Source organism: Lutra lutra, chromosome 1 (genome assembly GCF_902655055.1).
Source record: "Lutra lutra chromosome 1, mLutLut1.2, whole genome shotgun sequence".
NCBI lineage: Eukaryota > Metazoa > Chordata > Mammalia > Carnivora > Mustelidae > Lutra > Lutra lutra.
Window position 1 is genome coordinate 212,970,420 of NC_062278.1, and position 60,948 is coordinate 213,031,367.

Consider the following 60,948-nt stretch of genomic DNA (forward strand, 5'->3'; position numbering starts at 1 on the left):
TTCTTTTTTCTCTGCATCCTTGACAACACATGTTATCATTTGTCTTTTTTTATTTCTATTTATTTTTTAAATTTATTCTCAGTGTTCCAGAATTCATTGTTTATGCACCACACCCAGTTCTCCATGCAATACATGCCCTCCATAAGGGCTCAGCAAACCTCCCACTGCCCTCGCCTCCAAAACTCTCAGTTTGTTTCTCAGAGTCCACTACCTCTCATGGTTCATATCCCCCTCCAATTTCCCCTAACTGACTTCTCCTCTCCATCTCCCTATGTCCTCTGTGTTATTTCTTATGCTCAACAAATAATCAAAACCATATGATAATTGACTCTCTCTGCTTGAATTATTTCACTCAGCATAATTTCTTCCAGTCCCATCCATGTTGATAAAAAAGTTGGGTATTCATCCTTTCTGGTGGAGGCATAATACTCCATAGTGTATATGGACTATATCTTCTTTATTCATTCATCTGTTAAAGGGCATCTTGGTTCTTTCAACAGCTTGGCGACTCTGGCCATTGCTGCTATGAACTTTGGGGTACAGATGACCCTTCTTTTCACTACATCTGTATCTTTGAGGTAAATACCCAGTAGTGCAATTGTAGGTCATAGGGAAGCTCTATTTTTAATTTCTTAAGGAACTCCACACTGTTTTCCAAAGTGACTGCACCAACTTGCTTTCCCACCAACTGTATAAGAGGGTTCCCCTTTCTCCACATCCTCTCCAACACACGTTGTTTACTGTCTTGTTAAATTTTGGCCATTCTAACTGGTGTAAGGTGGTACCTCAATGTAGTTTTGATTTGAATCTCCCTGATGCCTGGTGATGTTGAATATTTCTTTCATGTGTCTGTTAGCCATTTGTATGTCTTCTTTGGAGAAGGGTCTGTTAATGTCTTCTGCCCATTTTTTGACATGATTATCTGTTTTTTGAGTGTCGAGGTTGAAGAGTTCTTTATAGATCTTGGGTATCAGCCCTTTGTCTTATTGTCATTTGCAAATATCTTCTCCCATTCCATTATGGAGACAATCTGTAAAAACAAATACTTCACAGGTAACACTATGTCAATAAAAACGTATCTCTCAATAATCACTCTCAACGTGAGTGGTCTAAATGCACCCATAAAATGGCACAGGGTTGCAGATTGGATAAAACGACAGGACCCATCCATATATTGTCTACAAGAGACCCATTTTGAACCTAAGGATACATCCAGACTGAACATGAAGGGATGGAGAAGCATCTTTCATCCCAATGGGCCTCAAAAGAAGGCTGGGGTAGTGATTCTCATATCAGATAAATTATATTTTAAAGTAAAGACTGTAGTCAGAGATACAGAAGGACACTACATCATTCTTAAACGGTTTATCCACAAAGAAAATCTAACAATTGTAAATATTTATGCTCCCAATATGGGAGCAGCCAACTACATAAGACAACTGTTAATCAAGATAAAGAGTCATATTGATATGAATACATTAATAGTAGGGGACCTTAACATGCCACTCTCAGTAATAGGTCAACCAAGCAGAAAATCAAGAAACAAGAGCATTGAACATATGTTGGACCAGAAGGACCTCATAGATATATACAGAACGTTCCACCCTAAAACAACAGAATACTCATTCTTCTCAAGTGCACATGGAAACTTCTCCACAATAGACCACATACTGGGTCACAAATCAGGGCTCAACTGATACCAAAAGATTGAGATTATTCCCTGCATATTCTCAGACCACAACGATTTGAAACTGGAACTCAACCACAAGGAAAAGTTCGGAAGGAATTCAAACACCTGGATGCTAAAGACCACCTTGATCAAGAATGTTTGGATCAGCTGGTGTATTCTGGATTTTTCAATTTTTTTTGAGGGAGGCTTGGATGGCTATGTATTTCCCCCTTAGGACCACCTTTGCTGTATCCCATAGGTTTTGGACCAAATTGTCTTCATTCTCATTGGGTTCCATGAATTGTTTAAGTTTTCTTTGATCTGGTTGATCCAAACATTCCTAAGCAAGGTGGTCTTTAGCTTCCTGGTGTTTGAATTCTTTCGAAACTTTCCTTGTGGTTGAGCTCCAGTTTGAAAGCATTGTGATCTGAGAATATCCAGAGATCAACCAGGAAATCAAAGAACTTAAACAATTCATAGAAACCAATGAGAGGGGCGCCTGGGTGGCTCAGTGGGTTAAGCCGCTGCCTTCGGCTCAGGTCATGATCCCAGGTCCTGGGTTCGAGCCCCGCATCGGGCTTTCTGCTCAGCAGGGAGCCTGCTTCCTCCTCTCTCTCTGCCTGCCTCTCTGCCTGCTTGTGATTTCTGTCAAATAAATAAATAAAATCTTTAAAAAAAAAAAAAAAGAAAGAAACCAATGAGAATGAAGACACTTCAGTCCAAAACCTATGGGATACAGCAAAGGCAGTCCTAAGGGGGAAATACATAGCCATCCAAGCCTCTCTCAAAAAAAATTGGAAAATCCAGAATACACCAGCTGTCTTTACACCTTAAAGAACTGGAGAATCAATGACAAATTAAGCCAACCCCACACACAAGAAGGGAAATAATCAAGATTAGAGCAGAGATCGAGGAGATAGAAACTAGTCAGACAGTTGAATGCATCTACAAAACCAGGAGCTGGCTTTTTGAAAGAATCAATAAGATTGATAAACCATTTGCCAAACTAATTCAAAAGAAAAGAGAGAGGACTCAAATTAATAAAATTATTAATGAAAAGGGAGATATCCCAACTAACACCAAGGAAATAGAAACAACCCTCAGAAATTATTATCAACAGTTATATGCCAATAAGTTAAGCAACCTAGATGAAATGGGTGCATTCCTGGAAAACTATAAACTTCCAAAATTGAATGAGGAAGAACTTGACAACCTGAACAGATTGATATCTAGTAACAAGATTGAAGCAGTGTTCAAAAACCTCCCAAAAAAGAAGAGCCCAGGAGCTGAAGGATTCCCTGGGGAATTCTACCAAACTTTCAAAGAAGAAATAATATCTATTCTCCTGAAGCTGTTTCAAAAAATTGAAGCAGAAGGAAAACTTCCAGACTCTTTTTATGAACCCAGCATTACCCTGATCCCCAAACCAGGCAAAGACCCCACCAAAAAGGAAAATTTCAGACCAGTATTACTGATAAATATGGATGTTAACATTTTCAACAAGATCCTAGCTAATAGGATCCAACAGCACATTAAAAAGATTATCCACCATGACCAGGTGGGATTCATTTCTGAGTTGCAAGGATGGTTCAACTTTTGCAAATCAATCAATGTGATAGAGCAAATCATTAAGAGAAGAGAGAAGAACCACATGGTCCTCTCAATTGATGCAGAAAAAGCATTTGACAAGATATAGCATCTGTTCCTGATTAAAATGCTTCAAAGTATAGGGATACAGGGAATATCCTCAACTTCATAAAAACAGGGAAGAATATCCGGTGGAAAAAAGACAGTGTCTTCAATAAATGGTGCTGGGAAATTTGGACAGCTATTTATAGAAGAATGAAGCTTGATCATTCTGTTACACCATACACAATGATAAACTAGAAATGGATAAAAGACCTCAGTGTGAGGCAGGAATCTATCAATATCCTAGAGGAGAACATAGGCATTAACCTCTTGGACATCAGCCACAGCAACTTCTTTCAAGACATGTCTCCAAAGGCAAAGGAAACAAAAGTGAAAATGAACTTCTGGGACTTCATCAAGATTAAAAAAAACCTACTGTACAGCAAAGGAAACATTTTAAAATGAAGTTTAAAAATAAATAAATAAAAAATTTTAAAAGAAATTTTTAACAATCAAATGTGTAGTTATATAATTTGTCAATGAAAAGCTATCTTAAATAAATATTTTAAGTCATTTAAGTGGAATATCAAATCAGGTATATTTGTCTTGGAATTATAATTTGGGGACAACTCAATTTTAAGGAACATCAGAAAAAAGAAAAAATTAATAACGGTAATATAATGGTGAAATAATGGGAATAACAAACATTTGCATGATCAACTTTCACAAAGGAAGATATGAAGAATGTTGTTTGTTAGGTATTTCCAGTAGACCATGTAATGTGTCATCATTTTTTTAACATCTTAATTTTATTTTTTCTCAGTGTTCCAAGATTCACTGTTTATGCATCAGATCCAGTGGTCCATGCTTTATCTCTTTTATCTCATTGAATGATCTCAACACCTTAGTGAGAATAAGTATTTTCAACTTACAAAAATCTTGAGGAGTATATATGCCTGGTATCATATAACTAGTAACTATAAATTTGGCAGCCTTCCCACCTCTAGGCATTCTTGTTTGATTGGAGTCACTAGAGTGAAAGCAATAAACAAAATTAAGAATGAAGAAGAGTAACCTATATGGCTCAAACCTCAAGTTGTAAAAAGTACTCAGTGATATTAGCCAGGCAGTGGTCTTATTCAATAATCCTGAACTGCATCATTGGCCAGGGACCAGCAGATTTACTCTTCTAGAAAGAACCTCTAAATAGATTCACCATCACTCAATCTCATCATTAGAAATTAAGAAACATCAGCAAGGAGGCTGGCAGTGCAATGGTAATATCAGGCAAAGAATAAAAAGCAGAACAGGCATCATCACTAGCCATCAGGGAGATTCAAATTAAAACCACCTTGAGATACCACCTTACACCAGATAGAATGGCCAAAATTAGCAAGACAGGAAACAACATGTGTTGGAGGGGATGTGGAGAAAGGGGAACCCTCTTCCACTGTTGGTGGGAATGCAAGTTGGTGCAGCCACTTTGGAAAACAGTGTGGAGATTCCTCAAGAAATTAACAATAGAGCTTCCCTATGACCCTGCCATTGCACTACTGGGTATTTACCCCAAAGATACAGATGGAGTGAAAAGAAGGGACATCTGTACCCCAATGTTTATAGCAGCAATGGCCACGGTCGCCAAGCTGTGGAAAGAACCAAGATGCCCTTCAATGGACGAATGGATAAGGAGGATGTGGTCCATATACACTATGGAGTATTATGCCTCCTTCAGAAAGGATGAATACCCAACTTTTGTAGCAACATGGACAGGACTGGAAGAGATTATGCTGAGTGAAATAAGCCAAGCAGAGAGAGTCAATTATCATATGGTTTCACTTATTTGTGGAGCATAACAAATAGCATGGAGGACAAGGGGAGGTGGAGAGGAGAAGGGAGTTGAGGGAAATTGGAAGGGGAAGTGAACCATGAGAGACTATGGACTCTGAAAACAATCGAGGGTTTTGAAGGGACATGGGGTGGGAGGTTGGGGGAACCAGGTGGTGGGTATCAGAGAGGGCACGGATTGCATGGAGCACTGGGTGTGGTGCAAAAACAATGAACACTGTTACACTGAAAAGAAATTTTAAAAAAGAAATTATGGTTCTCATGCTTCTTCAGGATATAGTTCTTATTTTTTACTGGTAAATGATTATATACCTACAATGATATTCGGCCAAGAAATTTTGTACCTGTAAGAAAGTTGTTGATTTTTCCAAGGAAACAATTATATATATATATGTAAATATTTATTGATATGTCTATATATTTACAAGATTGTATTTGTATGTTCTCCAAAAAACTTAAAAAATGCAAGATGAACTTGAAACAAGAGTTTAAAATAACACATTTAGGAATTAAATTTGTACTTTTTTGCCTTTGCAAAAAAAAAAAAAAGCAGAACAAGGGTATCTGATAAGTTTAAATTGGTGGGGAAAAGGGGAAGAAAGCATTCAGGCTAGCTGTTTGCCAAGTCAGTTCTTCTAGGGTACATATTTTCTTCAACAGGAAATATTATTAGCCCACATCTCAAGATCAAATTCCCCCAATGCTGAGGCTTCATGTTTCTGTACCATGAGGGGGAGGAATTTTGTATTTTTTCAGGTAGGTAGAATTGTGAGAATCTTCAACTAAAACCATTTTAGTGTTCTCTGTGCCTTTAGATAAATGTCTTTTTCCTCTGTTGATTCACAGCTTGTTCTTGCACTATTCTCCAGAAGGATTATAACCAAAAAAGGCCTTTTTTTTCAAGAATGAAATGGTTTAAATTTGCAGCCAAGGGAAAATGTGGGGCTTATTTTCATATTTCTCAATTTATGATTATATTTTTTGTTATTAATACCTATAAATAATTTTGTTCTTAGAATAAATCATATGAAATAATATGGTGTCTGTAATTTGCTCCCAAATTATCCATTGGGGGCAGAGACTGAGTAAAGGTTTAGATAAAAGTGACCATAAATTTATGATTATTGTTGCAGGGTAATTAATACACAGAGGTTAACTTCACTGTTCTTCTACATTTTACTGTTTGAAAGTTTCTATTAAACTGAAAAAATATTTTATTATGTTATGTTAGTCATTATACAGTACCTCATTAGTTTTTGAAGTACTGAAAAAAAATTAAAATAACGATCAAGCTGCACAAAGTCATAGAGCCAATGAGTGGCAGAACTAAAATTCAAATTTAATTGCATTCAACTCCAAGACCAGGGGTGTACTCTCAGACCAGCTTGGAAGTGAAAATGGATTTAAGCCACTTCAAAAGAAGAAAGATCCTGACTGAAAAAACTAGTATATGAATAAAGACAGACAGATCTGAAATTTTCTTCATAACGGGTATGTCATAAAATGGATGGGAAAAGAGGTTCTAAAACCTGTGTCTATTACTTTCCATCTTTGCAGATTTTGATCCCTATACCAAAAGCCTGCTGCTATCAATTCCTCAGGAGACTTCTGGAAGATAAAAGGGAGAGAAAACATGTGCCCCTCTAGGTCCTCTGGGAAAGTCTAGGAGACTGTCCAGAAGGTAACACTGAACTGCTCTAAAAGCCATGGAGTCATAAGGGAGAGTTGCCTTAACCAGGTTGTAGTAGCTATTTCTGTGGATGGTTTAAATTTCATTTCTCAACCATACTTACTTTCTCTCTCTGTTCTAGGGCTTTGTGTCCTGTTAATATCACTGGGAACTATTGCTCACAAGAACAGAAGTGAGTAGGTGTAACAAACCCCATCCATAACCTGAAGCTGAGGAAAGGGACTTCACACTAGCAAAGGTCTTTTCTTGGGAATAGTCTTTCTCTGCTTTGAGAATTTGACCCTGCTTCTCCCCCAAACTTTGAAGACAATTCCTTGTATGATGACAGGCATTGCATCCTTCTCTTCCTTCCATCTCCTGTTCTCATCCGGGAGTTGGCATCTTCTGAGGGCCTTCAAATCCCTATATCTATTCTCCAGAGCTCCCTGTGCTCGATGCCCACGGAATGCCCACTGTACCAATGCCACTTCCTGCCACTGTGATCCTGGATTCGCTTCTCTGTCTGGAGAAGTCATCTTTAGCACCCCCTCAGAGGTCTGTACAGGTAAAAAGACTGAGAGACTGTAGAGGGGGACATCAGAGGGAAGTCACCTGGGGGTGTTCAGATTCCCCAGCCCTTGAAGCAACACTGGAGTTCTTTGCCAAGGGCAGGAGATGAAAGCCAAGAGATGGGCAACCATGTCTCATGGTCAAGGAGTAGAGTTAACAGCTTAGGATTTGGAGCTGGACTATCTGAATCCCAGTGTGTGAGTCCAAGCAAATTGTTTCATCTCCCAGTGCCTCAAATTCCTTATCTGTAAATAGGAATAATGAGATCAACCTATTTAGTTATTATGTGCTTTAAATCAATGAATACATATAAATGGAATCCATAGAGACATAAAGCAAATTGATTGTTGTCAGGTGCTGGGGGAGGGAGGAATAGGGAGTGGCTACTTAATTGGGTAAGGGGTTTTCTTTTTTTTCAATTTTTTAATTTTAATTCCAGTATCATCAATATACAGTGCTATATTAGTTTCCAGTGTACAGTGTAGTGATTCAACAATTCTCAGTGGTTCACAATTACTCAGGGCTCATCATGAGAACCATACTCTTAATGCCCTTCACCTAAGGGGGTTTTCTTTTGGAGTGATAAAAATGTTTTGTAACTAGACAGAGGTGGTGGTTGCACAACATTGTGAACGTAATAAATGCCAGTGAGTTGTTCACTTTAAAACAGTTGATTTTGGGGGCGCCTGGGTGGCTCAGTGGGTTAAAGCCTCTGCCTTTGGCTCGGGTCATGATCCCAGGGTCCTGAGATCGAGCCCCACATCGGGCTCTCTGCTCTGCAGGGAGCCTGCTTCCTCCTCTCTCTCTCTCTGTCTGCCTCTCTGCCTACTTGTGATCTCTCTCTGTCAAATAAATAAATAAAATCTTTAAAAAAAATAAAAAATAAAAAAAACAGTTGATTTTTTTCTATATCCTTTTTTTTATTTAAATTCAATTAACCAACCCATGGTACATCATTAGTTTCAGATATAGTGTTCTTTTGTATGTGAATGCTTACCTCAATAAAAAATACATAAATGATAAATTAATACATGTAAAATACTTAAAACAGTGTGTTGCTCTTGATAAGAAACCAATACATTTTACTTTTGTTGTTAACAGTCATTACTTGGTCAAAGACAGAGGTAGCATGTTGAAGGAGGCAGTCAGGGAGGGCCAGGCAGCCATCAGAGATTTGGAATGTTCTACCAACCCTAGAATTAACTTGCTGGAAACTCCCATAATCTCAGTTCCTCCATCCAAAAATAACCACATGCAACCTCATGACAGGATGGTCATTTGCCATTTCTAAAACCCTATTTCCAAAGTTAAAATTAATTTAAACCACCTAACAACCAGAAAAGTGGATATTGCTATTACCCATGATTTATAGGAAAGAGAACTGAGACTTTAAGAGGTGGTTTGCTCACACTCACAACTGGTCATATGGCTGGAATATGGATAGGGAAAATCTGAAATCCACCAATCTCTGAAACAATCACTGTCCCTGAAGAAATTCAGATCAGCCCCTTGAGAAAGTCAATGTTGGTGCCATATTGTAAATGGGGAAACTGAGCCTGGAGAGGGGAAGCCATTTGTCCAAAGTCACACAGCTAGGAGATGGAAGACTCTAGGTCCATGGTTCAAACTGTAACATTCTGATGTCTGTCCAGGTGGCCATGAGTTGGATAAAATATGAAATATTCCTACCATGGAATATCTACAGGCATTAAAATTATTTTTTATTTTGATGTGGAAACATTGTCATAAAATATTTAAAGTCCTGGGAGAATTTGTATATATCGAAAGGTGTGAAAAAAAATTTTTAAGCTGTCATCTGATGCCATGGGAAATTGATGAAAAAATAATAGTGTTATCTTCATAACTGGTAATGCTGGGTGACAAGTACATGTGGAGTTATTATACTGTTCTCTGTTATTAAAAAAATTGTTGCAGTCCCAGTGGTTGAATATTTATGTATTCCTTGCTTTTTCTGATTTCCTAATTTTCTACTGTAAACACATAATTTTGTTTGGAAAGAAAACGAAAGGGGTAAAATCATTGAATCTGGTTGCTACTGACCCTTCCAGAATTTTGGGTGTTCTTAGCAGTTGCCACTTATGTTCCAGATGTCAACGAGTGTGGCCCTCCTCTATACATATCTTGTGAAGGTTTTGCACATTGTCACAAAGTCAAGGGGAGTCACTACTGTGAATGTGCCTCTGGACATGAGCTCCTTTCTGGGGACACCAAATTCCAAAGTGAGAAGGAGAACACTTGTCAAGGTAAGTAGCTTCCCATGTCACACATTTCTCCCACTCCCACAACCAACCTCATGCTGTCAATTCTGAAGACTGTCTTGGAACCATTATCCCTTATGTTTGAGAGTCCAAGAGAGAACATCCTTGATCAAGAGTTCATTCCTACAATTTTTTGTTCTTGTTTAGACTTTGAAAGCCATGTTAAGGTATATCTAGAAGATAATTTACTGCAACATCAAACGCAATAGTTAAAGATTGGAAACAGATGACTTTCATTAAAGGAAAATAGTTTAATATACTATGGTACCAAAAGTTCATCTTCGCTTTTCTTTCCTTTGCCTTTGGAGACATACCTTGAAAGAAGTTGCTGTGGCTCATATCGAAGAGGTTACTGCCTATGTTCTCCTCTAGGATTCTGATGGATTCCTGTCTCATGTTGAGGTCTTTTATCCATTTTGAGTTTATCTTTGTGTACGATGTAAGAGAATAGTCGAGTTTCATTCTTCCACATATAGCTGTCCAGTTACCCCAGCACCATTTGTTGAAGAGACTGTCTTTTTTCCGCTGTATATTTTTTCCTGTTTTGTCGAAGATTAATTGACCATAGAGTTGAGGGTCCATATCTGGGCTCTCTACTCTGTTCCACTGGTCTATGTGTCTGTTTTTATTGCAGTACCATGCTGTCTTGGTGATCACAGCTTTGTAGTAAAGCTTGAAATCAGGTAACGTGATGCCCCCAGTTTTATTTTTCTTTTTCAACATTTCCTTAGTGATTCGGGGTCTCTTCTGATTCCATACAAATTTTAAGATTATTTGCTCCAGCTCTTTGAAAAATACCAGTGGAATTTTGATTGGAATGTCATTAAAAGTATAGATTGCTCTAGGCAGTAGAGACATTTTAACAATGTTTATTCTTCCAATCCAAGAGCATGGAATGGTCTTCCATCTTTTTGTGTCTTCTTCAATTTCTTTCATGAGTGTTCTGTAATTCCTGGAGTACAGATCCTTTACTTCTTTGGTTAGGTTTATTCCCAGGTATCTTATGGTTCTTGGTGCTATAGTAAATGGAATCGATTCTCTAATTTCCCTTTCTGTATTTTCCTTGTTAGTGTATAAGAAAGCCACTGATCTCTGTACGTTGACTTTGTATCCTGCCACGTTACTGAATTGCTGTATGAGTTCTATTAGTTTGGGGGTGGAGTCTTTTGGGTTTTCCATATAAAGAATCATGTCATCTGCGAAGAGAGAGAGTTTGACTTCTTCATTGCCAATTTGGATACCTTTTATTTCTCTTTGTTGTCTGATTGCTGTTGCTAGGACTTCTAATACTATGTTGAACAAGAGTGATGAGAGTGGGCATCCTTGTGTTCCTGATCTCAATGGGAAGGCTGTCAGCTTTTTCCCATTGAGGATGATATTTGCTGTGGGTCTTTCATAGATATATTTCATGAAGTTCAGGAATGGTCCCTCTATCCCTAGACTTTGAAGCGTTTTAATCAGAAACGGATACTGGATTTTGTCAAATGCTTTTTCTGCATCAATTGAGAGGACCATGTGGTTCTTCTCTCTTGTCTTATTGATTTGTTCTATCACATTGATTGATTTGCGAATGTTGAACCATCCTTGTAGCCCAGGGATGAATCCAACTTGGTCATGGTGGATAATCTTTTTAATGTGCTGTTGGATCCTGTTTGCTAGGATCTTGTTGAGAATCTTAGCATCCATATTCATCAGTGATATTGGTCTGAAATTCTCCCTTCTGGTACAGTTTTTGCCTGGTTTGGGGATCAGCATAATGCTGGCTTCATAGAAAGAGTCTGGAAGTTTTCCTGCTGCTTCAATTTTTTGAAACAGCTTCAGGAGAATAGGTGTTATTTCTTCTTTGAAAGTTTGGTAAAATTTCCCAGGGAATTTGTCAGGTTCTGGGCTCTTCTTTTTTTGGGAGGTTTTTGATCACTGCTTCAATCTCATTACTAGATATCGGTCTATTCAGGTTGTCAATTTCTTCCTGGTTCAATATTGGGAGTTTATAGTTTTCCAGGAATGCATCCATATCATCTAGGTTACTTAGCTTATTGGCATATAACTGTTGATAATAACCTCTGATGATGTTTCTACTTCCTTGGTGTTAGTTGTGATCTCTCCCTTTTCGTTCATAATATGAATTTGGGCTTTCTCTCTTTTCTTTTGGATTAGTGTGGCCAATGGTTTATCGATCTTATTGATTCTTTCAAAAAACCATCTTCTAGTTTCATTGATACATGCTACTGTATCTCTGGTTTCTACTTCATTGATCTCTGCTCTAATCTTGATGATTTCCCTTCTTATGTGTGGAGTTAGTTTGATTTGTTGTTGATTCTCCAGTTCTTAAAGGTGTAGAGACAGCTGGTGTATTCTGGATTTTTCAGTCTTTTTGAGGGAGGCTTGGATGGCTATGTATTTCCCCCTTAGGACCGGCTTTGCTGTATCCCATCGGTTTTGGACCGAAGTGTCTTCATTCTCATTGGTTTCCATGAATTGTTTCAGTTCTTTGATCTCCTGGTTGATCCAAGCATTCTTAAGCAAGGTGGTCTTTAGCTTCCAGGTGTTTGAGTTCCTTCTGAACTTTTCCTTGTGATTGAGCTCCGGTTTTAAAGCATTGTGATCTGATAATATGCAGGGAATAATCTCAGTCTTTTGGTATTGGTTGAGTCCTGATTTGTGCTTCATCAAGATCAAAAGCTTCTGCACAGCAAAGGAAACAGTCAAAAAAAAAAAAAAAAAAACAAAGAGGCAACCCACGGAATGGGAAAAGATATTTGCAAATGGCAGTACAGACAAAAGATTGATATCCAGGATCTATATAGAAGTCCTGAAACTCAACACACACAAAACAGACAATCATATCAAAAAATGGGCAGAAGATATGAACATACACTTCTCCAATGAAGACATATAAATGGCTATCAGACACATGAAAAAATGGTCATCATCACTAGCCATCAGGGAGATTCAAATTTAAACTACATTGAGATACCAACTTACACCAGTTAGAATGGCCAAAATTAGCAAGACAGGAAGCAACATGTGGTGGAGGGGATGTAGAGAAAGGGGAACCCTCTTACACTGTTGGTGGGAATGCAAGTTGGTGCAGCCACTTTGGAGAACACTGTGGAGATTCCTCAAGAAATTAAAAAGAGAGCTTCCCTATGACCCTGCCATTGCACTACTGGGTATTTACCCCAAAGATACAGATGGAGTGAAAAGAAGGGCCATCTGTACCCCAATGTTCATAGCAGCAATGGCCACGGTCGCCAAACTTGGAAAGAATCAAGATGCCCTTCAACGGATGAATGGATAAGGAAGATATTGTCCATATACACTATGGAGTATTATGCCTCCATCAGAAAGGATGAATACCCAACTTTTGTAGCAACATGGACGGGACTGGAAGAGATTATGCTGAGTGAAATAAGCCAAGCAGAGAGAGTCAATTATCATATGGTTTCACTTATTTGTGGAACATAACAAATAGCATGGAGGACAAGGGGAGGTGGAGAGGAGAAGGGAGTTGAGGGAAATTGGAAGGGGAGGTGAACCATGAGAGACATGGAACTGAAAAACAATCTGAGGGTTTTGAACGGGCATGGGGTGGGAGGTTGGGGGATCCAGGTGTTGGGTATTGGAGAGGGCACGGATTGCATGGAGCACTGGGTGTGGTGCAAAAATAATTTATACTGTTACGCTGAAAAAATAAAAAATTTTAAAAAAGGAAATGTTTTTGAAATTATATCTTCTTAATGATTAAACATTTTAGATATAAAATATATATATACTATGGTACCATTATACAATGATAAGCTTCAGAGCCTTTTTTTTAAATTTTCTTTTTCAGTGTTCCAAGAGTCATTGTTTATGCACCACCCCCAATGCATGAAATATGTTCCCTCCTTAATACCCACCACCAGGGTCATTCATCCCACCACCCCCCTCCCTTCTGAAACCGTCAGTTTTCTTCTCAGAGTCCACAGTCTTTCATGCTTCATCACCCCCTCCCATTTCCCCCAATTCACTTTTCAGAGCCTTTTTGTCAACTTGTTTTTCTCTTTGATGGGCAGTTCTATGAACTTTTAAAGATTTTTAAGTAATCTCTGCACCCAATGTGGGATTCAAATGTACGACCTCAAGATCATGAATCATGTGTTCTTCCAACTCAGCCAGACAGGTATCCCAAAGAGTTCTATGAATTTTCACACATGTACTGATTTGGATTACCACCACTACACTCAGGATCCAGACTCATTACTTCCATTATCTTGAAACATTCCTTCCTTTTGTTCCTTTATAGTCCCCCACCCTCTGCCCTGGCAGCCCCTAACCTACAGATGCTTTCTTTCACCTGTAGCATTGTCTCCTGAAAATTTTATATGGATGGAATAATACAATACGTAGCCTTTTGAGTCAGATTCCTTCCACTCAGTGTAACATTTTTGAGGTTAATTCATATTGTTTTGGGTATCAATAGTTTATTCCTTTTTTCCTCCATTTTTGATGTTTTTATTTTCCAGAAAGAAAATTTTCTACAGTTAGCTTGGCTTTACAATGACTGCTTTCTTCTCCTATTTATCTGAATCTTGGGTTTAGTTAATAGTACAATTGCATAAAGTTATTTCCCCTATGTGGACTGCAAAATTCTAATCTGTTGCTAGATACACACATCACATTACTCCACAGACCACTGTTTTAGAGAGATGGATATAGTAACCCTCATTTCTGGCTCTTTGGTATAAACATCCTGTATTTTTAATAATATAGATGCCTGGACCATCCCTACCTGAGATATACTGAGTCATGCCCAGACATGGAGCCCAGTATGTGTATTTCTTTAAAGTTCCAATGATAATTTTGGTTATTAGTTTATTCATTTTTATTGCTAAGTAATATTCCATTACACAGCCATACCACAGTTGGTTTATTCATTCATTCATTGAGGGAATGTTAGATTCTTCCAGTTTGAAGTGATTAAAAATAGAGCTTAATGACCAAACTATGGAAAGTTGGATGGATAAAGAAAATGTGATATGTGTGTGTATATATATACACACACACACACAATTGAATACTATGCAGTCATCAAAAGAATGAAATCTTGCCATTTACAAAGACATGGATGGAACTAGAGGGATTACAATAAGTGAAATAAGTCAATCAGAGAAAGACTATTATTATATGACCTCACTGATATGAGAAATTTGAGAAGCAAGACAGAGGATCATAGGGGAAAGGAGGGAAAATGAAACAAGATGAAACCAGAGAGAGAGATAAACCATAAGAGACTCTTAATCTCAGGAAACAAACTGAGGGTTGCTGGAGGGGAGGAGGATGGAAGGAATGTGGTGGCTGGGGTATGGACGCTGAGGAGTGTATGTGCTATGGTGAGTGCTGTGAATTGTGTAAGACTGATGAATCACAGACCTGTACCCTTGAAATAAATAATATATTATGTTAATTAAAAAAATTAAAAAAGGGCGCCTGGGTGGCTTAGTGGGTTAAGCCTCTGCCTTCGGCTCAGGTCATGATCCCAGGGTCCTGGGATCGAGCCCCGCATCAGGCTCTCTGCTCAGCGGGAAGCCTGCTTCCTCCTCTCTCTCTCTCTGCCTGCCTCTCTGCCTACTTGTGATCTCTGTCTGTCAAATAAATAAATAAAATAAAAAAATAAAAATAAAAAAAGAAAGAAAGGATGAAAGAAAGATAGATAGAAAGAAAAGAGCTAAGTGAGATATCTCTTGATGAATTAAATTAGATTGCTTTCCAAGTTGTTTTAAATAGAAAAGCATGCTGTGGATGGTACCTATAGTAGGCCAATGGCTTTTTCTTCTTCCTTATCTTCCTTTTTTATTAATTTCATGCATGTTTCCATAAGTTTATTTTAATCTTAAAACTTTTCAAGTATTAGTCCAAAAAGTAAATGCTACTTTTTAGTAGTATTTAGACAATAATTTCATCATAAGCATAATTTGATTGTCTACCACTGCTCTGAGCACTATGACAGGCACTATTACTCCAAAACTAAACAATGCATAGGCTCTGTCTCCTGGAGATTTTACTCCAGAAGACAGACCTGTAGGCAAATGCAGTATAAACCAAAGGTTTGTGAAAATTAATACTCACTCTTTACAAACCATTGTTTAACATAAACTTCGTTGGTAAACAATGTCTTTCTCATCACTGTACCCCAGTGCCTTAGCACAAAGAAGGCACACTGGAAATATGCATAAATGAATAACTGGGAATAGCTGTGCCACAGTGATCAGAGTTGTGGTCACACTTTGGCGCTTACAGTTGGCCTTGATTTTGACCTAGTTTTTACAATCTCTGGTCTTGGTTTCCTCATCTCTAATTCAGGAGCAATAATACCTGAGATTAAGAGATTAAGTTTTTCTTGAGGAATCTCCACACTGTTCTCCAAAGAGTCTGCACCAACTTGCATTCCCACCAATAAGTCAAGCAGAGAGAGTCAATTATCATATGGTTTCACTTATTTGTGGAGCATAACAAATAGCATGGAGGACATGGGGAGTTAGGAGAAGGCAGTTGGGGGAAATTGGAAGGGGAGGTGAACAGTGAGAGACTATGGACTCTGAAAAACAATCTGAAGGGTTTGAAGAGGTGGGGGGTGGGAGGTTGGGGGAGCCAGGTGTTGGGTATTAGAGAGGGCACAGACTGCATGGAGCAGTGGGTGTGGTACAAAAACAATGAATACATTGTTATGCTGAAAATAAATTTTAAAAAAAATGATTTAAAAAAGAGAGATTAAGTTTTTATTTAAACTTGAATATTAAGTTATCTTATAAAGCTAAGTGCAATTCACTTTTTTTTTCAGCATAACAGTATTCATTCTTTTTGCAACACACCCAGTGCTCCATGCCATCTGTGCCCTTTCCAATACCCACCACCTAGTTCTCCCAACCTCCCACCCCCCACCCCTTCAAAACCCTCAGATTGTTTTTCAGGTCCATATCTCTCATGGTACACCTCCCCTTCCAATTTTCCTCAACTCCCTTCTCTTTTTAAGAAAAGCTTCATGGACTTAAATTACTTGAGGACTTTTTAATCCATTATTCATTTCCAACACTAACCTTTTTTTTACATAGTTGTTTGACCAATGTTTGAGAGTATTCAAATGGCTAAGAGACAAGGGGTAAATGATTAGTAACCACAAAAAGAAAAGTAAAATATTAAATCTTTCAACATTGACAAATGTGATAGCAATGTATTTGCTTTGAATTGGCTCGCTGTTTCGAAGATTTTATTTATTTATTTAAGAGAGAGAGAAAAAAAATCATGTGTGAGTGAGGTGAGGGACAGAGGGAGGAGAAGCATATTTCCACATGGAGCAGGGAGTCCAACGTGGGGCTCAATCCCAGGACCCTGAGATCAAGACCTGAGCCAAAGGCAGATGCTTAACCAACTGAGCCACCCAGGTGCCAAAATGGGTTCATGTTAAACATAAATCTTACTGGGAACATGATGCTGTTTATAAGCTACTTACCATCCCTAAAGAAGAAAAATTTCTGATCTTAAGAGAAGCATCTCCTACCTCACTGTCTAGGTTACAAACAGAAAAAAACTATAGCAAGTATAATCCAAACTCCACTCTCTTGGTTTGTAAGTCAACAAAAGAGTATCAAATTTCTAATTAAAAAAGAAGGAAAGATAACTTGGGAGGCAAGTGGATGTGAAAACACCCACACTTACTCAGTCTGTGACCACAATCACACTACTTCCTCATTTTTCACTCACAAACTGTTCAGAGGAGGAACTTCCTTTGGGTGGGGAGATAGCAGGGATACTGGAGACATTCTGGGCCAAAAGCAAGTTCCCTCTGGGTGTGGCACTTAGAACAGACCTACCACCTTCCCCCACAGGCTATAGGCATTACAGAGCGCTACGTGACCCCCAAGCCCTAAAAGGTAGAGCTGTGGCTGGAGCCATAGAAAATTGACAGGTGTCATTAAGCAGTGAGGTTAGAGGTTTTGTGAGCTGGCTAAGCAGATCTTCAGATTATCCATCAGACTTCAGCAACGTGAGGGGCTGATACTAACACTACTTGGCTGGAAGTTGTCTGGATTCCCAGGCTCCTAAGTGGACCACTGTATTAGTTTCCTATAGCTGATATAACAAACTTAATAGCTTAAAACAGTATAAATATATTCCCTTACAGTGTTGAAGGTCAGAAGTTTTAAATGTTTCCTTCTAGAGGTGTGAAGAGAGAATTTGTTTCCTGGCCTTTTCTGGCCTCTAGAAGCTGCCTGCCTTCCTTGGTACACGGCTCCTTTCTCCATTTTCAAAGCCATCATCATGTGCATCATCTCCTTTGTTCTCTGATAGTCTCTTTTATAAGAACCTTTGTGATTACATTAGATACACCCAGATCATCAGACTATTCCCCCAACAAAATTCTTAATCACCAAGTTCAAAATTTATTTTGGACAAAAGCTAACATAATCACAGGCTCCAGGCATAAGGACTTGAACATCTTTGAAAGGGCCATTATTTTCTCTACCATATTCACCATCCACCAAGCAGCTCTGACCTGAAATATTACACACTCACACATATATACAGAGTTCTCATCTTGCCAACTTTCCTTTTATGTAGAGGCCAGCCAGCTCCTCATGTGAAGGGCCTCATAGTAAATATCTTTGGTTTTGTGGGCCAGAAGGTCCCTGTCACAACTACTCAACTCTGCCATTATAGTATGAAAGCAGACATAGACAATACATAAATGAATAGGAGTGACTGCATTCCAGTACAATTCTCTCAAAATAAAATTTGAATTTCATGTAATTCCCATATGTGGAAACAGGCAACAGCTGGGTTTGGCTGTGGGCCATAGTTTGCCAATCCCTGCTCTGAGGTGGTTGATGAGTTGGGAGTGCTGCTGCCAGATGGTATCCATCCATTTCAGCTATGATGGACTCCTGACATTGAGGAAGGTAGAGGATGGTAAGGCTGGAGTTAATGAGAAGAGGAAAGGCCTGATCTGAGATAGGCAACTGATCCTCTCTTTTATGTCTTTAGATGTGGATGAGTGTATCTCTGGAAAACACCAATGCCACAACTCGACCCATCACATCAATGTGAAGGGAAGCTATAGATGCTACTGTCACCATGACTGGATGGCCAGGTCCAAGCCTCTGCATGGTCTGAAGCTCACCATCTGTGAAGGTATATAGTCCTGACACACATACGTATGTGCACACTTAAGTATAACATACATGTGCATTGTGTGCACATATACTCTTACATATGAACATGTGTGTGCATACGTGCATTCGCAACACAAAAAGCAAGCACATACATGCATTCAGCATGTACACACACACACACACACACACACACACACACACCAGCAGTGCTTCTGCCTCTTTTCCCTGCAGAGGTCCCCTTCTCCTCATGGACATCACCTTCTGGAGTCAGCAGCCAGGTGAGTGAAATTTCAGCAGAAGACCAGAAGCAGAAAGATGTTCACCAATCATCTTGTGTCCACCCTCTTCAGGCTCTCTGACCCACCCCCATATCCCCTTTCCCCAGAGTCTCTCCCACTTCTTTGACAAAGTCCAGCAGTTATCCCAAGACTTCAAACCAGCCTTGGCCAAGAACACCATCCAGGTAAAATTGGAACCAAGAAAGAGGCAAGATATGAGAATCCCATAGAGATCTTTAGTAGGAGTGGAGAAAAGTCCTCATGTAGTGGGCACTTCAACTAGTCCCTCAACCATATTGGTGAGAAGACTAGGGCACTCAGCTATCTAGAAACAATTTTAAAGACATCCAGGTGCACTAATGTATTTATCTACTTCCCTATTGCTTGTTCTGGGCTTCAGGATTTTGCCGATCTTGGACTTTTTGACCTGAGTTGACTTCTAATTAGCTGAGACCTAAGCAGCAAGAAACATTCTGGAAATTTCATTCAGTGCCAAATACCCAGTCTCTAGGGTCTGTTCTCTAGGGCTGAATGGCCAGGACTTTGTGAAACCCCTTTGATCTATTGCCCACTGGCTCTGTGTCTGCATTCCCCCAGGACCTCATGAAGGAAGTAGGTGAGCTGCTGGATTCCCCCAGGGGACCTGAAGACCCTGCCTCCCTCAAAGCAGCACTGTGTGGACACTCATCTGCTCGTTGGCCTGGAGGATGTCCTAAGAGTGCTAAGCAAGTTCCTGCCCAATGGGCCATTGTGCGTGCTCCTGCAGGCACAGGTAATTACCCAAGTCTGCATCAGTCTCCTGATCTCCCTGTTCACCTTCTCACTCCTTCTTCCTAGAGACTGCCCCACTGGAGCCAAATGACCACACTCACATCACAGGATTTTATTTAAAAGAAACTCACATCACAGGATTTTATTTAAAAGAACTCATATTGAGCGACTTTGGACTCTGAGGGTTTTGAAGGGGAGAGGGGTCAGCATTTGGGAGGACCTACTGGTGAGTATTAATGAGGGCACATATTGCATGGAGCACTGGGTGTGGTGCATAAACAGTGAATCTTGGAACACTGAAAAAATAAAATAAAATTTTAAAAAATTAAAAATGTTAACAACTTTTCTGAAAATTAGCTAAATAAAATCAAGTGCAAGTCTAATCAGAAAAAAAAGGAATTCATATTATTTTTAATAACGTGTGAAAATGTCTTTTATTTGTTTTAAGCACAAAAGCTTAAGATTTTTTAAATGATAAACAAAAATAAACATACACAAACATCAATAAGTCTATCATTATGTCATTGATATAACATGAAATTGCAACAATTAGATAAAAATAAGGTATTCAAAAATAAACCCAACACTACGTGGAAATGAAGAAAATGCAATGAATCTTGAAAAGTTGAAAATTACATAATGTGATTTGATCTAAGTACAAGCTTGTATTTTATTTTATTTTTAGTGTTCCAAGATTCATTGTTTTAAGTACAATCCTAAATAACACTGTATCAATTGTTTTATTGTTGAAACACAACTGATTTCTGCTTGCAGTTTTCCCAGTTCTTTCAGCATCCATGCTACCCAGGAGATGGTAAAGAGAGCATTAAAAGCTGACCACAAATATTTCCCTCTGATTCCTGCATCCTCAAATAGTCTGGTCATTGTTTAATAATATTTCATTGTTGCGGACTTCTTTGCATGCATTTTGAAAGAACTGCAATCATTTTGTTAATGGTTTTATTTTTGTCTCAAAGAAAGTATTTTCAAACTAATTTTTTATTTGATTTTATTTTTTCTGTGTTCCAAGATTCACTGTTTATGCACCCAAGATCCACTGTTTATCACACCCAGACTAATTTTTTAAAGACTTATTTATTATGTGAAAGAGAGAGAACAGGGAGATAGAATCCCAAGATCCAAACTGAGCTCAGAGCTTATATCAGAACTTCATTTCTTTTGATTGACAAATAGTATGCCTTCATAAGGTAAGACACATTTGATTTATCCATTCATCAGTTGATGGATATTTAGGTTGTTTCTGCTTTGAGGCTATTATGAATAACACAGCAATTGACATTCATGTACTCATCATTGTGTAGATGTATGCTTTCATTTCTTTTGGGTAGATACCTAAGAATGGAATTTCTGGGTCATATAGAAACTCTATGTTTAACATTTTGAGAAATTGCCGGACTGTTTTCCAAAGTGGCTGGACAATTTACATTCCCACCAGCAATGGATAAGCATTTTAATTTCTGCACATCATTGCAAACACTTGTTATTTGGGAAAGTTTTGATATTATAGCCATCCTTGTAGGTATAAAGTGGTATTTCATTCTGGTCTTAATTTTCATTTACTTAATAACTAATGATGTTAATGATATTTGCATTTGCTTGTCAACATTTTGTATATCTTCTCTGGAGAAAGGTCTATTCAAATCTTTTGCGTGTTTTTAAAATTTTTTTAATTTAAATTCAACTAGCCAACATATAATACATCATTAGTTTCAGGGGTAGAATTCAATAATTCGTCAGCTGTTTATGACACCCAGTGCTCATGACATCATGTGCCCTCCTAAATGCTCATCACCCAATTACCCTATGCCCCCACCCAGCTTGCCTCCAATAACCCTGTTTGTTTCCTATAGTTAGGTCTCCCATGGTTTGTCTCCCTCTCTGATGACTTCCCATTCAATTTTCCCTCCTTTCCCCTATGATTCTCTGCATTGTTTCTTATATTCCACACATGAGTGAAACCATATAACTGTCTTTCTCTGATTGACTTACTTTGCTCAGCAAAATACCCTCCAACTCCATCTACGTCAATGTCAATGGTAAGTATTCATCCTTTCTGATGACCGAGTAGTATTCCATTGTGTGTGTGTGTGTGTGTGTGTGTGTGTGTGTGTGTCTCACATCTAAATGCTCCACATCACTTGGCATCAGGGAAGTACAAATTAAAACCACAATGAGATACCATCTCACAAGCTGGTACAGCCACTCTAGAAAACAGTATGAAGGTTCCTCAAAAGTTAAAACTAGGGATAGCCTATGATCCAGCAATTGCACTACAACATGGACGGGATTGGAAGAGATTATGCTGAGTGAAATAAGTCAAGCAGAGAGAGTCAATTATCATATGGTTTCACTTATTTGTGGAGCATAACAAATAGCATGGAGGACATGGGGAGTTAGGAGAAGGCAGTTGGGGGAAATTGGAAGGGGAGGTGAACAATGAGAGACTATGGACTCTGAAAAACAATCTGAAGGGTTTGAAGAGGTGGGGGGTGGGAGGTTGGGGGAACCAGGTGGTGGGTATTAGAGAGGGCATGGACTGCATGGAGCACTGGGTGTGGTACAAAAACAATGAATACTGTTATGCTGAAAATAAATTTAAAAAATGATTTAAAAAAGAAGGAGGAGGAGTCAAGATGGCAGAGAAGTAGCAGGCTGAGACTACTTCAGGTAGCAGGAGATCAGCTAGATAGCTTATCTAAAGATTGCAAACACCTACAAATCCAATGGGAGATCGAAGAGAAGAAGAACAGCAATTCTAGAAACAGAAAATCAACCACTTTCTGAAAGGTAGGACTGGCGGAGAAGTGAATCCAAAGCGACGGGAAGATAGACCGCGGGGGGAGGGGCCGGCTCCCGGCAAGCAGCAGAGCAATGGAGCACAAAATCAGGACTTTTAAAAGTCTGTTCCACTGAGGGACATCACTCCAGAGGCTTAACTGGGGTGAAGCCCACACGGGGTCAGAGTGGCCTCAGGTCCCGCAGGGTCACAGAAGGATCGGGGGTGTCTGAGTGTCACAGAGATTACAGGTATTAGAATGGGGAAGCCAGCTACAGAGACAGAGCCGAGGAGTGAGCTCTCAGTTCGGGGTTACCTTGAACCAGTCGCAGTCTTGGTCAGCTCAGAGCACGGCTGGAGGCCAGGGTGACGGGAGTAATTGGGCGCTGTTCTCTGAGGGCGCACTGAGGAGTGGGGCCCTGGGCTCTCGGCTCCTCTGGCCAGAGACTGGGAGGCTGCCATCTTCATTCCCATCCATGAACTCTGTGGAAAGCGCTCAGGGAACAAAAGCTCCCAAAAGCGGATTACTCAGCCCGGCCCTTGTAAGGGCGGTGCAATTCCGCCTGGGGCAAAGACACTTGAGAATCACTACAACAGATCCCTGCCCCAGAAGATCAACAAGAAAACCAGGCAGGACCAAGTTCACCCACCAAGGAGTGCAGTTTCAATACCAAGGAGAGCAGCGGAATTGCAGAGGAGGAGAAAGCAAAGCACAGAACTCATGGCTTTCTCCCCATGATTCTTTAGCCTTGAAGTTAATTTAATTTTTTTTCCTTTTCAATTTTTTTCTCTTCTTCTGCCAAATTTTTTTAACTTTTACCCTTTTCCTTTTTAATGTTTTTTAACTAGTTTATCTAATATATATATATTTTTTCTTTTTTATATTTTTTCGTTATTCATTTTCTTTTTTTTAATTGTTTCTTCTTTAATTGTTTCTTCTTCTTTCTTTTCTTTCTGAACCTCTTTTTATCCCCTTTATCCCCCCTCACGGTTTGGGATCTCTTCTGATTTGGTTAAAGCATATTTTCCGAGGGTCTTTGCCACCCTTTTAGCATTTTACTTGCTCCTTCATATACTCTTATCTGGACAAAATGACAAGGTGGAAAAATTCACCACACACACAAAAAAAAAAAGAACAAGAGGCAGTACCGAAGGCTAGGGACCTAATCAATACAGACATTGGTAATATGTCAGATCTAGAGTTCAGAATGACGATTCTCAAGGTTCTAGCCGGGCTCAAAAAAGGCATGAAAGATATTAAAGAAACCCTCTTGGGAGATATAAAAGCCCTTTCTGGAGAAATAAAAGAACTAAAATCTAACCAAGTTGAAATCAAAAAAAGCTATTAATGAGGTGCAATAAAAAATGGAGGCTCTCACTGCAAGGATAAATGAGACAAAAAAAAAAAAGAATTAGTGATAAAGAAGACAAAATGACAGAGAATAAAGAAGCTGAGCAAAAGAGGGACAAACAGCTACTGGACCACGAGGGGAGAATTCGAGAGATAAGTGACACCATAAGACAAAACAACTTTAGAATAATTGGGATTCCAGAAGAAAAGGAAACAGAGAGGGGAGCAGAAGGTATATTGGAGAGAATTATTGGAAAGAATTTCCCCAATATGGCAAAGGGAACAAGCATCAAAATCCAGGAGGCTCAGAGAACCCCCCTCAAGATCAATAAGAATAGGTCCACACCCCGTCACCTAATAGTAAAATTTACATGTCTTGCGACAAAGAGAAAATCCTGAAAGCAGCCCGGGAAAAGAAGTGTATAACATACAATGGTAAAAATATTAGATTGACAGCAGACTTATCCACAGAGACCTGGCAGGCCAGAAAGAGCTGGCATGATATATTCAGAGCACTAAATGAGAAAAACATGCAGCCAAGAATACTATATCCAGCTAGGCTATCATTGAAAATAGAAGGAGAGATTAAAAGCTTCCAGGACAAACAAAAACTGAAAGAATTTGCAAACACCAAACCAGCTTTACAGGAAATATTGAAAGGGGTCCTCTAAGCAAAAAGAGACCCTAAAAGAAGTAGATCAGAAAGGAAAAGAGACAATATACAATAACAGTCACCTTACAGGCAATACAATGGTACTAAATTCATATCTCTCAATAGTTACCCTGAATGTTAATGGGCTATATGCCCCAATCAAAAGACACAGGTTATCATATTGGAAAAAAAAAAACAAAACCCATCTATATGTTGCCTACAAGAAACACATTTTAAACCCAAGAACACCTCCAGACTTAAAGTGAGGGGGTGGAAAAGAATTTACCGTGCTAATGGACATCAGAAGAAAGCAGGAGTGGCAATACTTATATCATATCAATTAGATTTTAAGCCAAAGACTATAATAAGAGATGAGGAAGGACACTATATCATACTCAAAGGATCTGTCCAACAAGAAGATCTAACAATTTTAAATATCTATGCCCCTAATGTGGGAGCAGCCAAATATATAAACCAATTAATAACAAAATCAAAGAAACACATCAACAATAATACAATAATCATAGGGGAATTTAACACTCCCCTCACTGAAATGGACAGATGATCCAAGCAAAAGATCAACAAGGAAATAAAGGCCTTCAATGACACACTGGACCAGATGGACATCACAGATATATTCAGAACATTTCATCCCAAAGCAACAGAATACACATTCTTCTCTAATGCACATGGAACATTCTCCAGAATAGACCACATCCTCGGTCCTAAATCAGGTCTCAACCGGTATCAAAAGATTGGGATCATTCCCTGCATATTTTCAGACCACAATGCTCTAAAGCTAGAACTCAATCACAAGAGGAAATTTGGAAAGAACCCAAATACATGGAGACTAAACAGCATCCTCCTAAAGAATGAATGGGTCAACCAGGAAATTAAAGAAGAATTGAAAAAATTCATGGAAACAAATGGTAATGAAAACACAATGGTTCAGAATTTGTGGGACACAACAAAGGCAGTCCTGAGAGGAAAATATATAGCGGTACAAGCCTTTCTCAAGAAACAAGAAAGGTCTCAGGTACACAACCTAACCCTACACCTAAAGGAGCTGGAGAAAGAACAAGAAAGAAACCCTAAACCCAGCAGGAGAAGAGAAATCATAAAGATCACAGCAGAAATCAATGAAATAGAAACAAAAAAAAAAAAACAATAGAACAAATCAACAAAACTAGGAGCTGGTTCTTTGAAAGAATTAATAAGATTGATAAACCCCTGGCCAGACTTATCAAAAAGAAAAGAGAAAGGACCCAAATAAATAAAATCATGAATGAAAGAGGAGAGATCACAACGAACACCAAAGAAATACAGACAACGATAAGAACATACTATGAGCAACTCTGCACCAACAAATTTGACAATATGGAAGAAATGGATGCATTCCTAGAGACATATAAACTACCATGACTGGACCAGGAGAAATAGAAAGCCTGAACAGACCCATAACCAGTAAGGAGATTGAAACAGTCATCAAAAATCTCCAAACAAACAAAAGCCCAGGACCAGATGGCTTCCCAGGGGAATTCTACCAAACATTTAAAGAAGAATTCCTATTCTCCTGAAACTGTTCCAAAAAATAGAAATGAAAGGAAAACTTCCAAACTCCTTTTATGAGGCCAGCATCACCTTGATCCCAAAACCAGACAAGGAGCCCAACAAAAAAGAGAACTACAGACCAATATCCTTGATGAACACAGATGCAAAAATTCTCGCCAAAATACTAGCCAATAGGATTCAACAGTACATTAAAAGGATTATTCACCACAACCAAGTGGGATATATTCCAGGGCTGCAAGGTTGGTTCAACATCCGCAAATCAATTAATGTGATACAACACATTAATAAAAGAAAGAATAAGAACCATATGATACTCTCAGTAGATGCTGAAAAAGCATTTGACAAAGTACAGCATCCCTTCCTGATCAAAACTCTTCAAAGTGTAGGGATAGAGGGCACATACCTCATTATCAAAGCCATCTATGAAAAACCGACCACAAATATCATTCTCAATGGAGAAAAACTGAAAGCTTTTCCGCTAAGGTCAGGAACACGGCAGTGATGTCTGTTATCACTACTGCTATTCAACATAGTACTAGAAGTCCTAGCCTCAGCAATCAGACAACAAAAGGAAATTAAAGTCGTCCAAATTGGCAAAGAAGAAGTCAAACTATCACTCTTCGCAGATGATATGATACTATATGTGGAAAACCCAAAAGACTCCACTCCCAAACTGCTAGAACTTGTACAGGAATTCAATAAAGTGTCAGGATATAAAATCAATGTGCAGAAATCAGTTGCATTTCTCTACACCAACAACAAGACAGAAGAAAGAGAAATTAAGGAATCCATCCCATTTACAATTGCACCCAAAACTCTAAGATACCTAGGAATAAACCTAACCAAAGAGACTAAGAATCTATACCCAGAAAACTATAAAGTACTCATGAAAGAAATTGAGGAAGACACAAAGAAATGGAAAAATGTTCCATGCTCCTGGATTGGAAGAATAAATATTGTGAAAATGTCTATGCTACCTAAAGCAATCTACACATTTAATGCAATTCCTATCAAAGTACCATCCATTTTTTTCAAAGAAATGGAACAAATAATCCTAAAATTTATATGGAACCAGAAAAGACCTCGAATAGCCAAAGGAATATTGAAAAAGAAAGCCAAAGTTGGTGGCATCACAATCCCGGACTTCAAGCTCTATTACAAAGCTGTCATCATCAAGACAGCATGGTACTGGCACAAAAACAGACACATAGATCAATGGAACAGAATAGAGAGCCCAGAAATGGACCCTCAACTCTATGGTCAACTCATCTTCGACAAAGCAGGAAAGAATGCCCAGTGGAAAAAAGACAGCCTCTTCAATAAATGGTGTTGGGAAAATTGGACAGCCACATGCAGAAAAATGCAATTGGATCATTTCCTTACACCACACACGAAAATAGACTCAAAATGGATGAAGGATCTCAATGTGAGAAAGGAATCCATCAAAATCCTTGAGGAGAACACAGGCAACAACCTCTTCGACGTCAGCCGCAGCAACATCTTCCTAGGAACATCGCCAAAAGCAAGGGAAGCAAGGGCAAAAATGAACTATTGGGATTTTATCAAGATCAAAAGCTTTTGCACAGCAAAGGAAACAGTGAACAAAACCAAAAGACAACTGACAGAATGGGAGAAGATATTTGCAAATGACATATCAGATAAAGGGCTAGTGTCCAAAATCTATAAAGAACTTAGCAAACTCAACACCCAAAGAACAAAGAATCCAATCAAGAAATGGGCAGAGGACATGAACAGACATTTCTGCAAAGAAAACATCCAGATGACCAACAGACACATGAAAAAGTGCTGCATATCACTCGGCATCAGGGAAATACAAATCAAAACCACAATGAGATATCACCTCACACCAGTCAGAATGGCTAAAATTAACAAGTCAGGAAATGACAGATGCTGGCGAGGATGTGGAGAAAGGGGAACCCTCCTACACTGTTGGTGGGAATGCAAGCTGGTGCAACCACTCTGGAAAACAGCATGGAGGTTCCTCAAAACGTTAAAAATAGAACTACCCTATGACCCAGCAATGGCACTGCTGGGTATTTACCCTAAAGATACAAACGTAGTGATCCGAAGGGGCACGTGCACCCGAATGTTTATCGTAGCAATGTCTACAATAGCCAAACTATGGAAAGAACCTAGATGTCCATCAACAGATGAATGGATACAGAAGATGTGGTATATATACACAATGGAATACTATGCAGCCATCAAAAGAAATGAAATCTTGCCATTTGCGATGACGTGGATGGAACTAGAGGGCATCATGCTTAGCGAAATAAGTCCATCGGAGAAAGACAACTATCATATGATCTCCCTGATATGAGGGAGAGGAGATGCAACATGGGGGGCTAAGGGGGTAGGAGAAGAGTAAATGAAACAAGATGGGATTGGGAGGGAGACAAACCATAAGTGACTCTTAATCTCACAAAACAAACTCAGGGTTGATGGGGGAGGGGGGTTGCGGGTGCGGGGTTATGGACATTGGGGTGGGTATGTGCTATGGTGAATGCTGTGAAGTGTGTAAACCTGGCGATTCACATACCTGTACCCCTGGGGATAAAAATATATTATATGTTTATAAAAAATTAAATTAAATTAAATTTTAAAGAAAAGATACAAATGTAGTGATCCCCAATGTTTATAGCATCAGTGTCTACAATAACCAACTGTGGAAAGAGCCCAGATGTCCATAAAGCAGATATGGCATATATATATATATATATATATATATACACACATATATATATATAAAATATAAAAAATATTCCATTATATATATATATCATATATAATATAATAATATAACATAATAATATATGTTAATTATATTATAGATAATGGAAAGTTTTTATTCCATCATTATATATTATATTTTAAATATTTTTATTTATTTATATATTATATATTATTATATATTATATTATATTATATATTATATATTATATATTATTATATTAATATATTTATATTAATATAATATTAATATGATACTAATGATATTTTAATATTTATTTTAATATAATATATTTTATATATTATATCATTCATATATATTTATATATTATATATAAATATATTAATTTTATATATTATATAATATGATATTTTTATCACAATATATTTAATTATATGTAATGAAAATGTAAATGTGAATGTAATTAAAATGTAATTAAATATGTAAATATAAACATATAATTATATGTTATATAATTAAATATAATGTGATAAAAATATTCCATTATATACATAATGGAATATTTTTTAATCCACCTAGTTAACATACAGTGAAATATGAGTTTCAGGTGTACAATACAGTGATTAAGCATTTCCATACATCATCCAGTGCTCATCACAACAAGTTCCCTCCTTAATCCCAACACCTATTTCACCCATCCCCCCACCTCCCTTCTGGTAATCATCAGTTTGTTCTCTACAGTTTTGCCTATTTCTTGCTTTGCCTCTCTCTTTTTTTTTCCCTATGACCACTTGTTTTGTTTCTTAAATTTGACATATGAGTGAAATTCTTTGGCATTTGTCTTTCTCTGCCTGATTTATTTCACTTGGCATAATACTCTAGCTCCATCATGTCTTTGCAAATGGTAACATTTCACTCTTTTTTTAATTAACATATAATGTATTGTTTGCTTCAGAGGTGCAGGTTTGTAAATCATGAGTCTTACACAGTACACAGCATTGACCATAGCACATACCCTCCCCAATATCCATAACCCAGCCACCATATCCTTCCTCTCCCCCTTCCTTGAGCAACCTTCAGTTTGTTTCCTGAGATTAAGCATCTTTTATGGTTTGTCTCCCTCCCTGGTCCCATCTTCTTTCATTTTTTCCATCCCTACTCCCTGCATCCTCTTGCTCTGCCTCTCAAATTCCTCCTATCAGAGAGATCATGTGATAATTGTCTTTCTCTGATTGACTTATTTCACTTAGCATAACACCCTCTAGTTCCATCCATGTCGTTGCAAATGGCACTATTTCATTCTTTTTGATGGCTGAGCAATATTCCATTGTACATATAAATAACATTTTCTTTACCCATTCATCAGTCGATGGACATTGGCGTCTTTCCATAATTTGGATGTTGTTGTTAATGCTGTTATGAACTTGGGGTGAATGTCGACCTTTGAACTAATATTTTGTATTCTTTTGGTTTTTTAATTGGGTTATTTGTCCTATTATTGGGCTGTTAAGAATTCTTTAACTAATTTGGATACCAGAACTTGTGAGACTTTTAGCTGCAGATACCTACACCAGCTTTAACAGTAGTGTTGTATATATTCAAATTTGTAAAATCTTTCAACTAGAATTAGAATTATCATAGCAACAGAAGACTTGACTTGTCCATTAACATTTTCTCTCTTTTCTGGACATTATTCAAGTTTAGTAGAAAACTTTCTAAATAAGTGCAATCTTTGGAGACCCTTTGGTTTTTAGCTTTCAAAAATGCTCAAATAACAGTATTAGCACTACCACATTACTCTCACATCAGTACTTAAAATTCCTGTGGTTTATCAGCATATCAAAAAATCTAATCCCAATACTGTGAACAGTACCTGACTTCTCCCATCCTTCACCACCACCACAGAACTGTCCCTGAAGGTGCAAGAGCTAGGAATTGGGGAAGTCACCTTGGGCCAGAGCCATGCAAAGATGCAGCTGAACTGGGATATGGCACTGTGGAATCCAGTGAATTTGGTAATGAGTAAAATGGGGACTGGAAGACCACTGAGACCTTGTGATGGGACAAGATGGCCAGGATATGCCATGCACAGAATTAAAGATTAAAGGAAAGTGTAGATTTTTGGAGCATAAGGGAGAACACAGAGGACATGGGGAGATGGAGAGGAGAAGGGAGTTGAGGGAAATTGGAGGGGTAGATGAACCATAAGTGACTGTGGACTCTGAGGAACTAACTGAGGGTTTTGGAGGGAAGGAGGTAGGAGGTTGGGTGAGCCTGGTGGTGGGTATTATTGAGGGCACGTATTGCATGGAGCACTGTGCTGCATAAACAATGAATTCTGGAACACTGAAAAGAAATTTTAAAAAATTAATTTAAAATTTTTTTGAAAAAAGGAAAGTGTAGGGTGGGTGGGGCTACAGAGGAAAGTCCATCTGAGGAGGAAGGGACCCTGTTGGGCACCACAACGTATAAACATTGTCCTTTTCCTACAGGTCCTTCTGTGGTGGGCCTCATCTCAACTCCAGGGATGGGCAGGTGGCTGGCTGGGGCTCCCCTGGTCCTGGAGCCCGAAAATCAGGAAGTTCTGCATGGGGCACACAAGGGTGTGTTGTGAGAAGTGTCCCCTGTCCTGCTCTCAGATGTCAACTCCATCTTTATAAGCAACAGGGACACTGAGAACCTCAGTTACCCCATCACCTTAATCTTCTCCCACCATGTGAGTGCTGGTGAGATAGGTATATGCTATACCCACAGGATATGCCTGGGTCCTGGGCACAGCCTTGCTGCTCAACTCAGTCTTGGGGCCCTGGGGAGCTCCCCTGCCAGTGATTGCCTCCACAGTAAAGTCAGCCCTTCCTGAGTCAGCCCTGAGTCAGTATCTCTGAGCACCAGGACCACCAACCAGCTCACACCTATGCCTTGTTCCTACAGTCAGTGGCACCTGGGCCAAGGGAGGAGGTGTTCTGCGTCTTCTGGGAGCACAGTCAGAATGGATATGGTCACTGGTCCACCAAGGGCTGCAGGATGGTAGACACCAGAGACACCAGCACCACCTATAGTTTTTTGCCGTCTCATGGCCTCAGCAGTTTTGCCGTCCTCATGGCCCACTATGATGTGCAGGTGAGAGCCCAGAGAGGGGCCATGGAGATAAGGATGCTAGAGACCGCAGGCACCAGAAAAGAACAGATGTGATGAGAGAGGTCAGAGGGGAGCCAGGGAGAGGGCTGGCATCAAGAGACAAACCGTCGTCCTCTCCTGAACGGGTGACAGTGTTACTTCTTCAGGGGACACCAAGAATCGAGATTCACAAAGGTGACAGCAGGTAAGGATCTACATGGAGATAAGAATGATAACTCTTTTAGTTAAATGGCTGGGCCTCAAGTAAATCCAGACAAATTCAAACAGCACTCTCAAAACAGTGTGTTTCCTCCTGCCACTTCACTGAAGAAGAGAATGTGTTATATAAGTTTTTCCAGTGAAATTTTTGAAAAGATGAAAAATATGGTTTAAAACGCAGAAGGAACATGGGCCCCAGTGATCAGAGTCCTTTTTGGAAGAAATCTCAGTTTCCTCTGAGCCCTTTTAGAGATATTCTATGTATAAACAAGCAAATACATACAGTATACAATTTTATTTTCACTCAAGCCATTGCCTACCATTTTCACTCTTACGCATTTTTCTGCTTAAAATACTTGTGAGATTTTATATTGATACATAAAGAAATTTATCATTCATTTTAACATCTGCATAACTTTCTATTCCATAGATTTGACTTTTGGTTTTGAAAATATGTCTTGTGGGGCACCTGGGTGGCTCAGTGGGTTAAAGCCTCTGCCTTCGGCTCAGGTCATGATCCCAGTGTCCTGGGATCGAGCCCCACATTGGGCTCTCTACTCTGCAGGGAGCCTGCTTCCACCTCTCTCTCTATCTGTCTGCCTCTCTGCCTACTTGTGATCTCTGTCTGTCAAATAAATAAATAAAATCTTTTAAAAAAAAAGGAAAGAAAGAAAATATGTCTTGAAATCTGTTTTGCTCTCTTCATTGGTTGGGTTTTCTCTTTTTTTATATTTATTTCTATTTTTTCAGTGTTCCAAGATTCATTGTTTATGCACCATACCCAGTGCTCCATGCAATACGTACACTCCTTAATACCCACCATCAGGCTCTCCCAACCCACCACCCTCCTCCCCTCCAGAATCCTCAGTTTGTTTCTCAGAGTTCACAATCTCTCATGGTTCATCTCCCCCTCTGATTTCCCTGAACTCACTTCTCCTCTCCTTCACACAATGTCCTCTGTGTTATTCCTTATGTTCCACAAGTGAGTGGGACCATATGATAATTAACTCTCTCTGCTTGACTTATTTCACTCAGCATAATCTCCTCCAGTCCTGTCCATGTTGATACAAAAATTGGGGGCTTTCTTCATTGAATGCATATAATGGCTCTCATTTGTCTTGTTCCCATATTTCTTTCTCCTCGGATATCCTTTTACTTTTCTCCTTATATTAACAATGTTTTATTATTATGTTCAGTTACCCAACATATAGTACATTATTAGTTTTTGATGTAGCGTTCAATGATTCATTAGTTGCATTTAACACCCAGGGCTCATCACAACACATGCCCTCCTTAATACCCATCACCTTGTTACCCCATACCTCCATCTCCCTCCCTTCCATAACCCTCAGTTTGTTTCCTGGATTTCTTTGACAAGCATCCTTCAAAGCATCTTCTTTCATAAAGATAGAAGTGTTTCTTGTTTTAATTTAAATTAAAGTCAGTTAACATACAGGGCATTATTAGTTTCAGAGGTACAGTGCACTGACTCATCACTTACATATAACACCCAGTGCTCATTACTTCACATGCTGTCCTTAATGTCCATCACCCAGTTGCCCCATCCTCCCACCCACCACTCCTCCAGCAATTCCCAGTTCATTTTCTAGAGTTGAGAGTCTCTTATGCTTTGCCTCCCTCTCTGTTTTCATCTTACTTATTTTTCCTTCCTTTCTCCTGTGTTCTTCTGTTTTGTTTCTTATATTCCACATGAGTGAAATCATATGGTAGTCTTTCTCTGACTGACTTATTTCACTTAGCATAATACCCTCTAGCTCCATCCACATCATTCTTTTTGATGGCTAAGTATATCCCATTGTATATTAACTTAATTTTGTCCATTTTTTTAATTACTTTTCTCTATATCTCTTAAACTGTGCTTCAATAGGATCCACTTTTAATATGACCTCTTTAAATTTTACCTTCATGACTATAGGGGTTTCTTTTCTCCCATTTATTTACTGGGCTTTTGTAACACACAACTTCAGAAGATTTCTTTTCTCTGATGCCTTGTATCTCTGCTCCCACTTCTTGATTATAAAGGCAAGCACTTGCTTCCACGTTTTGATTCGGGGTAAATAATGTCACAAACTTCAACTGCTCCATGTTGACAATTATTTCGTGAGTAGTCCTTGCTGACATTTTTTTTTCTTCCTCCTTTATTTCTTGTGATGTTTTGTATAGATCTTGTGTTTGTTCCTTTTGATCACTTATCTTTAAGGCAGATGGTGTTTCCCGGAGGAGTGATTTCCAAGATAAGCATGTAAAAACATGTTCAGGGCTATATTACAGGTTTTCATGGTTTTTATGTAAGTTTTCTTAAATTTATCTAAGAAAAATTAAAAGTCAGCAGTGGGGCTTTCACATCCAAAACCAATTTTTCTCCACAACTAAAGCCAAACTTCATCCTGCAAATATGGTCCTTATGTATAATTAAACACTTAGCTTCAACTTCTCTGAAACTTCAAACTGGTAGAAGGAGACTCCTGTCCACACCATTCCCACTATTTTAATCATGAAACAGATTATTCACTTTTCCTCTGATCTGCATTTCCAGTCAATCTTCTCTGATTTCAGCATCTCTTCCAATTATTCCCTATTTTCAAAGAAAGTGGAAATGATGTTTTTGGTTTTCATTACACTTGTAACATTTGAATTATTTCCAAGAACAGGTGTGTGTGTGTGTGTGTGTGTGTGTGTGTGTGTGTGTGTGTGCATGAGCAAACTTTGGGCCATCATTTCCAAAAGCAAAATAATTAACTTTTTCTTTCAAACAAGGATGTTCTTTAAAACTTGGTAAGTACTAGGATTTAGAATGAATCATTAACAAGGCAAGGGAAGTAGGGTAAATATATATTTTTTCCCCAGCCCAAGATTATAATTACTTTTAAGCTGAGCTGGTAAAAATACTCATGAAGGTGATCTCATATCATTGGGATGGGTAGAACTGAAGCATCACTTCCAGAAGAACAACATGTAAAACAAATAAACTTAGTTTCACCATCAAAATGCAACCCTAATATTCAAAGGCTTGATTATCTTGAAGGAGGAATATTCTGTTGCACAGGTACTGCTGAGTTTCTATGAGATTTACTTCTCTTCTAGACATCAGACCTTCCAGTAATTCATTTTGTTAAAAATTGGCTTTATTGGGGTAAGTATTATTGCAATAAAAATCAGATTATAAGTGTACACTTCATGAGTTTTCCCAATTATATACACCCTGTATTACCACTCTCACTGAGCTATAGAACCCTACCATCACCTCAGAAAGACCCTCAGTATACTCTCAGTGTTCCCATGCCTACCCACAGAAAACCACAGATTTCATTTTATTGCTATAGTTTACTTTTGACTCTCCCAGAGTCATTCAATAGAGTAGAATTATTCTCATTTGTGTCTGATTTCTTTTGCTCAACATTCTATGAGATTCTCCCAAGTTACTGTGTGTAATACTCTGGTTTCTCTTCAGATCGTATAAATCTTTCGCCTTTTACCAAGTTACTGTGTGTAACTGTACTTCATTCTTTTTATTGCTATATAACATGCCAACATATAACTATTCCACAAATTGTTTATGTGTCCTCCAGTTAATGGACATTTGCATTGTTTGCAGTTAGGGCTATGTTGAATAAAGCTGATATGAAGATTCTTTTTTTTTAAAGATTTTATTTATTTATTTGACAGATAGAGATCACAGGTAGGCAGAGAGGCAGGCAGAGAGAGAGAGGAGGAAGCAGGCTCCCTGCCGAGCAGAGAGTCGGATGCGGGGCTCGATCCCAGTACCCCGAGATCATGACCTGAGCTGAAGGTAGAAGCTTTAACTCACTGAGCCCCTCAGGTGCCCCTGATATGAAGATTCTTAAACATTGTTTTTGTGGACACTTACTTTCATTTCTATTGGGTAAATACCCATAAATGGAATTGCTGAATCCTATGATAGGTGTATTTTAGCATTAGCGTATGTTTAACTTTATTTTTTTTAAATCCCTTAAAAAAAAAAAAGCTCCATTCCAAAACAGTTGTTACCTTTTATATTCTGAGAGAGCAGTGTATGAGAATTCCAACTGCTCCATTTTGCTGGCATTTGGTACTATCAGGTTTTTTTTAAGTTTTGCCAATCTAGTTGTGCTTTTAAAGATGTGACTGTGATCTCCTCATTGATGTGTCCCGGGAAGAGGATCCCATGATGGCTCTGATCACCTACCTGGGACTAGGCCTCTCTCTGCTCTGCCTCCTCCTGGCAACCCTCACCTTCCTGCTCTGCAAAGCCATCCAGAACACCAGCACCTCACTCCACCTGCAGCTCTCAATCTACCTCTTTCTGGCCTACCTGCTCTTCCTCATGGCCATTGACCGGACTGAGATCAAGGTACTGACATTGTTACAGAGGAGCCCCTGCACACTATTGGATGATCAGTTCATGGAGCATTGATAAAGATAGCCTTGGGTCCTGGGGATGTTAGAGGGGTAAGTAGCCTATTTCATATTGACTAATGAACTAGAAGTCAAATCCTCTCCTGACAACTTGACCATATATATAAGTGTTCTCTCCAATGGCAAAGTATGGGAGAGGTCCTGGGGCCACCCTCCTCCCTGACAGTCCCCCCTCATGATACCTTTCTCTTTCCCCAGGTGCTGTGCTCCATCATTGCGGGTGCCTTACACTATCTCTACCTGGCTTCCTTCACCTGGATGCTGCTGGAGGGTCTGCATCTCTTCCTCACTGCACACAACTTGATGGTGGTCAACTACTCCAGTGTGAGCAGGGTAATGAAGAAGCTCATGTTCCCTGTGGGCTATGGAGTCCCAGCTATAATTGCCGCCATTTCTGCCTCATCCAGGCCTCACCTTTATGGAACACCCACCTGGTAAGTGCAAATTTCCACTGTCTTTCCCTTCTCCAGCATGACCATGGCCATCATAGAACCAATAGATATTCAATTCTACCAGAACATGATAGACACTGAAAAGTCAGTGATCACTCCAAGGACTTCTACCTGATGGAAGATTGCAGTCATTGAAGTGACTGTTTTTTATTTAAGTCCTTAAGAGTTAATGATTTTTTTGGTTTCTTTAATTTTCATCCCATTTTTAATTTTATTTAAATTCAAATAGTCAACTTATACTACATCATTAGTTTCATCCCATTTTATATTTTTCTTCTTCAACTTTTTTATTTAAATTCCAGTCAGTTTACATACATTATTAATAGTAGTTCCAGGTTAGAATTTAGGAATTCACCACTTCCATACAATACCCGTGCTCATCACAAGTGCCCTCCTTAATCTCCATCACACATTTAAACCAACTCCCTACCTACTTCCCTCCATCAACACACAATTTGTTCTCTATAGTTAAGAATCTGTTTTCTGGGGACCCCTGGGTGGCTCAGTTGGTTAAGCGACTGCCTTCGGCTCAGGTCATGATCCCAGCGTCCTGGAATCAAGTCCCACATCGGGCTCCTTGCTCCTTGCTCGTCAGGGAGCCTGCTTCTCCCTCTGCCTCTGCCTGCCATTCTGTCTGCCTGTGCTCGCTCTCTCTCCCTCTCTCTCTCTCTGACAAATAAATAAATAAAATCTTAAAAAAAAAAGAATCTGTTTTCTGGTTTGCCCCTCTTTCTTCTTTTTCCCACTATGTTCATTTCTTTTGTTTCTTAAATTCCATACATGAATGAAATAATATGCTATTTGTCTTTCTCTGATATGATTTGATTATTTTAAAAATTAATTACAAAGAATACTATAATTTTGTAGTCTAAATTATGTTTTATATTAATAACTATATATAAAATATTAATAATTATAAATAAAATATAGTGATTATAGATGAGGTGACTACCTCATATCTTTTAGATTTAATTATTTCAATTTTTGTGGGATAGAGAGGCTTTTTTTCTTAGTTTCATGGGCAGAATTTAATGATTCATCAGTAACATGCAACACCCAGAGATCATTACACAAGGTGCTCTTCTTAATGCACATCACACAATTACCCCATCCGCCCATCCTCTGCTCCTCCAGCAACCTTCACTTTGTTTCTTTTCTTTTACTTTAAATATTTTTTTGAAGTTTTATTTATTTTTTTAATTTCTTTTCAGTGTTCCAGAATTCATTGTTTATGTACCACAACCAGTGTTCCATGCAATACATGCCCTCTATCATCCCCAACACCAGGCTCACCCAACCTCCCACACCCAGCCACTCCAAAATGCTCATATTGTTTCTCAGAGTCCACAGTCTTTCATGGTTCATCTCCCCCTCCAATTTCCCCCAATTCCCTTCTGCTCTCCATCTCCCCATGTCCTCCGTGTTATGCCTTATGCTCCACAAGTAAGTGAAATCATGTGATAATTGACTCTCTCTGTTTGACTTATTTCACTCGGCATAATCTCTTCCAGTCCCATCCATGTTGATACAAAAGTTGGCTGTTCATCCTTTCTGATGGAGGCATAATACTCCATAGTGTATATGGATCACATTTTCCTTATCCATTCGTCTGTTGAAGGGCATCATGGTTCTTTCCACAATTTGATGACTGTGGACATTGCTGCTATGAACACTGGGGTACATATGGCCATTCTTTTCACTCCATCAGTATCTTTGGGGAAATACCCAGTAGTGCAATTGCAGGGTCATAGGGAAGCTCTATTTTGAATTTCTTAAGGAATCCCCAACTATTTTCCAAAGTGGCTGCACCAACTTGCATTCACAGAAACAGTGTAAGAGGGTTCCCCTTTCTCCACATCCTCTCCAACACACGTTGTTTACTGTATTGTTAATTTTGGCCATTCTAACAGGGATGAAGTGGTACCTCAGAGTGGTTTTGATTTGAATCTCCCTGATGGCTAGTGATGATGAACATTTTTTCATGTGTCTGTTAGCCATTTGTATGTCTTCATTGGAGAAGTGTCTGTTCATATCTTCTGCCTATTTTTTGACATCATTATCTGTTTTTTGAGTGTTGAGTTTGAGAAGTTCTTTATAGATCCTGGATATCAGTCTTTTGGCTATACTGTCATTTACAAATATCTTCTCCCATTCCATGGGTTGGCTATTGGTTTTGTTGACTGTTTTCTTTGCTATGCAGAAGCTTTTGATCTTGATTAAGTCCAAAAATTCATTTTTGCTTTTGTTTCCTTTGCATTTGGAGACATATCTTGAAAGAAGTTCCTGTGGGTTATGCTGAGTGAAATAAGTCAAGCAGAGAGAGTCAATTATCATATGGTTTCACTTATTTGTGGAGCATAACAAATAGCATGGAGGACAAGGGGAGATGGAGAGGAGAAGGGAGTTGAGGGAAATCGGAAGGGGAGGTGAACCATGAGAGACTATGGTCTCTGAAAAACAATCTGAGGGTTTTGAAGGGGTGGAGGGTGGGAGGTTGGGGGAACGAGGTGGTGGGTGTTAAAGAGGGCACGGATTGCATGGAGCACTGGGTGTGGTACAAAAACAATGAATATTCTTACGCTGCAAAGAAATAAAAAATTTTAAAAAAAAGAAGTTCTTGTGGGTGATATCGAAGAGGTTACTGCCTATAATCTCCTCTAGGATTCTGATGGATTCCTGTCTCACACTGAATCATTTATCCATTTCGAGTTTAACTTTGTGTATGGTGTAAGAGAATGATGGAGTTTCATTCTTCTACATATAGCTGTCCAATTTTCCGAGCACCATTTATTGAAGAGACTGTCTTTTTTCCACTGTACATTGTTTTTTCCTGCTCTGTCCAACATTATTTGACCATAGAGTTGAGGGTTCTTATCCGGGCTCTCTACTCTGTTGAACTGGTCTATATGTCTGTTTTTAATGCCAGCACCATAATGTCTTGGTGATCACAGCCTTTGTAGTAAACCTTGAAATCAGGCAACCTGATGCCCCCAGTTTTGTTTTTCTCTTTCAACATTTCCTTAGCAATTCAGGGTCTCTTCTGGTTCTATACAAATTTTAGGATTGTTTGGTCCAGCTCTTTGAAAAATGCCAGTGGAATTTTGATCAGAATGGCATTGAAAGGATAGATGGCTCTAGGCAGTATGGACATTTTAACAATGTTTATTCTTCTGATCCATGAACATGGAATGGTCTTCCATCGTTTTGTGTCTTCTTCAATTTCTTTCATGGGTGTTCTGTAGTTCCTCGAGTACAGATCCTTTACCTCTTTGGTTAGGTTTATTCCCAGGTATCTTATGGTTCTTGGTGCTATAGTAAATGGAATCGATTCTCTAATTTCCCTTTCTGTGTTTTCTTTGTTACTGTATAAGAAACCAACTAATTTCTGTACATTGACTTTGTATCCTGCCACATGACTTAATTGCTGTTTGAGTTATAGTAGATTGGGGGTGGAGTCGTTTGGGTTTTCCATATAAAGTATCACGTCATCTGGGAAGAGAGAGTTTGACTTCTTCATTGCCAATTTGGATACCTTTTATTTCTCTTTGTTGTGTGATTGCTGTTGCGAGGACTTCTAATGCTATGTTGAACAAGAGTGGTGAGAGTGGGCATCCTTGTCATGTTCCTGATCTCAACGGGAAGGCTGTCAGCTTTTTCCCATTGAGGATGATATTTGCTGTGGGTCTTTAATAGATAGATTTTATGAAGCTCAGAAATGTTCCCTCTATCCCTATACTTTGAAGCATTTTTTTTTTATTTGACAGACAGATCACGAGTAGGCAGAGAGGCAGGCAGAGAGAGAGAGAGGAGGAGGAGGCAGGCTCCCCACTGTGAGCAGAGAGCCCGATGTGGGGCTCGATCCCAGGACCCTGAGATCATGACCTGAGCTGAAGGCAGAGGCTTTAACCACTGAGCCACCCAGGTGCCCCACTTTGAAGCATTTTAATAAGGAACGGATGCTGGATTTTGTCAAATGCTTTTTCTACATCAATTGAGAAGACCATGTTGTTCTTCTCTCTTCTCTTATTGATTTGTTCTATCACATTGATTGATTTGCAAATGTTGAACTATCTATGCAACCCAGGGATGAATCCCACCTGGTCATGGTGGATAATCTTTTTAATGTGCGGTTGGATTCTATTAGCTAGAATCTTGTTGAGAATCTTAGCATCTATATTCATCAGTGATATTGGTCTGAAATCCTCCATTTTGGTGGCATCTTTGCCTGGTTTGGTGATCAGGGTAATGCTGGCTTCATAAAAAGAGTCTGGAAAGTTTCCTTCTGGTTCAATTTTTTGAAACAGCTTCAGGAGAATAGGAGTTATTTCTTCTTTGAAAGTTTGGTAGAATTCCCCAGGGAATCCATCAGGTCCTGGGCCCTTGTTTTTGGGAGGTTTTTGATCACTGCTTCAATCTTGTTGTTATACATTAGGCTATTCAGGTTGTCAATTTCTTCCTTGTTCCATTAGGGAAGTTTGTAATTTTTGAAGAATGCATCCATTTCATCTAGGTTGCTTAGTTTATTTGCATCTGACTGTTGATAATAACTTCTAATGATTGTTTCTATTTCTTTGTTGTTAGTCATGATATCTCCCTTTTTATTCATAATTTTATTAATTTGGGCTTTCTCTCTTTTCTTTTGGATTAGTTTGGCCAGTGGTTTACTGATCTTATTGATTCTTTCAAAATCCAGATTCTACTTTCATTGATGCAGTCTACTCTCTGTCTAGTCTCTATCTCATCGATCGTTGCTCTAATCTGGATTATTTCCCTTCTTGTGTGGGGGGTTGGATTAATTTGTTTATTCTCCAGTTCTTTAAGGTGTAAAGACAGCTGGATTTTTCAATTTTTTAGAGGGAGGCTTGGATGGCTATGTATTTCCCCCTTAGGACAGCCTTTGCTGTATCCCATAGCTTTTGGACCGAAGTGTTTACATTCTCATTGGTTTCCATGAATTGTTTAAGTTCTTCTTTGATCTCCTGGTTGTTCCAAGCATTCTTTTTTTTTTAATTTTTTAATCATTTTTTTAATTTATTTTCAGCATAACTATATTCATTGTACTTGTACCACACCCAGTGCTCCATGCAATCCGTGCCCTCTCTAATACCCACCACCTGGTTCCCCCAACCTCCCACCCCCCACCTCTTCAAACCCTTCAGATTGTTTTTCAGAGTCCATAGTCTCTCATTGTTCACCTCCCCTTCCAATTTCCCTCAACTCCCTTCTCCTAACTCCCCATGTCCTCCATGCTATTTGATATGCTCCACAAATAAGTGAAACCATATGATAATTGTCTCTCTCAGCTTGACTCATTTCACTCAGCATAATGTCTTCTAGTCCCACCCATGTTGCTATAAAAGTTGGGTATTCATCCTTTCTGATGGAGGCATAATACTCCATTGTATATATGGACCACATCTTCCTTATCCATTCGTCCATTGAAGGGCATCTTGGTTCTTTCCACAGTTTGGCAACCGTGGCCATTGCTGCTATGAGCATTGGGGTACAGATGGCCCTTCTTTTCACTCCATCTGTATCTTTGGGGTAAATACCCAGTAGTGCAATGGCAGGGTCATAGGGAAGCTCTATTGTTAATTTCTTGAGGAATCTCCACACTGTTCTCCAAAGTGGCTGTACCAACGTGCATTCCCACCAACAGTGTAAGAAGGTTCCCCTTTCTCCACATCCCCTCCAGCACATGTTGTTTCCTGTCTTGCTAATTTTGGCCATTCTAACTGGTGTAAGGTGGTATCTCAATGTGTTTTTCATTTGAATCTCCCTGATGGCTAGTGATGATGAACATTTTTTCATGTGTCTGATAGCCATCTGTATGTCTTCATTGGAGAAGTGTCTGTTCATATCTTCTGCCCATTTTTTTCCTTTTTTTTTAAGATTTTATTTATTTGTCAGAGAGAGAGAGGAGAGAGAGCGAGCACAGGCAGACAGAATGGCAGGCAGAGGCAGAGGGAGAAGCAGGTTCTCTGACGAGCAAGGAGCCCGATGTGGGACTCGATCCCAGGACGCTGGGATCATGACCTGAGCCGAAGGCAGCTGCTTAACCAACTGAGCCACCCAGGCGTCCCTTTCCTTTTTTTTTTTTAATTTTATTTTTTATAAACATATATTTTTATCCCCAGGGGTACAGGTTTGCGAATCGCCAGGTTTACACACTTCACAGCACTCACCATAGCACATACCCTCCCCAATATCCATAACCCCACCCCCCTCTCCCAACCCCCCTCCCCCCATCAACCCTCAGTTTGTTTTGTGAGATTAAGAGTCACTTATGGTTTGTCTCCCTCCCAATCCCATCTTGTTTCATTTACTCTTCTCCTACCCCCTTAACCCCCCATGTTGCATCTCCTCTCCCTCATATCAGGGAGATCATATGATAGTTGTCTTTCTCCGATTGACTTATTTCGCTAAGCATGATACCCTCTAGTTCCATCCACGTCGTTGCAAATGGCAAGATTTCATTTCTTTTGATTCTTCTGCCCATTTTTTGATATGATTGTCTGTTTTGTGTGTGTTGAGTTTCAGGAGTTCTTTATAGATCCTGGATATCAAACTTTTGTCTGTACTGTCATTTGCAAATATCTTCTCCCATTCCTTGGGTTGCCTCTTTGTTTTCTTGACTGTTTCCTTTGCTGTGCAGAAGCTTTTGATATTGATGAAGTCCCAAAAGTTTATTTTGGCTTTTGTTTCCTTTGCCTTTGGAGACATATCTTGAAAGAAGTTGCTGTGGCTGATATCGAAGAGGTTACTACCTATATTCTCCTCTAGGTACTGATGGATCCCTGTCTCACATTGAGGCCTTTTATCCATTTTGAGTTTATCTTTGTGTACGGTGTAAGAGAATGGTCAAGTTTCTTTCTTCTACATATAGCTGTCCAGTTTTCCCTGCACCATTTATTAAAGAGACTGTCTTTATTCCACTGTATATTTTTTCCTGTTTTGTTGAAGATTATTTGACCATAGAGTTGAGGGTCCATGTATGGGCTCTCTACTCTGTTCCACTGGTCTATGTGTCTGTTTTTATGCCAGTACCATGCTGTCTTGATCCAAGCATTCTTAAGCAAGGTGGTCTTTAGCTTCCAGTTGTTTGAATTCCTTCCAAACTTTTCCTTGTGGTTGAGCTCAAGTTTCAAACCATTGTGATCTGAGAATATGCATGGAATAATCTCAATCTTTTGGTTTCAGATGAGACCTGATTTGTGACACAGTATGTGGTATTCTGGAGAAGGTTCCATGTGCACTCGAGAAGAATGAGTATTCTGTTGTTTTAGTGTCGAATGTTCTGTATATATCTATGAGGTCCATCTGGCGCAACATTTCGTTCAATGCTCTTGTTTCTTTATTTTTCTGCTTGGATGACCTGTATGTTACTGAGAGTGGCGTGTTAAGATCTCCTACTATTAATGTATTCATATCAATATGACTCTTTATCTTGATTAACTGTTTTCTTATGTCACTGGCTGCTCCTATATTGGGGGCATAAATATTTACAATTGTTAGATCTTCTTGGTGTATAGTCCCTTTAAAAATGATGTAGTGTCCTTCTGTATCTCTGACTACAGTCTTTAGTTTAAAATCTAATTTATCTGATATGAGAATCGCTACCCCAGCCTTCTTTTGAGGCCCATTCGCATGAAAGATGCTTCTCTATCCCTTTCTTTCAGTCTGGATGTATCCTTAGGTTCAAAATGGGTCTCTTGTAGACAACATATGGATAGGTCTTGTTGTTTTATGCAATCTGCAACCCTTTGTCATTTAATGAGCACATTTAAGCCATTCACATTGAGAGCGATTATTGAGAGATACATTTTTATTGACATTGTGTTACCTTTGAAGTCTTTGTTTCTATAGATTGTCTCCATATATTTCTTTTCAATTATATTCTTGGGTTTTTTCCTCTTTTATAGAACCTCCTTGATATTTCTTGCAGTGCCAAGTTGGTAGTCACATACTGTTTTAAACCTTGCTGCTCCTGGAAGCTCTTTATCTCTCCATCCATTTTGTATGTCAGCCTTGCTGGAGAAAGTATTCTTGCCTGCATGTTCTTCTCATTTAGTGCCCTGAATACATCAGGCAAGCCCGTTATGTCTTTCCAGATTTCTGTGGAGAGGTCTGACGTTATTCTGATTGGCTTTCCTCTGTACCAAAGGAATCTCTTCCCCCTAGCTGCTTTCAAGAGCTCCTGTTTACAATTATTATTCAACATTTTCACAATCAGTGTCTCGAGGTCTTTCTAGATTCCATGATCTTGGGGGGAGACCTTTCTGCCTCTAGTACATGAACACTGGTTCCATTCACCAGATTGAGAAAATTTTCATGTAGCATTTGTTCAACTATATCTTCTAGTCTTCTTTATCTCTCCTCCCCCTCAGGGATTCCAATAAATCTGACATTGGATCATTTCGTGGAGTCATTTATTTCCCTAATTCTGTTTTCATGTCTTCAAAGCTGTTTGTTCCAGGCTTCCTCCTGATCCTTTTTCTCTATCTGTTTGTCCTTCAGATCACTAATTCTATTTTCTGCCTCATTTACCCTAGCTGTTAGAGAATTTAGATTGTATTGGAACTCACTGAGAGCATTAACATCATCCCTGGTGGCTTTCACTTCTGCCCTAATCAATTCCATTTTGTCATCAAAGGCTTGCTCCAATCTAGCTATTGCCTGGATAATTGTTAGCCTGAATTCCCTTTCTGACATACTGTTTATGTCCATATCCAATAGCTCTGATGGAGAGAGCCCTGAATTTTTTCTCTCTTGGGTATTCCTCCTCCTAGTCATTTTGGGAGAGATGGCTGAACAGATGTGTAGCTGAATGTATCAACCGTGGTGCAGACAAGGTGCGCTCTGGAATGTGTCTGAGCAATCAAGAGTCCCTGCCAAAAAGAAAAAATTAAAAAGAGAGAGAGAGACAGGGGAAAAAAAGAAAAAAGAAAAGAGAAGATACAGCCCAAATGGGCCCCAAAGGTTAGATTTATAAAGTATCCACCAGAGACAAACAAAAAGACCAAGAAAAGTAGATGAGAAAAAAATATATAGAAAGAAAGAATCCCTTCAAAATGAACCCCAAGTATAAAATTTATATACTACCAGAACAAAAACAAATACACACAAACATGGACAGAAGAAAAAGATGAGAGGGTTGTTATAAATTCTCAGTGTGGGCAAGAAAGGTTATTTTGGTTCTTCCTGGATGTATCTTGATATCTTTGCTAAAGGACTCAACTTTCCTGAGATAAAGGGGGATTAAAACTGGTTTACATATAGGGGTAGCATTGACTGGGAAAGGGGACTACCTTGAAATTTATCTCTATATGAATATTTTTAAAAATAAATTAAAAAATATAAAAGCAAAAGGAAAACACAGATTATGTATCCAAAAAGTTCAGGTTGAAAGGTTATGGAATTTGATGTACTGAATATCTCATAGTGATGGTAAATAGGCTAAAAAATTATATTAAAAATGAAAAGAATGAGAATAGTAGGATCGAATTAAAAATAAAAGTTGTATCTATGAAGTAGTGGTGGTCGTCCTCTTGTTTTTTGTTTTGTTGTTTGTTTTGTTTTGTTTTTTGGCTGGCTTTCTGGGGGAGGGGAGTGCCAGGTGTTTGTTCAGGTAGTCCTGCTAGATTTGAGTCCTCCTACCCCCATCAAGGGGTTGGGCTCTGAGGAAACCAGCTTTTCAGGCTTTCATTCTCTGGAGGGTTTCTTTGTTTGTTTGTTTATTTTCTCCCCTTGGTGGCTTTTGGCAGTTCTTTGGCAGTTTAGAGGAAAGCAAACTGCACCCAGACCTCCATCTCAGAGAGAAGCCTCAGTCTGTTCTCCTCTGGATGCTCCAGAGCACATAAGTTCCCCCTCTGTCACTGTTAGAGCACATCCCCAGTCACACTCTCTGGGGTCACAGGAACTCCTGCTTGTACCCAAAACCAGGTAGCCGTGGCTACCTGGCCAGGGAAGTCCCAACCAGAGATAGCCCTCTGAGATTTTCATGTTGGCCCAGGCTGGGAGTGTTCAAAATCTCCCAGTCCTAGAGAGCACCGGCTAGCTCCTGCATGGACCTCTCTCAGGGAAGGGTGTGGAGTGTGACTTAGACACTGGTCACACAGTGCACATGCAGAGTGCAAAAAGCTGTTGTTCTATAGAGCGGAGACTGGCGTCCACACCAGATTCCCTCATGGGCGCTGCCACCCTAATGCTCTCAGGCACACCAATGGCTCAGGGACCAAGACCTGGCTTCTTCGCTGCACTCTCTGGTTCCACGACAGGATGGCCATCCTGGTCTGTGGGCTAGGTCTCACTCCCTAACCGCCCGATTCCACCAATTTCCCCTTAAGAGCTTTTGCTCTTTTTGAGTGCTTTCAACCAGACTCCAAGTTAAGGCTGGTCCCCAATCACAGGGCACTCTCGTATTAGGGTATTACTTTCCAATGGGTCGCTTCTGGTGGCTCTCTCCACTTTTGTTTATCTTCCAATGTCAGTCCAATATTCCCACTCCGCTTTACCTGTCCACTGGTGTCTTCTGCCCCCGTAGAGATCCAGAAGTGTATTATTCTAATCTCAGGCTGATTTCATGGGTATTCAGAGTTTTTTTTTGGTAGGTAATCAGCTCACTTTAGGAGACCAGGTGAAACAGCACCTCCTACTTCTCTGCCATCTTGTCTCCCCCTTCAGTTTGTTTCTTGTAGTTAAGAGTCTTATGGTTTGCCTCCCTCTCTACTTTTATTTTACTTCTTTTTCTCTTACCCTATGTTCATCTGTTTTGTTTCTTAAATTCCACATATGACTGAAATCATATGGTATTAGTCTTTCTCTGACTGACTTATTTCACTTAGCATAATACCCTCAAGTTACATCCATGTTGGTGCAAATGACAAAATTTCATTATTTTCAGTGATTGAGTAATATTCCATTGTATATATATGTATACCACCTCTACCTTATCCACTCATCCTTCAGTGGACATCTGGGCTCTTTCCATAGTTTGGCTATTATGCACATTGCTGCTATAAACATTGGGATACTAGTGCCCCTTTGAATCACTATGTTTGTATCCCTTGGATAAATACCCAGTAGTACAATTGCTGAGTCATAGGGTAGCTCTATTTTTAACTTTTTGAGGAACCTCCATACTGTTTTCCAGAGTTGTTGCACAAGCTTGTATTCCCACCAACAGTGTAAACGGGTTCCCCTTTCTTCCCATCCTCACCAACTCTGTTGTTTCCTGAGTTGTTAATTTTAGACATTATGACCAGTGTGAGGTGGTATCTCATTGTGGTTTTGATTTGTATTTCCCTGATGACAAGTGATGTGGAGCATTTTTTTAATGTGTCTGTTGGCCATTTGTATGTCTTCGTTGGAGAAATGCCTGTTCATGTTTTCTGCCCATTTCTTGACTGGATTCTCTGTTTCTTGGGTTTTGAGTTTGATAAGTTCTTTGTATATTTTGGCTACTAGCCTTTTATCTAATAAGACATTTGCAAATATTTTCTCCCATTCCAAGTTGCCTTTCAGTTTTGTTGTTTCCTTTGCTGTGCAAAACACTTTTTATCTTGATAAATTCCCAATAGTTCATTTTTGCTTTTGTTTCCATTGCCTTTAGAGATGCGTCTAGCAAGAACTTGCTATGGCTGGGATCAAAAAAGTTTCTGCTTGTGTTGTCTTCTGGGATTTTGATCAATTTCTGTCTCACATTTAGGTCTGTCATCCACTTTGAGCTTGTCTTTGTGTCTGGAGTAAGAAACTGGTCCACATTCATTCCTCTGCATGTAGCTATCCAATTTTCCCAACATGGTTTGCGGAAGAGACTGTCCCTTTTCCACTGGATATTCTTTCCCACTTTGTTGAAAAATCAATTGACCATAGAGTTGAGGGTACATTTCTAGGTTCTCTATTCTTCAAATATTTTAAATATTCAGTGTATATTATATAAATGACTATGTATTAGTCAGGTACTAATTTTCTAGCCATTAATCAATTAATAATGACTAATTTACTAATCATTAGTCAATTACTATGCATTAGTAAACATTAATTGAATCTCATATATTCCTATTAATAAAATATTCATTGTATTAATTGAGGGGGTTATTTTAAAATCCAGAAAACAAAATTGACATAAAAGCAGACAATGATTTGTGTAAATTCTTTCTCTATCCTAATTTTAAAATAAACAAATGGTCATTTGGATGGCAAAATAACTGTGACCACAGCTAAGATGCAAAAATCACTTCTGAGGGGTGCCTGGTGGCTCAGTGTGTTAAAGCCTCTGCCTTCGGCTCAGGTCATGATCCCAGGGTCCTGGGATCGAGCCCCACATTGGGCTCTCTGCTCGGCAGGGACCCTGCTTCCTCCTCTCTCTCTGCCTGCCTCTCTGCCTCCTTGTGATCTCTGCCTGTCAAATAAATAAATAAAATCTTTTTAAAAAATCACTTCTGATGTATAATCACTGTACTAAATATTTTTCACTTGTCAGCACAAATCATCCCCCCAACAACCTGTGCAGTAGAAACTGGTATTGGACCATGTGACAGATGAGGAACTGAGGCACAAGGAGATTAACTAACATGGCCAAGGTCACATGGCTGGTTGGTGGCAGAACTGGAGTCACATCCAGTCTGGCACTCACACTATGTGCCTATCTTGATGACACAAGTGCTCAGCTGCATCAGCAAGCCCTGGCCATCTGGCATCCCTAGGGAGTTAAGCATAAAGGTCAGCAAACTTTTTCCATAAATGGCCAGATAATCAATATTTCCAGCTTTGTGGTTCCTATGGTCTCTGTGGCAACCACTCAGCTCTGTCCTCAGAGCATAAACAAGGCCATAGACACTTTGGCAGGGATGAGTGTGTGTTCCAGTAAAACCCACTTACAAGAGTAGACAGCAGCTGCTTTCTTTGCCAACACCTACCTTCAAAGTTTCCCTTTGATGCTTCCTGGTGGGTCCATTTGTCCCTCTCTGACACTTAACTATAGGAAACAGATGTAGGGCTGCTGAAGAGGAGATGTGTGGCAGTATGGGGTAACTAGATGTTGGGCATTAAGGAGGGCACTTGAAGTAATGTGCACTGGCTGTTTTATGAAACTGATGAATCACTAAATTCTACCTCTACAACCACTAATACAGTATACACTATGTTGAATTTAAATAAAAATTTTCAAATACAAACAAAGCAAAAAAATTTCAGTTCCTTCAAGGAAACTTCTTCCAACTATTGGGATCTCCTATACCCCAAGTAGATTATGGATCCAGCTACATATCTTCACATATCCTCATACACAATCATAAAGTTCATCATCTTGATGTTGTCTATTCTCTAATTGTTGATCCTCCAACTTCATTGGTGTCTCCCAGAGGACTGAGACCACTCTAACCTAATCACATCTGGGTCTTCAGAGCCAACTACAGATCCTGAAACAGAGGTTACATTTCATATTTGTCCAAAATATATTTTTACTGATTTGATTCCTTTTTTATTTTTATTTTTTTAATTTCTTTTCAGTATTCCAGAATTCATTGTTTATGCACCACACCCAGTGCTCCATGCAATACCTGCCCTCCATAATACCCACCACTAGGCTCAGCCAACCTCCCACCTCTCTTCTCTCCAAAACCCTCAGTTTGTTTCTCAGAGCCCACATTCTCTCATGGTTCATTTCCCTCTCCAATTTCCCCCAACTCACTTCTCCTCTCCTTCCCCCATATCCTCTATGTTATTCCTTATGCTCCACAAATAAGTGAAACCATATGATAATTGACTCCCTCTTCTTGACTTATCTCACTCAACATAATCTCCTCCAGTCTTATCCATGTTGATACAAAAGTTGGGTATTCATCCTTTCTGATGTATACATAATGTACATGGACCATATCTTCTTTATCTATTCATCCATTGAAGGGCATCTTTGTTCTTTCCACAGTTTGGTGACTGTGGCCATTGCTGCTCTCGACATTGGGGTCAGATGGACCTTATTTTCACTACATTTGTATCTTTTTTTTTTTTTTTTTTTTTTTTTTTTTTCAGCATAACAGTATTCATTATTTTTGCACCACACCCAGTGCTCCATGCAATCCGTGCCCTCTACAATACCCACCACCTGGTGCCCCCAACCTCCCACCCCCCACCCCTTCAAAATTCTCAGATCGTTTTTCAGAGTCCATAGTCTCTCATGGTTCACCTCCCCTTCCAATTTCCCTCAACTCCCTTCTCCTCTCCATCTCCCCTTGTCCTCCATGCTATTTGTTATGCTCCACAAATAAGTGAAACCATATGATAATTGACTCTCTCTGCTTGACTTATTTCACTCAGCATAATCTCTTCCAGTCCCGTCCATGTTGCTACAAAACTTGTGGATTCATCCTTTCTTTTTTTTTTTTTTTTTTTTTACAGCTTTATAAACATATATTTTTATCCCCAGGGGTACAGGTCTGCGAATCGCCAGGTTTACACACTTCACAACACTCACCATAGCACATACCCTCCCCGATATCCATAACCCCACCCCCTCTCCCAACCCCCTCCCCCCATCAACCCTCAGTTTGTTTTGTGAGATTAAGAGTCACTTATGGTTTGTCTCCCTCCCAATCCCATCTTGTTTCATTTACTCTTCTCCTACCCCCTCGACCCCCCATGTTGCATCTCCTCTCCCTCATATCAGGGAGATCATATGATAGTTGTCTTTCTCCGATTGACTTATTTCGCTAAGCATGATACCCTCTAGTTCCATCCACGTCGTCGCAAATGGCAAGATTTCATTTCTTTTGATGGCTGCATAGTATTCCATTGTGTATATATACCACATCTTCTTTATCCATTCGTCTGTAGATGGACATCTAGGTTCTTTCCATAGTTTGGCTATTGTAGACATTGCTGCTATAAACATTCGGGTGCACGTGCCCCTTCGGATCACTATGTTTGTATCTTTAGGGTAAATACCCAGCAGTGCAATTGCTGGGTCATAGGGTAGTTCTATTTTCAACATTTTGAGGAACCTCCATGCTGTTTTCCAGAGTGGTTGCACCAGCTTGCATTCCCACCAACAGTGTAGGAGGGTTCCCCTTTCTCCGCATCCTCGCCAGCATCTGTCATTTCCTGACTTGTTAATTTTAGCCATTCTGACTGGTTTGAGGTGATATCTCATGGTGGTTTTGATTTGTATTTCCCTGATGCCGAGTGATATGGAGCACTTTTTCATGTGTCTGTTGGCCATCTGGATGTCTTCTTTGCAGAAATGTCTGTTCATGTCCTCTGCCCATTTCTTGATTGGATTATTTGTTCTTTGGGTGTTGAGTTTGCTAAGTTCTTTATAGATTTTGGACACTAGCCCTTTATCTGATATGTCATTTGCAAATATCTTCTCCCATTCTGTCAGTTGTCTTTTGGTTTTGTTCACTGTTTCCTTTGCTGTGCAAAAGCTTTTGATCTTGATAAAATCCCAAAAGTTCATTTTTGCCCTTGCTTCCCTTGCCTTTGATGATGTTCCTAGGAAGATGTTGCTGCGGCTGACGTCGAAGAGGTTGCTGCCTGTGTTCTCCTCGAGGATTTTGATGGATTCCTTTCTCACGTTGAGATCCTTCATCCATTTTGAGTCTATTTTCGTGTGTGGTGTAAGGAAATGATCCAATTTCATTTTTCTGCATGTGGCTGTCCAATTTTCCCAACACCATTTATTGAAGAGGCTGTCTTTGTTCCATTGGACATTCTTTCCTGCTTTGTCGAAGATGAGTTGACCATAGAGTTGAGGGTCCATTTCTGGGCTCTCTATTCTGTTCCATTGATCTATGTGTCTGTTTTTGTGCCAGTACCATGCTGTCTTGATGATGACAGATCATCCAAGCAAAAGATCAACAAGGAAATCAAGGCCTTAAATGACACACTGGACCAGATGGACATCACAGATATATTCAGAACATTTCATCCCAAAGCAACAGAATACACATTCTTCTCTAGTGCACATGGAACGTTCTCCAGAATAGATCACATTCTTGGTCCTAAATCAAGTCTCAACCGGTATCAAAAGGTTGGGATCATTCCCTGCATATTTTCAGACCACAATGCTCTAAAGCTAGAACTCAATAACAAGAGGAAATTTGGAAAGAACCCAAATACATGGAGACTAAACAGCATCCTTCTAAAGAATGAATGGGTCAACCAGGAAATCAAAGAAGAATTGAAAAAAATTATGGAAACAAATGATAATGAAAACACAACAGTTCAGAATCTGTGGGACACAACAAAGGCAGTCCTGAGAGGAAAATATATAGCGGTACAAGCCTTTCTCAAGAAACAAGAAAGGTCTCAGGTACACAACCTAACCCTACACCTAAAGGAGCTGGAGAAAGAACAAGAAAGAAACCCTAAACCCAGCAGGAGAAGAGAAATCATAAAGATCAGAGCAGAAATCAATGAAATAGAAACCAAAAAAACAATAGAACAAATCAACGAAACTAGGAGCTGGTTCTTTGAAAGAATTAATAAGATTGATAAACCCCTGGCCAGACTTATCAAAAAGAAAAGAGAGAGGACCCAAATAAATAAAATCATGAATGAAAGAGGAGAGATCACAACGAACACCAAAGAAATACAGACAATTATAAGAACATACTATGAGCAACTCTACGCCAACAAATTGGACAATCTGGAAGAAATGGATGCATTCCTAGAGACATATAAACTACCACAACTGAACCAGGAAGAAATAGAAAGCCTGAACAGACCCATAACCAGTAAGGAGATTGAAACAGTCATCAAAAATCTCCAAACAAACAAAAGCCCAGGGCCAGACGGCTTCCCGGGGGAATTCTACCAAACATTTAAAGAAGAACTAATTCCTATTCTCCTGAAACTGTTCCAAAAAATAGCAATAGAAGGAAAACTTCCAAACTCATTTTATGAGGCCAGCATCACCTTGATCCCAAAACCAGACAAGGATCCCAACAAAAAAGAGAACTACAGACCAATATCCTTGATGAACACAGATGCAAAAATTCTCGCCAAAATACTAGCCAATAGGATTCAACAGTACATTAAAAGGATTATTCACCACGACCAAGTGGGATTTATTCCAGGGCTGCAAGGTTGGTTCAACATCCGCAAATCAATCAATGTGATACAACACATTAATAAAAGAAAGAACAAGAACCATATGATACTCTCCATAGATGCTGAAAAAGCATTTGACAAAGTACAGCATCCCTTCCTGATCAAAACTCTTCAAAGTGTAGGGATAGACGGCACATACCTCAATATTATCAAAGCCATCTATGAAAAACCCACCGCAAATATCATTCTCAATGGAGAAAAACTACATTTGTATCTTTGGTATAAATATCTAATAGTGCAATTGCAGGAAAAATTCACTTATTTCTGCAAACATTTTAAAGTATGTTCAGCTTATTCCATGTGAACCATTCTGAAGTAAAGTTGTTTTTAAGAAACATAAATTCCTTTCAAGGAGCTCTTTTAAGTCTTGGTCTTTGGAAATGCTGGCAAAAATTCATTTATTTCTTATGTCAAGCAGAGAGAGTCAATTAACATGTGGTTTTGCTTATTTGTGGAGCATAAGGAAAAACACGAAGGATATGGGGAGATGGAGAGAAGGGAGTTGGGGGAAATTGGAGGGGGAGATGAACCATGAGAGACTGTGGACTCTGAGAAACAATCTGAGGGTTTTGGAAAGAAGAGAGGTGGGAGGTTGGCTGAGCCTGGTGATGGGTACTAAGGAGGGCAGGTATTGCATGGAGCACTGGGTGTGGTGCATAAACAATGAATTCTGGAACACTGAAAAAAATTGAAAAAATATTTTTATAACTTCTCTTATTTCTGCGAATATTTCTGAAGGCCAAGACCTAAAAGAGCTCCTTGAAAGGAATTTATGTTTCTTAAAAACAAGATTATTACAGAATGTTTCACATGGAATAAGCTGAACATACTGAATGTACACAACCTAATGCTTTTGGGGATAAGTATACACCCATAGAACAATGACCACTATCAAAGGCATATACAAAGTTTCAATATTATAAGATAAATAGGGTCGAGATTTCAATTATAAACAATTGTAATTATAGCTGATAGTACTGTATTGTATGCTGAAATTCTGTTACGAGGATAGATCTTATGTCCAATGTTCTTACACAACAGCAACAGTAAAATAATATTAATTAATAACAATGATGAAGGAGGCAGGAGGAAACATTAGGAGGGGAATGGTATGTTTATTTATCAATCCTTTATCCATAAAGGCTCATGTTTTCTTGCATGTCTTCTTATCTTTCTCGTAGATGCTGGCTCCACACAGACAAAGGATTCATATGGACCTTTCTTGGCCCCATCTGCTCCATCTTCTCTGTGAATAATGGATGACATCAGAGCAGCTCACTTGCCCAACCGAGGGTCATTCAAAAATCAGGTGTATCAGGAGGGTGACAGACTGGGTAAGCAATCATTCCAGTTGGCCCAGGATGGATGAGGGGCTCTCAGGAGGTGGGAATTCCCACTGTAAAACCAGGAATCAGGTGTTTCCTGAGACGTAGCACTTGCAGTGCTAAAACTTGGAATTCCCATGCAAACTCAATTGAAGTGGTCACTGAAGTTACAGGACAAACATGGGCCTGATTTAGGGGGTGTTTGGTCTGCTTCTCTAGGACTGTTAAAACACAAAAGCTTCTTCCCTGCCATATTAGCAGCTGGATGAGCTAGGATTTTCCAAATGTGGAGTGTAGTTAAAATGCCTGTGGGTTTTCTGCAGATTAATTTGTCTTTCTTTCTGATGACCTTCTGGATTGTGAAAAACAAGCTCTCCTCACTCAACAGTGACGTGTCCACCCTCCAGAACACAAGGTGAGGATGGGTCACAGGGGCACACCGGGCCCAGACAACATTGTCCTCATGCCTCCAAGGCTCCGGTGTCTCTTCACAGGACTCTTGAGGGGACTGGAAGAGAGAAGGGCAGCAACCCTCCTTGGCAGCCAGCTCAGATTCTGTGGTTTGTTGCTGACACCCATACCAAAAATATTCCATCTGTGCACAACCTCAACAAACTACTTCAGCTACAGAGAGAATTGACTTTGTTCTGATAAGCAGAGATTGCTATCAGGGATCTATGAAAAAGATCCTGTGAACATTCATATCCTTATAACACACTCAAGAAATAACATAACAGTTATTTTCAAGAAATGACATAACAGCACACCCTACCATGCTCATGCCTTCATGCATGCTCTGCCCTCTGTTTTCCTCTTCTCTTGCACCTGGTGTACTTAGCTTCATCATCCTCATATCACATCCTCTAAGAGTTTGGGGATGTCCTCTGCTTTCCTCAACTTTACCCAGAATCAATGGCCTCTATTCAGGGCAAAGCATATCCTGGCTCAGTTCATGGAGAGGATGAGGACAGGAACAGCCCTGGATGGAAAGAAGTACCTCACTTTGCAAATGTTATAAGTGATCATTTGTTCTTGTCTTTCCACCAGATTTTAATGTCTGTAAGAACAGAGGTCTTGTTCTTTGTTCTTTTGAATGCCCTAGCCCCAGTCTAGAGCCAGGTGCATAGAACATTCTCAGTAAAGTCAGTGGAACAAAATTAGGGATCTTCATGAAACATCATGATCTATTCGATTCTTTTTTTTTTTAAAGATTTTATTTATTTATTTGACAGACAGAGGTCACAAGTAGGCAGAGAGGCAGGCAGAGAGAGAAGAAGGAAGCAGGCTCCCTGCCGAGCAGAGAGCCCGATGCGGGACTCGATCCCAGGACCCTGGGATCATGACCCGAGCCGAAGGCAGCAGCTTAACCCACTGAGCCACCCAGGTGCCTGGAGACTCACATTCTTGAGTGTCAACATTATCCCCAGCCCTAGTCAAATGCCATCCTGGACCCAAATAGTGTTTCTCTTTAGGGGATCATTGACAACAAAGGTCAAAGTTGATCACAGCTCAGTCAGAAGCATCATGGAGTGAACATGAAACCAGCCCTGGTTGTGTTGCACTGGATGAATCCTGACCTCCTTCCTCCTCCTACCCAGGATGCTGACAGGTAAAGCCACAGCTCAGCTGCTCATCTTGGGCTGCACGTGGTGTCTGGGCATCCTGCAGGTGGGTCCAACTGCCCATGTCATGACTTACCTCTTCACTATCATCAACAGCCTGCAGGGCGTCTACATCTTCCTGGTGTACTGCATCCTCAGTCAGCAGGTACTACTTTCCAGTTCCTACCCAGGACCCTTACTATCCTCACTCCCTTCAGTGAGCTGACCCAGGCATGCTCTGCCTCTATAGGTCCAGGAGCAATACAAGAAATGCTTCAAAAGGATCAGGAAAATGAAAGACTGAGTCTAAGAAGTACATGCTCTCAAGCAGGACCGTATCTGATGCCTCCAAACACAATGTGGTAAGATTATGCAGTGTTCCCAGAGCACTTCACTAACGAGTCCTCTTAAGAAGCTCATTCTTGCCTCACTGGACAACCTGGGTATATAGCAGGCAATGCTCTTGGATGGTTCACACTTAGTTTATCCTGGGACACACCTGAAGTCACTTCCCTGTCTTAAAAGGAGGTCTTCCTATATTTACACTCACTGAGGTTCTATGCTCACATTGACCCTTGCACAAGACAGTCCTCTTTCCCCAAAATTGTAGAGCATCCACATTGTGTGACATGTTGCATATGGTTTCTAATTGTACTTGGTTAGAAGATACAAAAGGCAGATACTTATAAGCAGAGAGCAAGGCTTGGTCAGCTAAATAATTAGGAATTAATGATCTGGAGCAGTAATGCACAAACTGCACAGTCACCGCCCATTCTTTATTCCAGGTCACTCTGGAAAGAAAGTTAGACTCAGAGGGTTTATGTCAATTATGTGAGGTGTTCAGCCTCCCTTACTTTTCCCCAACTTCAGTGACCCCCCCCCACCCTTCCTGGAAAATCATCTGCCCATCTCTGCACCACTTGCTTGTCCTCCTTCTAAAACTGTTCCTTCCAAAATGCTCTACTCATCAAAATCTCATCCCTCAAACTCTTTCCTATTCCCAGCAGATGTTCTTACTGACTTCTTCATATAGAAAGCATGAGTCAGCAGTAAGAAACAAGGTTAATTTTGAACTCTCAAAAACACCAGCCATCTGGCATCTTGTTCATTGTCTCCTCATTCCACCTTGTCACCACAGATAGAAAAAATATGCTTCCTACTTTTATGGTTAATCCCTCCACCTGCACTTCTCCTGACTTCTCAGTAAGTTGACATTACTGATCGCACAATTTCTCTCTAATATATTTGGTCTCGTGTCCTCAATAACATCCTTTCCACCTGCATTACAACATGTTAAATCTCTGAGTCTGAAGTATTAATGTTATATGTTTGATCCTCCTTCTTCTTCCTCCAGATGTGCAAACCTAGATTTTACCTCCATCATTCTACCAGAAGAGCTATCTCTTTGGCCTCCAATGTTCTCCACTTTTAAATATCTTTCGGTCCTCTTAGGTTTCTTGGTAGGAGTTGGTAATCTTGGAAGGACCGGATGCTGTTTGCCTCCTCTATTTTGAAATACTCCTCTTGTGTGTCTGGCTTCTATGACTCAACATTCTCTGGAAAACTTGCTAACTTTCTCCCTGAGCTTTCTTTATCTTCTTTATATTTCAACTATGCTAACTGACTTCATTCTAAAAACACTTCTGTTCTCATAGATTTCATAAGAATCTCAAGATTTTATGATGTATGTAGATTAATGTTTAGGAAAGTTAATGAGTACATTTCAAAGTGTACATCATGCCTGTGTATTGGAGGAGGCAGTCATGGGATATGGGGGAGATTTTTCCTATTTTGCTATATATATACACTGTTAACATTATTTAAAAAGAGAATATTCGCATATTTTTTATTGAAAAATAAAAAGAAACTTTTTAGTTGCCGCAAAGCACAAGAAAGAAATTCACATGACGTGGATAACTATCTACTTTTCACTTTAAAGTGTTCACATCTAGAAGGGCTTTCTCCAGATTATGGGGGCAATGCACTTTTCTTGGTGTGTTTATATTTTCTATATCAGTTACTTTCAAAGCAATCTTTTTCCCTAGAAACCATTAATCCTCCACAAGACATAGACTTTCCTTTGGATCTAGGTAAAGAAGAGGCGTGAACAACATCCAGTCACCCGCAATATGGCAATATGATCTCACTTCACTATGTGGAAGTCCCTAGCTGTTTCCTGAAGCAGACAGTATACAGTACTGTTCCCAACATGCAAATACCCCCGCAAAAAAGTCCCTTCCCACAAAAAAAAAAAAAAACCTAAAAAACAAAGTCCAAAGCAGAAATCCCAGACTGATCTTCTACACACTCAGGATGTTTTAGCAGCTGGGAAATTCAGTTTGCCTTGGGCTGAGTTCAAATATTCAGCTGTTTGCTCAGCTATTTGCTGCTTATTACACTGTATACAAACTATTTTATATCATATGTCTTAAATTCCTCATTCCAAAGCCCTCTCACTATTCTCCCTGACTCTTTCCAACATGGCTTCCAATTTCTCTCACCTAGCTCCTCCACAACCCCACTCCTCTTCTCACTATCGGGACCTCACATTCTCTCATCAGGACCTCTCAACCATTCTGGCCCATCCCTCTGGCCCACAAAAGTCTCCCCCATTCTCTGACTCTCTCCAATTCCTTTCCAGCCCATTCTTCCAATTTCTCATATATCCCACATGCAGAATTCCTACTTCCCAGCTTCACAGACTTCCTAACACCCAAGCCTTAGATTACTGACCATGTTCCTGGACCTGGCAACCCAATACTGAAATTTCAATTCCACTTACTGCAGATCAATGGTCTTGGATCTCCAGGTACAGGAAGCAGGGGGTTCTGGTACCCAGCCTCCTATAGTCACAAACTTCCAGTTCCCAGATTCTAAGGTTTCCAACTTCCCGGAATCAACCACAAAGGGCTGAGACCCAGCTAAGGAATTTCTTCTTCATCCAGGGGAATGCATGCCATCTTCTCTGCTCTTAAAAGCCTCAAAGCCCAAAGAGCCCAAAGGGCATGATGACCTAATTGTGTTTGCTGAAGCATTGGAAGGCAGAAAAGCACAAGCCACTCAAGTGAACCATCAATAGGGAATAAAAAAGCTATTTTGGTTTTAAGGAATGTCAGTTCATGGACACAAAGACCAAATCACTTCTACCTATGTTGACATGGAAAAATCTCCATGTACAAGTGGTTAGGTATCCATAACACAATACTGTATAATTTTAAAACCTTAGAATTATTCACAGTTTAATGTTTATGCAGATATGATCTTATCTAACTTTTCATAATTAAGTTATAGATTCTAGTTTGGCAGAACAAATTATAATTTGTTGGTATTAGAGAATACTTATTCAACGGAGGTTAGGTCAAGGTGAAGATCCATCAGATATCTCTTGTGCTTGTGGTGTTATGTTTTTAACAAAATGTGTGCATGTTCTTACTTTTTATCAAAAACACAGTTTTAGGGCACATGGGTGGTAAGTTGGTTAAATGATTGTCTTTGGTTCAGATGATGATCCTGGAGTCACAAGACTGAGTGCCACCTGGGGCTCCCTGCTACAGGGAGGCTGCTTCTCCCTCTGACCTTCCCTCCCTTATGCGCTCTCTCTCTTTTTCTCTCTCTCAAAAAAATTTTTTTAATAAATTTTAGGGGCACCTGTGTGGTGCAGTGGGTTAAGCCTCTGCCTTTGGCACAGGTCATGATCTCAGGGTCTTGGGATTGAGCCCCACGGGCTCTTGGCTCAGC

The 60,948-nt window shown here is 39.5% G+C and overlaps 1 pseudogene; it reads left to right on the forward strand.

Moving 5' to 3' along the window:
- The first annotated feature begins 18,712 nt into the window (after positions 1-18,712).
- LOC125083392 (adhesion G protein-coupled receptor E2-like) lies at positions 18,713-57,621 on the forward strand (annotated as a pseudogene).
- Positions 57,622-60,948: the final 3,327 nt, after the last annotated feature.